Source organism: Patagioenas fasciata, chromosome 1 (genome assembly GCF_037038585.1).
Source record: "Patagioenas fasciata isolate bPatFas1 chromosome 1, bPatFas1.hap1, whole genome shotgun sequence".
In the NCBI taxonomy this organism is placed as follows: Eukaryota; Metazoa; Chordata; class Aves; order Columbiformes; family Columbidae; genus Patagioenas; species Patagioenas fasciata.
The window spans coordinates 175,949,203-176,018,833 of NC_092520.1; the positions used below are offsets into that span (position 1 = coordinate 175,949,203).

The window sequence follows — 69,631 nt, forward strand, 5'->3', positions numbered from 1 at the left end:
CATTTAAAGGGGATGAGAAGGAAGCTTTTCCTAAGCATTGGCACGGGATGGGATTTTGAATTTTATTTTTATGGTAGAGCCCATTGAAATTAGATCCTTTTTTAATGGCGGGCTATCAAGTCCTGGAACCCACTGTCAGCAATGCTGTGGAGCTCTTGTTTCCCCATGTTCGATTATGTTTTGAAAACATGTGCTGTGCTAAACAGCCAAGCAATGATCACACATAGATGAACAGAGGTAAAGACACATCAAAGTAATGAACAGATCTGCTTCCCTGGGTCTGGAAATACTGATATTTTATTTTCATATAGGTTTGTAGCCTATATTCCTCTGTGTCTCCCATCCATACCTCCTGTAGCCATATACCTTTCACAATGAGAGACCACTTTCAATGTGGCACGTCAAGCTCCTTCTCATGTTTTCCTGCTGATTAGCTAAGAGCCACTTGATAGTGTATGTGATTTGAAACTTAGGCCAAGCAAAACAAGTAACCATTAGCTCCCCCTGAAATGTAAGGGCAGATCTTCAGGTCTCTTTCCACCATTCAAGCCACCGATTGTCACTAAACTTGCTGGCCGGCTGTGCAGGAGTGTGGGAGCTGTGGTCTCGTAGCAAACCCAGCTAAAAAAGCCATCCCTCCCCAGAGAAGAACATCCAGACCACTTTTTTTTTCCATATAGTTTGGTTATTTTGAACGTCATAACTTTATTGAGACACCAGTAGTTACCACCTTCACTTTGTTAACCACAAATATATAGGACATTGTAAACACAGGTGCCGAGGTGGCGGGGTTCACTGTAGTTGGATTTTGGAACAGACTGGGGTGAGGAGTGGAGGGGGAGGAGGGGTGAAGGGACACTCTGGCTTAGACAAGACCACTCAGGGGATCCTGTACGCGGCACGCCATCCATGAGTCACCGTATATACGTATATATGTATAGCTTTATATTATACATCTTTTTAAATATATATATATAATATATATACTATACACAGGCAGTAATGCGGCAAGGGAAGGGGCAGGGCAGCCCAGGTGGTATGACAAGATGCCACGCAGGCAGCAGGGAGTTGTCTGGGTGGATGGTTTGGACTTTGCTGCAGGAGGTGGCCTTGCTGGGCTCCTTGCCTTGTACCTGCTATGGGGACTGGAGCTAAGGCTCCTTTGGGGACCACCCTGCAACGCCACCTCCCTGGGAACTCCCATGGGCTCCCCAGGGCACAGGGGACTAAGACACCTCCTCCTTGGAGGGACCTGCCAGGAATAATGCGGAGGGGAAGGGTGTGGGAGGAGGTGAATGGTGTGGCGGGAATGTGGGTGAGCTGGGAATGCAGACATGTCAGGAGGCTGAAGCCACAGGTGGAATTTGGGCAGTTTCATCATCCCTTTGCCCTTTGCAGCTGCTGTTGCCACAGAACAGCCCCTTTCTTGGGGGCTTCATAAGATAAGAAGAACTCAAGGGGCTGTTGCTCCCAACGGGGGATGTGTAATCCTCTGTCATGTGGACAAATGGCAGAGGGGCAAGAAAGCCACCTTATCATTTTCCTTATGCAGCCTTCCCTCTGATCTCCTAATCCCCAGAGTGGGGCTGATCTCACCCATGCTGAGGATCTAAAAGGGACATGTTCCAGCCAGCTGCTTCAGATCTTGCCTATGATCACTAGAAAAAGGCAGCACCTTATCAGAAGCCCCATAGATAAGATAACCAACCCTTTGGGTAGGTCCGTATCTCTTATCAGCTGCAGAACCCACCAAATGCCACTGGAAACTGCATTTTAAAGAGTGACTGCAAACAAGGAGAGTCCTTTCCCCAAGGTCTGTCACCACGAACCCTCGACTGCAAAGGCTGAAAGCACGTCAACACAAGGAGAGTGTGTCCTCCTCCCATGATCAAAAGCAAGAAGTTGCCCGAATATCTACTATTACAGTGTCCCCTGCTACACCATTGCCTTTCCTATGACACAAAGCAAGGAGGAAAGGGACACAGAGATGGGCAGTAACCCATGATGAATCCACCTGGCTCATCTCTCACTGAAGTGCCAGCTCTGACAGGGAGGCCCATTCCTCCTCCAAGCCCACCAGAGCCCATCAGCTGGTTACATGAGGGAAACAAGCCAAAGGGGATAAAGGAAAACTTGCTCATTAGTCAGCCCCAAATGGTGTTTAGCCATCTGCATAACTGACGGGAGAAGGGGCATGTAAGATGCTCCTGTGCTACAGCCCAAAACAGAGCACCAGATTAAGACTCCCCCACATATGGCCCATACCTCTCCTCACATGTCTGGTTCCTCGCACCCTCACTAAGGGGAGGGGATAGGTGAAGGGCAGTTCCTTCCAAAAAGTACAACACATTTTTGTACTGAGAGCTGGTTATTTATAGCCTCCTGCTCCTCCTCTCGGTTCCACCCAAAATGAAAGCCCTAAGAGTGACACAGATGAGTCTAGGTGAGTACAACTAATTTTTTCTCCTTCTTCAACTTGTCATTTGTTCTTTCACCAGCAGGAGAGATGGACTGGAGGGAGCTTTCCCCACAGCCACAGTCATAACAAACCTCTCCCAATAAAATAACCCCCCCTCAAGCCTAAATATTAGGCTGAGCCCACAGAAAAAGAAGCCCGAGGGGCTTCCCTCCAAAAAATACCCCTCCTATTTACAGTATTGCTTTCACTCACAGACACAGAGCAAGAGGTGTGACTATGGGGCTGGCTGGTCCCCCTCTCCCATCCTCACCAGTGGTTAACAAGGGTGGGCAAGCCATGGGGACAAGCCATGGGGATGGCCACCAGCAGCACAAGTCTGCTGGTAGGAGCAGACAGAAATGGTGCCTATATACAGCAGAGAACAATTGTTCCCCCTTCCCTCTTGGGGCTTGCAGCTCTACATTTTTCTACCCCTTTCCTATGGTTGTGGGGCAGCTGGAGAGGAGTTGCATTGGGAGGAGGGGAAGGACAGGTAACCTCGGTGTCCTCCAGATGAGATGTTCACACAACCACAAGCCAGACCTGTGTCCTGTCCCCCTGACTCCTAAGGGTGCTACAGGGAAGAGGCTGGATGCTCAGGGGAAGCACCTGTGGATTCTGGATCTGCTCCTGACCTCTGCTACTTGTGGTCAGCATTGTGTGGAGCAGGGTGGCTGCCTGGGGGATAGAGCTCCTCACTGCTGCAAGGCTACCCTGCTTCTTGTGCTCTGAGAGATGTCTGTGCTGGGGAGAATTGCCCAGGTGACTATTGCTGAATTATTTCCCCTTAGGGACCATCTTCCCACATAGACCTTACTTCCAGCCTGGAACAGAGAGTATGCTTCCACAGCTGTGTCTTTACTTGATGCAAAATCATGAAGAGTGTGGAATGATGTCCATACAAGCTCTATCTGAGAGTCACTGCTGCCACCTAGGCGAGGCTTTAAAGACAGGATTTGAGATGCTGCAGAAAATGCACTAAGGTATTGTCTATGTAATTTACAGTAAGCCCAGTTTTTAGAGAGCTCAGTCTGGCCCCAGCCAATTCTCTGCACGCCAGGACCTCCTCCCCATCTGAGTGGGAGGCAAAGGTGCAGGACTCCTCCCCGCTTGGTTGCACACCTGTGCAAGAGCCAGACGCATGCTGGCCGTCACAGCAGTTGTTATTTCCAAGGGGAGTACTGCTCCATTCCTATGCTACAAAAATGGTGTCAGCGAGTGGCTTTACTCTCTGGTAGCAGAGGAATGCAGGAGGGGTTCAGCAGGGCCTGAGGAACAAAACTGGCCGCCTTCTCCTCCTCCTGCCTAGGGTGAAATGGCAAAGCTCTTCTGTCCCCCTTGAACCAGCCCAGCTGGGGATGGGGGCTCTCAGAACCACCTAGAAGCCCACTTCCTTCATCCTTCCTTGCACAGGCCCTGCACCTGGGGGCCAGGGACTGGGCATGGCTCCTGTCCTGCCTCACCAAACACAGGTCTGAGTGGTGAGCAGGACATCCAGGTGAGGGGAACCACCTTCACCTCAATCCAAGGGGGCTAGGGAAGAAGCGACCCTCATGGCACTGTCCCTCTGCTCTGCTCAGTCTCTTGCTGTAACCTACAGACACACCTGTAGTTTTTGATTGTACTTGCAATTCTTCCCCACCCCCGATACCACTTCTCCCTAAACCCTCTAAAAATAAAGCACCCCTTTCTCACTAGTGGGTGGGACAGAAAAGCCCCCCCATCTTTGCATGGAGGACACCGTCCCCGCTTCCTTCCAGCCCCCCCAGCCCCCTACATGCCTGCATGCTGACTCCGACACCGTCCCCCTCCCTGAGCCACCAGGCCCTCTGGCCCGATTCGGGTGCTCCCATGTCTACTTCAGCCTCTCACAAATCCATCTCTTCTAGAAAGGGCCTCGGTCCCTCTCACCTTTTTCCTTCTGCCTCCAGCACCCTCTCCCCTTCCCTGCTGGTGCCATCCCCCCTTTCCTGCCCACCAGCCAGACTCTGCCCTCTGCAGTGAGGCAGGAGGGACAGGAGGGACCTTCCTGTCACAAGGCAGTGACATATTTTGGAAGAAATTTGGTGCTGGCAGGTAGTTCTGAGGGGAGGAGACAGAACAGGTGATGGGAAAACCTTTTTTTTTTTTTTTCTTTTTTTTTTTTTCCTTTTTTAAAAACAATAAATAAAAACGGATGACCCAGAAGGCTGGAGCATAGCTGAGAGCCACCTCTTGTGCCACTACGCACGTGTCTGGTTTGTGCCTCGGCTTTCTGCCGGCAGTGGGAAAGGGGGCAGAAGGGAAAGGGGGAAGGAAAGGGGCATCAGTGGCTCAGTAGTTCTGCGTTTGGTACCCCTGTGTCTCGGTGTCGAAAGCATCCGCTGGAGGGGGCTGCTGGTATGTCCCCACCGCATCTGTAGCATCCTCCTCGTTCGTGTAGGGAGCATAAGGCATGCCGGAGTCCTGGCTTGGGTCCATGTAGTCCTGGGAGAAGAGGGCCGAATCGGCACCCAGCCGGAATCGCTGATACGCCAGGAACGCCTGGCCCACCTTTATGGGAGGAGGTGGGGGGAAGAGACAGGAAGCAGAGAGGGGAGAAAAATAGGGGGAAGGTACCCAAAGAGAGAAACAAACAAAAGTGGGGTTAGTAGTGGTTACGGATTAGTTTGCAAAGCCCGCCTGGCAGACCACCGATGAAACACCCTCGAGAGCGTGGAGGTCCAGGCTGCCCCACAGAAAGCACGAGAGATGGGCAGGGATGGCTGCAAGCCCAGCCAGGGCTCCCTGCTGCCCCTGGGGTGTGCTGGGCACCTCCTGCCTGGCCGTGGACTTTTACCAACACAGCGCAGGTTGCAGAGGTTCAGGCAGCCCATGGTTATCCTGTTCAGAACCTCCTGTCCCTGGGAAAAGCAACCTGTCTTGATTCCAGTGCAGGAGGTTCGTCTGCCAGACTGGAAGTACACAGACATCTTGCCTGCAGAGGCCAGGAAGGAGACCAGGATTTGACCTGGAGTAGTGAGGTAAGGGTTGTCTCCCATAATCCCTTCACAGCATCTGTACGGTGCGGCACAGATCCGGGGAAGGAGCAGTAGGAGGCAAGGTGGCTGCTGCCCAGACCAGGGGAGGGTTGGCAAGTGTCCCGCTGCCTCCTGCCCCCAGGCACTGCAGGCAGGTCACCCTTTGGTGGCCTGAGGGAGCCTGGGCACAGGAGTCAGCATCATGGACCCCAGCAGACATGGCTCATCACCCCAGAGCATCCCTGATAGAGGTAAGTGGTCTAGTAGGTGATGGGTTAGAGGTTTTTGGGGAATGAGGGCTGGGTGAAATGGAGAAGATACAGAGGTGGGGGCAGAAGGCATCTCCTGGCTGAAGTATTAGGTCTGAGCAGTCACCAAAAGAAAGGCACAGCAGTGTTACACGTATTAGTTAGGGTACAGGTGAAGGAGAAAAGGGAGCAGAGAAGGAGGAGGAGAAACTCACAGTTCCAGTTCCCTAGGGGGAGATTGCCTGTTCGGTGAACAACCCACTTCAATTGAATGGTCCATCTCTTCCCACCTCATGCTCTACTGTGACCACACATGGACACCTGTGGTAGGGGCACTGGAACCATCTCTGCTCAGTAACCTCCTCCAGCTGCATCCCTCTACCCTTCCCCTGAATTCTCCCATCACCAAGGGGCACTAAGGCAACAAGGACGGGGAATTAGGGAACAGGGTGTTGTATTCTTCCTGAAAAGTAATCTCTCTGAGTCTCCGGAAAGCCAGAAATGTGAGGGAGCCCTGTGAGGAGAGAAAGGGGTGTAGGGAGGAGAATCAGTAAGGAAGAGCAAACCAGAGCATGACTGAAATAAAAACCCCAAGGAACTGGATGAAGAGGATGCCTATTTAGCCACTTGCAAGCCTGTGCACTGGAGATGACCACTGCAGCTGGTGGCACCTCAAAAAGGGTCCTGGGGGACTCCTTGCAAAAGCCTTGCTCCTTGTCACACTTTCTGCTGGAGCTTGCAAGGGCCTTTTGGCAGCACTCAAGTGCAGGACACAGCTTGTTGGGGGACACACACACATGCTGCTGTCCCTTTGCCTCTCCTTGATGTCACCTTGGTGAGGGTGCTGACCACACAACCCTTTGCAGCCCCCCTTCCTCTCTGACAGCTCTGTGATCTTACAGCACTCTTCCTACCTTGTCCTCACCCAATGTTAAGGCCTGTAGGGAGAGGAGAAGATAAAGCCACAAGGACTTACATATGGAGACTGGCCTAAATTGCTTTCCTGTTTGGCACTAACCTTGTCACTTCAGACTCAAATCACTTGGGCTTGGTGCTTTCAGAGACAGAAGGGAATTGTGGAGGGTATTTATATTGCACACCACAAGTTTTTCCAGGAAACCAGGCGTAAGGAACTGCTGGGGAAAGGGCAGAGACTGCATCATCACCCTCCTAAGAGGTGATGCAGTGAGATGGAGCTGCAGTCATGGGTGCAGAAGGAGAGAGCCCAGAGAGATACTGATCACAGCCTCTCATGGCCACTGATGATATTTCATGTGATGAAGGCAAAGCAGGGAGGGAGATGGGTGCAACCCCCAGCATGGAGCTCCCTTCTCTGCTCAGCGTCTGTGTGCTGAAAATGCTGTTCAACTCTTCTGATGCACAATGAAAAGGATGCTTGGGGGGCTGGCTTGCTCAAGGTCATATCAGAGGTTTGTCAAGGACATTCCTGACTGGGACAGAGGACCCTCTTTCCTATCAGGGTTATTAATGCTCTAGCACTTTCCGCCACAATAGTTTGGAGACCTTGTTTCCCAAGATTACATGCTAACCACCTCTCATCCTGCTTTTTCTTCTCAGAAACCATGGGAAATGGTGTCTCAGAGGAAATGACTCTTAGGCAGTCACCTTTCCTTCCCCACAAGCTAATACACCACAGAGGACACAATACAACGTCACGGCTGCTTTACTCACCCAGGTAAAGATGGAGAAGAACGAGAACGTGATGGCTGCTCGGGCTGCATCTGCTCCCTCATTCAATGGGTTGTCCTCTTCTTTTGAAGCTTGCCACTGGTTGGTCAGAAAACAGAAGCCAACGAACCAGAGGAATGCCCAAAAGGCTGGGATGGACCACCACCAGCACGCCACCGGGGGAGAGAGATCAAGAAGGTATGTGTGAACAGAACACAAACACACCATGTTTCTCTGGAAACTTCAATCCTGCAAGACCCACTAGTGTGTTGCAAACTGGGCCAAACTCTGACTGCGCAGCCTGGCTTAGCCCAAGCGAGCTGGCAGGCTCGCTGATGGCTGAGTTGTCAAGGTGACTGTAGGTGTCTGCATAAAGTACCTCAGGAGACTTCATTTGCTTGCATTTGGATTGATCACAGGACTTGCATTTGGCCTTGGGAAAGAGCCTGAAGGGCTTCCAGTACAGGAGCGATCACCTGGGCTTTCTAAAACAGCCGCCACTTCGCAACCCTGCCCTGCAAGGACAAGCGAAGAGCAATTCCTTCCACGGGAGCTGCAGGAGAGTGCGAGCAGCCAGCCTACAGCTGCACAGGGACCGGCCTTTGCTCAGGACCGTGCAGGAGAAGGGACTCGCACCAAGGAAAGGTGCTGAAGGATCATTAACATGCCGCACCCCCAGGAAAGGGGTGAAGGTAACAGGGAGCCCCGAGTCCAGACTGGCAGCTGGTGGGGAGGAGTGGGACTGTGGGACTCACCCCCTTTGCCAGGCACAGCCTGATAGCCGGGAGCAAGGGAAATGGGAATTCCTGCGACAGCAGAACAGGGCTCAGTCACAGAATCATAGAATGTCCTGAGTTGGAAGGGACCCAACTCCTGTCCCTACATATGACAACTCCACAGTTCACACCATGTGTCTGAGGGCGTTGTCCAGTCTCTTCTTGAACACTCTCAGGCTTGGGGCCATGACACCTCCCTGGGGAGCCTGTTCCAGTGCTCCACCACCTCCTACGTGAAAAACCTTTTCCTAATGTCCAACCTAAACCTCCCCTGGCACATCTTTCTGCCATTCCCTCGGGAATCTTCCCTCCCCCTTCTCTTGTCAGCTGCACACAGGACTGCTGGGCAAGGGGCTAACCCTGAACAAACTTACAAGCTAGAAGTCCTAAACAAGCTCAGATGTTGCACCTGATCTGGCCCTTTGACAAACTGAGGGGGGACCCTGACATGCAGAAGTTTGCCTGTATGGCTGGAATATGCCAGGAGAGGGACTTGGGATCACAGGAGGACAGCAAAGTGCTTCCTCCTGATGCTGCTGACTGGCGTGACACATGCATGTACACACGCACCATCACTCTGTCACTTCCACACACTACTGGGGATGGAGAGATCTGACTGTGAGTCAGAATAAGCCTCAGGGCTGGATGAGGTCCTGCACAGCTATTTCCATGGGGAATGCCAGGTAACCTAGGAGGACTGGTTTAGTCAGCCCGCATGAAATCCTCTAAGCTTTTTAATGTTAAAATATATAGGGCTCAATCACCTGGAGCTGGAAAAGAAGGAAGTACCACCTCCAGAGGCATCAACACTTGGCCATAGCAAGCACAAGCATGCAGGGAGGCAAGACCTGCTGATGCTGAAGGGCTCCCTGAGCTATGCCTATGGAGAACAGTAGGGAGGCATTAGCCAGACTGGCTCAGAAGAAAATGGGTAAGAAAAGGAGAGAGAGAGAAGGCCTGAGAGAGTAAGGAATCCAAAGACCTTCATGCTAGCAGGGACCTGGTCTGTGAGGCAGCAGAAGCTCCCTCCCTCTCACTTGCTGGTGGAGGAGCCACTATGGCCAAGTGGCCGTGAAGCTCACCCGAGACTCCGATGTCTGAGAGCACTGCCTTCTTGCGGTCCTTGACGCTGCTGATCTGCGGGAAGTAGGCATCCAGAGCCAGGTAGAGAAGGCAGCTGAGGAAGGCGAGGACACCCACGGTAATGCCATAGTTGCAGGCATTGCGATTGCGGTTGAAAATGCAGTGCTCTTGTGTCTCGTCCAGGCGGTTCACATACCCTTCATTGACAATGGAGCCAAACACCACGATGGAGAACAGCTGGTGGGGAGGAAGGCAGGAGACACATCAGGGCAAGGCCCATCTCTGTGAATCAGCACAAAGGAACAGAGCTCTGCAGGGGACAGACACTTTTTGCAGGCACCTTTCTGCTCTGCTGAGCTCCCATCCCACTGCCTTGCCTGGGCTGTAGCTGTTGGGAATTTACTGGGGAGACGGTCTCGTTTTATTTCTGAGGATTAACTTAAAATAGGACACTTTTAGATTGAGCCTTTTTATCCATCTGATCTAAAGCGATGTAAAGCAGTCGCAGTCTGGAGTAAGGGTGGCTTCCCGCAGACACACAGGGAGGCAACGTGGAGTGTAATTTACGAAATAGTTTTTCTGCGGGTGCCTGCGTACAAGGGCTCCAAGCAGCAGAAATTCTCTCAGTCTGCACTTATTCTCCCACCCACTCCTTTCCCTTCTAGGAATTCATTGTTTCTACCACGCATTTGTTGACTAATTTTATCTATCCAGCTACTACGCTCTTTTCCTCATCCACCCTCCCACAATTCACAGCTCTGCTGAGCTCCCGTGCTCACACGTCCCTGCACATCACACACCTCTCCACCAGTTCTGCACCAGCCCAGACCATGCCACCACCTATCCTTCTGCACCCTCACCCACACACTGAAACTCTCCAACCTTCCCCATGGGATTTCAGGGGCCAAACATTCCCCTGCCAGGTTCCCCTGGCGTGAGTCCTCCATACCCGCCACAGCCACTGACACTGCATGTTATTTTAAGTCAGGCAGAATTAAGGATGAGTCCAGGTAGAAATGCCATAATCTGCAGTTGCTGGTCTAATCTTTGCTCACAAGCTTAGCCTTCATTGCCTGCCACAAGGCCATCACTCTTTGACACAGCAGGTTCACCAAAGCAGAGAGCTATTTACAGCAGCCCCAGCCCTGCATCTCAAATAAACAGCTTTCCTTGCAGGAGAAAGAGGGGAAGATTAAAGTGGCAAGTACAGATTTTTCTTTGTGGGGCATCTTGAGACCCTTGGTAGGAATGGCCCATCTGCAGGCTGCCTGCGATGGCCCCAGGCAAATGCGAAATTGGACCTCAAGCATGGGGTGAACACACATATTATGGAGTCACAGAATGGTCAAGGTTGGAAGGGACCTCTGGAGATCAAATAGTCCAACCCACCTGCTAAAGCAGGTTCACCCAGAGCAGATTGCACAGGAATGTGTCCAGGCGGGTTTTGAATGTCTCCAGAGAAGGAGACTCCACAACCTCTCTGGGCAGCCTGTTCTAGTGCTCTGGCACCCTCAAAGTAAAGAAGTTTCTCCTCATATTCAGACGGAACCTCCCATGTTTCTGTGCCCATTGCTTCTCATCCTATCATTGGGCACCACTGAAAAAAGTCTGGTCCCACCTTCTTGACACCCACCCTGGAGATATTTATAAACATTGATGAGATCCCCTCTCAGCCTTCTCTTCTCCAGGCTGAACAGAGACAGCTCTCTTAGTCTCTCCTCATAAGAAAGATGATCCAGACCCCTCATCATCTTCATAGCCCTCCGCTGGATTCCCTCCAGTAATTTCTCATCCTTCTTAAACTGGGGAGCCCAGAACTGGACACAGTACTCCAGATGCAGCCTCACCAGAGCAGAGCAGAGTGGAGGAGAGCCTCTCATATGATGTGCACCAGTACACCAGTGGGACACTCTGCTATCCTGGGAGTTATCCATGAAACAGGAGCCTGGCATCCCTTAAAGCACCCCTTGGAACCACCACCCAGTCCCCAAGGAGAAGTAGCACACAAGAAGACATGGTGGCCAAGTCTCCTGCAGGGAGGGGAGGTAGGTCTGAGAGTTTGCTAGATCAGAAGGACTCCAGTACCACTTAATCCAACCAAGCACCAGGAGACAACATGGCAGATAACCCAGAAAGCAGAGAAGCAGCTTTGTGAGTGCACGGAAAATTAACTGTTGATTAATGCCAACCCAATATGCCATCTGTCCTTGGTGGGGTTGGATGACTGAGATCCACAGCACAGACCTTGGCTGTTTGACCTGTGGCATCAAGAACCAGAGAAAAATCTTACTTACGGTCCCCAACAGCCCTTGGGCAGATAACGCTGCCAAACTCTAATAAGTATCTGCTGATACAGATATTATTTTTTTCTTTCCAAGGCTCAAAATTGGGCCACACTTGGGTTGCTGAGATTGGGCGTACTTTCAATATACTAGAGCAAACAAAAAAAAGCTGGAAGCTGGTGCTCCTAAGCATGGGGGCTGTATGGGTTCTCTGAAAGTTCATAAGAGCTTAAGCTTGCAGATAAAACAACTGATTTGTCCTCCTCATCCTTCTTCTTGAAAATTGAGATTGATCATACTTTGCAGAAATTGCCCATGAAAATTAAATAAAAATCTCTTCTGCCTGAAGCAAAGGTCTGGTCTTCAAAATTTCAGCCTGGGTGGTTTGGAAAGCAGCAAAACTGCACACAAATACAGCCAGGCTCTTCCAGTGGAAAGTCTCACACACCTTCACAAGAGGCCGAGCTGACAGGTCTGCCTAGGACCACTGACAGCAACACCATGTTCCTATAGCCTGAAGGAGACCCAAAAGACTCCTTGAAGTGACATCTGGGTCACTGGCTTGACCAGTGCTGATGCTGCCACCTCCAGCCTCCTTATACTATGGTTACAATGTGGGTTCTTGGTTTTCTACAGCGTGAGACAAAAAGCATGTCTTCTCTTTGGAAGATGAGAAGAGGTATTGTCTGGTGTTCAGTTTTGGTTTAGGCCTCAAAACTGGTAAAATGTCGATATCCTGAGTCAGGTCAGCCCTTGCATACTGTGCGTCTCTGCTTACTCATTCGGGATGAATGAACTTCTGTAAAGGCCTCTCCCCGGAGACACCTCTGTTTACCCTGATCAATATACTGGGTACACATCTTCCTTCTGCTCTTATCTTTGGGTTTGCTGCTGGCCTGGAAAGGCTCTCATCTGCAAGTGAAGAAGCAGAATAACTCCTTTTTGCATTTGCCCCTTTGCATTTGCACCTATTGCTCCCTTTGCATTTGCACCTATCTGTGTTGGCCCTTCGTAAAGATAGTGCTCAGAGTCATGAGACCAGAGGGACATATCCCTCTCCCTAAATTTCCAAGCTGAGGTGGCATTGCTAACTTCCTTTCTCCATCTTCAGTCAGCCAAGATGCAACAACTTCTCTCCTATGAAGAGAAACCTATTTTGCAGTCTGAGGTGCCCAAGGTATGATTTACTGGCGAGCATCTGATTTAAGATGATCTTAAGTGTTTTCTGGGGAGGTTCCACTCAGGGAAAATACAAGATGGTGAAACCCTGGCCCAGGTTGCCCAGAGAGGTGGTAGATGCCCCATTGCTGGAGACATTCAAGGCCAGGCTAGACTGGGCTCGGAGCAACCTGATCTAGTTGAAGATGTCCCTGCTCACTGCAGGGGGTTGGGCTAGATGAGCTTTGAAGGTCCCTTCCAACCCAAACTATTCTATGATTCTAGGGTATTCTCATTCATGAGCAGAACAAGTCAATGCAGATGCTTAATCCTCCATGTCCTGAAACAGCTATCCCACAGTACTCTTTGTCCTTAGGAAAGCTTTCTACGGACCCAAGCACAGTAGCTGAAGGGTTGTCTCCTCTCCATGTTTTTGTCACTACTCCTATCAGTGCTGGTCCAAGGGCAAGGTTAGTGGCAGCAGAGAGGGCCTGCTCCCTTTGCCAGCCCACCACTGCTCCCACGGCACAGCAAAATTCTGTGAGGATCTGCTGTGCACAGACGCCTTGAGCTGGACTGGAAAACACCGCCTGGGCAAGAACAGGCAGGCTCAAACCAGAGGTTTCAGACTGACAGGCAGAGCTGGACGGCAGAAGAGGTGATTGCTGCTGCTGCTGACAGGCAGCGTCACCCGCTTTATCCCCGTGATGTCTGTACCCGGAAGCTGTTGCAACGGGTGCACAGACAGATAATTTTGTAGAAAAAAAAAAAAGGAAAATTATGAGAGCCCAGATCTCACAGCCCTCGGGAGAAACTGCTGTACACTTAATCCATGGCAGTTACTTCTTGTCGGTAAGGGGGTGGGTGGGTGGAAGCTCACTGACATAGCAAATCATCTTAGAAAAAGCAAGTATTTTTTCTTTCCTTATTTCACAATCTGTGCTTGTGCAAAGATGACCCAGGCAGCAGGTGCAGTATGAATGTCTGCCTGCATTACAAAAAAATCCACAAAGTCTGCAAGGATGAAGCATCTACGTTCCTGTTTCCATCACATCTGCAGCACTTCAGAGGAAATGCTGGCTACCAGCAGCGCTGGCACAAATCTCTCGTCCTTCTGTGTCGCCACTGCTTGTTCTTTCTGCCCCCTCTGGGTATAGCAAATCCCCGCTGCACCTATAGCCACTGATAAAATGGTCCAAAATAGAAATCCAGCTAAAAGGGGAGGTGAGGAAAAGATGGCATGAGTCTTCTCCTAACTGAGCACCAAGATGCAGGGCAGCACTACATCCTGACACTCCCAAAGACAGCCCATCCTACTGCTCCACAGGGGGAGATCATTCATCAGCTGCTTTTCTGCACTCTGTGATGAAACCTAGCCAGCCATCCCCAGCTCTGTGCACCTGAGTGGCCTCATTTCTTCAGCAAGCCTGCTTAAGTTGGTTAACAGGACTTGAAGTACTTAGATTTTTAGGTTGAGAGGGTTTCCTTAAGCCTCCAAGAGCAATGTTAATCCGGCTGGTGTGCAGCCTCTCAGGAGGTGCACATTTAACAAGCAGCAATCTACTCAGCTACGCTGTGAACTAGAAAAAGGGGCAGAAAACAGCACTTGGAGAGGATCTGGCCAACTTAGCATTGCTGTTGGGACCCGGCTTTTCTCAACTTCGCTGTTCCTTAAACATCACATCAACACAGGTTGTTGGGATGATTTTCCGAGACTTGTGTTTTCATCAAAGAGCTCCAAGACACCAAGTGAAGCCCAGGGCCAGGCAGTTTGCAAAGGTGACAGAGACAGCAGCTTGCCAAAAGACACAGCAAAATGAACTTAATACTGAGTACTGGGGCGAGGAGACAGGGAGGGGCTGAGTTTTCCTTCCCTGGTTTCTCAAGGGGCTCATGCTGGCCATTACAGGTGTGTCAGGGCTCATTACAGTGAGAAAAGCGCAGAATAGGCAAAAGGCTACATCCCACCACAAAAGGCCTTTTTTTTTCCTTCTTGCTGAACCGGGGGATCTGATTTTGCCAGAGGGGAAGGCAAGAGATAAGCCCTCAGAAGAGAGACTTTCCGGTCCCTCCCCACCTCCTCGCTGCAGGCTGGGCCGTGCAGAAAGCCAGACGAAACCTCCTGAGCATCATGTGAGGTTTTCCACCTCACTGCCCACGCTAGGATTTTCCTGCACCTCATCCCAGGAGCTGGTCATGCTGCCTCCTGACTTCATCCCCGAGATCCCCACAATGGTCATGGCAGGGATGAGGCTGAAGAAGAGGGTTTCTGTTGAGCCACCTGCTTGGGCTCGCTGTGGTGCCTTCTGGTCACAGGGTCTGTCGCACTGCGTGTTGCCTCTCCCTCTCCCACACCCCCTTTTTATTCTATTATAGAGAGGAAATAATTTGGTGACATAATATTCCTCATGGGACTTCAAATCAAATCCACCTCAGGCAGAATGAAGCAATGACCTCTTCTGTGTCTGATCTGGTAATGACCAGGAATAAATCTGTTTAAAGAGAAAGCAAGAGCAGAGGAGAATACAAGCAATAAACGGGCAGAGATGATCTGACTTTAATTTTCAGCCACTCGCAAATGGAGTCTCTGGAAAGCTTTGGAGAGCCCTGCACAGACATGGATTATTATTATTATTATTATCATAATCATTAAATCTACTTGTATTCAGCCCGTTTTGAAGAAAACATATGCAGCTTTTGATACGCATGGGACTGGCAGCTTGGAAACAGGCGGCCTCTATTTATTCCCTCCAGCCGGCATCACGCAGGCAGCGAACAACTCCTGCCCACGGTCTCGATGGTGTGTCTGGGCCCTGTGCAGGTGTGGGAGAGGACCAGCCTCCCCGCAACCATTTGTACCCAGTTCCCCTGAGCACAGACAGGGGAAGAGCAGACGGGTATGCCAGCGCCCCCCTCCCACCTCACCCTCTCCAGCCAGGGCTGAGCCGGAGCACGTGATGGAGGGGAGAAAAGCTCCACATCCCTAATTCCTGCCACGGGATCTGGGACAGGCTTCCTGGCCAGCCAGCCTTTTTTTTCACACATGGCTTGGCAGCTGACAGGCTGGCCACTAACCCTTCCACCTCCCTCCAGACCCATGCTTGGGAGCCTGGGTCAATCTTCCCCTCTGCAGCGGCCCAAGCTCTGGGTGATGCTGGGGCACCCATGGGGAGAAAGAAAAGAGTTTTCCCATGGGAACGTCCCCACTGGTCAAAGAGGGGGTTGTGGCCCAGAGAGCGTCTTCAGGAAACCCCATCCAGTCCTGCAGGTCTCATGCTCTTCCCATGCTCTTCTGCTGCAGTCCCAGTGCTCCTAGTGATGACTCCCCATGGCCAAAACTCCATGGTGGCATCCAGGTCCTTCTGTGCTTTCCAGATGGTCCCTATATCACCTACATTCATGTCTTAGTGAAGCAACTCCCCAAAGTTGCATCTTTTTCCAAGGGGAAGTGTTCTGCTTTTGTTCTACTAACACATCTATCCCTCCTTTGCTTGGCTGTGCCAGCCTGGGTGCAGGATCACATCTACTGTCACCTGGACCCGCTCCTCTCACCTCCACACTAGTCCACTCTGCTGTCCTGTCTTGCTGCAAATGTTTGCATCTATGTTTCATCTCCCCTCAGTTCCTCTCTTCCTCACCTGCGTGCCTCTCACATTTTCAAACAGCAGACTACATATGTTTATCTTATTTTTTTGCTCATTATTTCTGACTGCCTTTGGCTCCTATGTGCTTTTTCTCAGATTTTTATCTGCAAATGCCATTGATGAGAGGCTTGTTCCTCCTCCAAGACCCTTCCTGGAAATGCTATGCTGGAAACAACGTGACCTGCTGTATCCAACCCCAAATCACCCTCTGGCTCTGCATATCTATTGCTCATCTGATGTGGCCTTTCACCCAATCCTAGTAACAGCAATCCCCAAAATTCTCTTTTGAAGCTGACCCATGGAAGGGGAAGCCATGAAGAACTGTACCTAAGGCTTGCCCCAAAGCACATGCTTTGAACCGCTGTGTTTCTTTCATTCTGTGCCAATGTATCTCACAAGCATGCAGCCTGCGAGCATGGGGGCTGGGGCAAAAATCACGTGGAGGAGCAGAAGCAGAGAGCATGAGCTACGGTCCACTAAAACAGGGAACATTTCAGCTAAGTTCAGCTGGAACAGAAAGAAGGCAGAGGATGCAGTTGGTTTCAGATCAGTGTGGCCCCCAGTCTCTAAGGCTCAGTTTAACTGTCACCATAAGGCCATGCTGGGTGTCATTCCCATACAGCAAAGGGTGGAAGAGGTAAGGGACACCATAAGCCAAGCATCAGTATGGTGAGCCAGGGACCTACTGGCCAGGCAGGAGATGGAGATCCCTGCTGCACCAGGGCTTGTCCCTTGTCCCTGTCATAGCAAGGCCAGGGACATGGTTCCTGTCCTTCACCTGCCTTGTCTGCTCAGCCGGAGCTGCCTGGGACATGCTGTGCCTGCAGAGACAGGAGACAGAGCTTATCATCCCAGCTCAAAACATCTGCGTGCTCCAACCAGCCTGTAGATGTGGTGATAATGGCAGCAGGTGATGGAGGAGGAGATGGAGGGCAGGCAGTGCCTTTCCTCACCAAACCTCCCTCTGGAGGGGCAGTGCTTTTGTCACTGGAGTGGAACTCAGCATCTCTGTCCGTGTGGTAACTTTTAATGAGCTGCTTTGCCTGCGTGCCTGCAGTTGGAAATACTCTCGCTCGAGCCACCTAGCCAGGCCTGCTTCCAAAAAGCAAGTTACTTTTGCTTTGTTAGGTTTTTACATCGAGTAGCGCTTCAGCTTCTCCAGCAAGCCGGTTTCCAAGCAGTCAGGAGCACCTGGAACAACCTGTTTCAATTAGCATTTTACTTATTTATGGAGGCAGTGCTACATCCCTACATCCAACGCCTGCAGGCTGCAAAGGAGCCTTCCAGCTTGCCTGTACCGGCTGCAGAGAGCACTGTGGGTCAGGGCACAACAGGATTACGCAAGGATGTGCCCACGCTTGCCTGCTTGATTTGAAGAACGATCCTGGAGCCACACACTGTAGCACAGCTCTAGCTCGATGCAGGTCACCCAGTTCCACTGGCTCCAGCTGTTGGGTCACCTGAGAAGGCTGAAGGCAGGTCTATACGTCAAGGTCGCCACAGAGAGGTAGGGAAGCCTCTGGGATCATTCAGCAGCACATTGCTTTTGTCAGCAAGCCTCAATCCAGCTGGAGTGGACAAGTCTCCTGACTGCAAGATCCAGCCACTCCTAGAGGCATCCTCAGCGGAGATGCCCAGGAGGGACTGCTCCACAGGGCTGTCTCCCTGCGCTACCAGGTGCTGCTTCATGCAGGTGAGCACATCTGGGGCTGGCAGCAGCAGAGAAATGCCTTGTGCTGAGGCTGAACATCCACACCTGACATGGGTGCTCTGCAGGACCACCACCGCTTGCCAACATCCACGTCAGACAAACTTTCTTTAGGAAGATACATCCTTACTCTACTGTGCCTGACCTCTGAAGCACCTGAGAAACCTGACCTGCCTCACAACAATGTTGCGGTGGACAGATGCTCCAGAATTGCTGACCTCTTTCCATAGTTTAGCAACCTCATTGTCAAACCTATCCCCATCTCCTCCGCAACATAAATAACCTTCAGTCACCCCATCTGCTCCTGATCCTGCAGCTCTCCCTGCAGAATTGCTGCCATCTCGATTGGGCTGCAAACTCCATGGGCAGAAGCCTGTTTGCTGCCAACAACCTCTGTGCCATCATACAACCTTCTAAAAGGCAGGATGAACCGAGCACAAGGTCACTGCCTGGGGAAACGATCACGAGAATTTCTGCTCTCGGTGAAAGCTCATCATGTGAAATGGGCCGAAAGGAGGTTCCAGCTTGCTCTGGGGAGATGATGGATCATCCAGGCCACAAGCAGGATAAAGGCAAATGAGATGTCAGGCAAGGTGCTTCCAGCACATGCCAGAGTGGGTGGAAGGAAGGACTCTCACAAAGACCACAGGAGGGAGAGCCCTTCACCACCAGAACTGTTTGGTTCATAGAGCCTGGCAATGGAACGGCTAAGTGCGGATGTGATTGCAGTCTAGAAACATACCCAGGGGAAGACACCGGGGATGGGAAAGCACCATTTAAACTGAAAGGCACAAAAGCAAATGGATACAAACCCAGCCACAAATAGATTTTATGGTGGAAGGCCCTGACCGTTGGAGCTGCTGAACATCCTCCCAGAGGGAGTGAGAAGGGCAAAAAAACCCCACGTGCTAGTCTTTCTTCAGCAAAGTTCAATCAGCTTATGGAAGGGGTCATGAAGGGTCTGATGCTTGTGACAGCCTGAGATAGGACTTCGGTGCCCATGAGGACCCCTCTTGGTCCTCCCCAGTTAAAAAAAAGACCAAAACCACAATTAAATATCTGAGGTGAGCTTGTCACTCCCTGGCTTTGTGGAGAGAGAGATGCTCGAGAGGACAGACAAGACCAAGCTCGTGGAAAAGCAGGAGAAGGAACTCGTATTTTGGGAGAGAAGATAAGGATGTGTAACCTTGCACCATGATGGCCAGGCCAGCCTCCCTTGCTGGACTGTTGACCTGAAGCACCTCCAGCTCCTGCAAAAGGACTTTAACTTCCACAGTCAAGTGAAGTGCTCAGGGTAAATCCAGTCCTGTCCTCTGTCAAGGTCAGATGGGCAGGGGGAAACAACATGGGGTCCTAAGGAGATGCTGGGCCTCAGGAAGCGCTCCTTGCCTGGGGAGACTTTGCAGGGCACAGAGCTGAGCTCGGAAAGCGAGATGACAGCATCTGAGATACTCTGAAGCAGAGTAGGTGACTAATTAAAAAATAAACGTATTTCCTCTTCTCTCTCCTTCACCTGGTGCCTCTGGGAAGCCAAAATCCCGCAGTGCTTGGATGAAGGGGAAATAAAAAAACCCACCAGACTGAGAGTGAGAAAGAAGAAATTCTGCCACAGAGATTAGCAGCAGGACAGCCTTTGTAGGTCACATCACGTCCATCATCCTCAGGGACTCAGGCTGGCTCCGTTCCACCTGCCTGGGAGTGGGGGGCACACGTACCCCCTTGTCCAGCACCCAGTGGCAGCCCCAGCACAGCCAGCCCTCTACCAGTGTGATGTGCTGTACCGTAAACAAGCCCAGGCAGATGGGCACACCACCTGCATTAATCACGTCCTCAGCTGTCTTGGGGCTCTCCGGCCACCCTCCAAGTCACGACACCCCGGGGGGACATCACCCACCCAGCCCGGAACACAAAGATTGCCTCTTCACGACCAGCAGCAAGCTGGGCCACCTTCCCTTTCCCTCCTCATTTTCCCCGCCTGGCACTGCTTTTATTTTATTTTCCCAAAGCCAGCCTGACGCCTCTCCTCCTTGCTCCGGTGCGCATGTGTCTCCTCCGCTCCCGCTCCCTGCCCTCCCCTTCTCCGCTCTCGGCTGAGACCTCAATCTCTCCACTGCCGGCTCGGTTCTGCGGCTCTCGCTCCCTTAATCCCAATGACCTTCTTGCACATACGCATCGGCCCCACAGGGAGCCATGGGATCATCAGCGTCACAGGAAGAGGGAGAGACCTTCCCCCTGGCACCCCATGGCCTCCCCACTGCCCACCTTAGACCCCCTTTCCCCCTACCCACTTGCCCACAAATTACCAAGGGGAAAGCATTATGGGGAAAGAAGGCTGGTGGGTGAGAGGATGAGGGTAAAACGCAGAGTGCCGTCCAGCCCCCACAGCCCCCCCCCAACTCACCCTGGCACAGCCAGAGCCCAGCACCCCCCAAGCCCCAACCTGCTGGGGAGCTGCACCAGGGCTTCAGCATCACCCGCAGCTCCCCCCAGTCACCCCACATCCTGCTGTCTCCCCATGCCCGCCATATACCCACCGGGGGGGGGTGTAGAGAGGGGACAAGACCCCACCACCATCCCCAAAACAGCAGAGATGGAGCTGGTGGGTGAGGTGGTGGGTCACCCAGCTCACCCCTTCCCTCCCCAGGGAAGAAACCCCAAAGCACAGTGCTCTCACCCCATATGGCCCTATGTCTATATGGTCCTATATCCATACACACAGATACATACGTACATACAGCTGTACATCTGTGTGCACACACATATGTGGATATATACATGGAGATATATACATACAAAAATATATGAACCCCGATATAGATCCATATATCCAAACATACATGCATAAAGAGATAATATTCATAAATACTTATGGAGGCATATACAATATATATCTCTGTGTGCACGGATCTAGATGAGTGGAAACATATCAACGGACATATGGATATATATGTATCTGTGGATACATATGCATACACAAGCATATATAAAACAAATATAGAACAGTAAATATGTAATAGTATATCATCGTAATAATATAAAATCGTATATAACATAACGATTTTAGGTATGTAGAGAGGTGGGGGTTGGGGCCGGCCGTGGCCGCCCGCCCCGGAGGGAGCCCCGCGCCCCTCGCAGCCCGGTGAGACGCCCCCCATCCCGGTCCGGCGGCAGCCCCGGTGCCGGCGGGGCCTTACCCAGGAGACGAACCGCAGGAGGGTGTGCGGCTGCCGGATGAAGGCGTGCGGGTCGAAGGCGCCGCCGGCTTTCCCCGCTCCGAAGGCGCCCCCGTCCATGGCGGCACGGGGGTGGCGGGAGGCGGGCGGGGGGCTCGGCGGGCGGTGCCGGGCTGCGCCGAGCCGTGCCGAGCCGAGCCGAGCCGCGCCGAGCCGCGCCGAGCGGAGCCGAGCCGTGCCTGGCAGCCCGGCGGCGACGAGCCGCGCGCTCCCGCCCACGGGGACGCGCCGCGCCGGGAGCGCGCACCACCCCCTTCCTCCGCGCCGCCGCTTCCCGCGTCACATCGCTGGGGGGTGGGGACGGAGGGGACACCTCTCGGGAGGAAGGTGGGGGGTGTCCGTGGGGCAGCAGTGTAAGGAGGAGGCGCTTGGGGGGTGTGTGAAGGGCTCGGGAGGGTGAGGGCACGGCAGGTGCAGCATGGCGGGGAGTGTGCTGGGAGCGGGGTGTGAACACCTTCCCGGTACGAAAGCAGCCCACACCTCCTCCACAGGGGGAGAGAGGTGGGGGTGCTGCCCCGGTTTGTTTTGGTAGGGCCTAGCAGAAGTGCGGGGCCAGCCCCCCAGCTGCCCACACCTTCGACTCCTGTCACCCCTCTGCCACACAGCCCAGCACCAGTATTTCGCAGCCCCCACAGAGGGGTGAGGCTGGTCCCCTTGGGAGAGTGTCCAAGTGGAGCAGCCGGTGGTGCTCTCTGTGTGCAGACAGCTGCCTGCACCCTGCTAGATGCTTGCTCCCAGACAGAGGTGCCTGGTGAGCCCAGAAATCACACTGCAGCAAAACTTCCAGCTCTCATCCCTCACCCTACAGACACCACATCCCCGGGAGGAGGCAGCAGGAAAAAGGTCCTTTTGAAACACGGAGAGTCCAGATTTTGAGGAGAACCCCTGACTCTGGGTGGCAGAGACTGCAAGATACCTTGCATCCCTGAGGCTGCAGCCTCCGAAGTCACCTGGGCTTTACCAGAGCCCACAGCACCACCATGGCCACCAGCACAGCCAGGGAAGGATGGCTGGGAAGAAGCCATTGCTCAGCCTTAGAGATGGCTCAAGCTCCTTGGCCTGTGCATTCTGCACAGAGTGGCTCTGTACTGGCTTCAGCAGACTACCCGATAATCTATATGTGAGTGACATTAAAAGTAAGCCTGTGGGTTGTAGAGTGGTTTCCTAAGCTCAGCAGCAGAAGCCAAAACCATTCTGAGTTTGCTCATGCGCTTTAGCCTGAACACAACCAAAGCCCAGTTACCTGATGCTTCAGCCAACCAGAGATCCCCTGCACTGCGTTTCTGCTGGCAAACCACAGGACACTCCAGTTCTTCCTTACTAACATACTCAACTCAAACCAGGCAGCAGCTTTGCTGGAAGCAACTGTCCAAAGGAAGAGGTGGCTACACTGTGACCACTTTGTAAGGACATCTTTGGAGGGCCCAGAAATACTAAAGTCCCCAAGTTCAAAGCTAAATCCCCATGAACTGGGTGAGATGGATCAAAGAGGGGAGATAAATGAGGAAGGGAGAGATTTGGTTTTGCTAGTAGGTGTTCAAAATGCTCCAGTGTTCTGAATGAACAGGGTTTGGACATGGCCAAACAAGCCAGATACTCAGCAAAACCAGCTGCTTCCACTCTGGACCCAGGCGGAGCGATGGTGCTGCATGGAGCCTGACGAAGCAGAATGACCAGTTGGATGGCTTATGTCCTGCTCGCCTCTCGGTCACACCTATTGCATGGAGTCAGGTTAGCAGCCAAGGAGCAAAGGGCACAGCAGTGGGATGGGGAACGTGCTTGGCTTCCTCTGGCAGTGCTTCATACTGCCCAAATCTGAATCCATGTTCTTGGAGTCTATGAATCAGCTCCCTGATTCCTCAGTGCAGGAGCTAGTGGCAAAGTATGTGGAGATAAAAGAGCATTTAAAGTCCACTCTTGGTCACCCATTAGGAGTAGCATCCTAAAAAGTGAGCAGCCATGCTTCATCCTTCACGTGGCATCTTCTGAGGGGTGGGTTGGAGGTAGAGAATGAATGGTCCCCCATCACATCCAGCCAGAGAATCACAAAATAGTTTGGGTTGGAAGGGACCTTCAAACGCCATCTAGTTCAACCCCCCTGCAATGAGCAGGGACATCTTCAAATAGATCAGGTTGTTCAGAGCCCCGTCCAGCCTGGCCTGCAATGTTTCCAGGGATGGGGCAGCCCTGTTTTGGGAAGATGCACTGTAGCACTAACATGACTGAACCCTCAGCCCTCCAGTTCGTACTGGTTCCCTTCCCACTGTCTGCCAGGTTAGGGCAGGCCATGAAATATCCTTCAAATGCAGTGCCTCTCAGTCTGTATGGGCTTTTTCACGCAGGTTTCTATACAAAGCCCCTTCAGCAAAGCCTCCAGGGTTGGGTTTTACTTAATCTGCAGAGACCAGAGTTGGGGAGAAGAGGTGGAAGGTCTCTGGGAGTTGATTAAGCATGTTTAACACTTGGAAATGCCCTCCTTTATTATTTCCTGCTAGCTGGGTAACCAGTCTCCCTGTGAGGAATGGCTTAGCTCTCTTCCACCTCCGCAGCTAGTGGCAGGATTTGGTTCTATAGGTAGGTGTTTGCTTGAACTGTTTAACTAATGTTTGCAGTAACTTGATATAACCATAATGTGCAGCACTTACATTGCATGTGACAGGTCAGCATCCCCACAGTGGGAATTGGCATGGCTTCTGCACAGTGCCATGGTCCCTGGCAGGGAGGGAGGAGGCAGGGCAGGAGCCGTCCCCAGGGCACTGATCACCCCATGATGCTGTGTTTGTCAAACACATCCTTCTCTGTAAGGCCTGGGAGATCTTGGGGGCAAACTCTGCATTCCTCATGTGTGGGAAGCTCCAGTCCACCCTGCTCTGCAGACCATCATCGTCATGGCCTTGGGTTTGGATCCCCTTCTGTGCCACAAGCAGTGGTGGATTAAGGCCCATGTTCCTTACAATAACATGAAATTATCTACTTATTCCCTATTTATTCAGCCTATGCATGTGCTGGGTGTGGATTTTATTATTCGGCAGTTTGATTATTTTCCACAGATAACCCCGTTGATGTATCTAATACCATCTCAACCCTCTTGTGGCTTCATTGGATTCCTTGGTTTGCTTGTGTTGTGCATCCTCACCCCAGAGAGGGGCTGTAGGCTGCAGGATGTAGCCATCAGCAGAACTGTCTGGGCTCTTGGGTTCACCAGCCACCCACATATCAGATGCTATGCCAGTTATCCAAAGCCTGGGTTCAGCCCCTATTACCTCAGATGCATCTCTCAGGCTGACTCAGGGGCAACATGACACCCCGACATTTTGAGGGAGTGCCCAGGAGTCGTTCCTCCAAAGGGACTGGACTTTGGCTGCTGGCGCGTGGGATGAATGAAGCCCCCGGCTCTCCCAGCCACCAAATGCATGTCTCAAGTCTTCAGTGATGTGAAAAAAGGGGTGTGCAACTCATGAGGTCTGGAGGGACCACATCTCACAGCATCGCTTTCTTGACACCTCCTCACCTTCTATTTTGCCAGCCCAGCCCAAGCAGGCAGGTGGCTGGGCAAAGTGAGCAGCTCTGCCTGGCTCCATTGCCCTCTCCTGCCCCTTGGACATGGGTCCACTCCAGATCCTTTGGGACGGTGCTCTTTCCCCCTCTTTGGCCAGGCAGTGCAGGATTTCTTGCTGAGGACCAGAGCCACATCAGGGGACATTTCAGCCGAATCTGAGTGTCACACCAGCTGTCCTGCATGAGTGCTCACACTCTTGCCAGTCCAGGGAAGTCTGAGGGAGCTGCTTCAGCTGGGTCCTATCCAGTTTCCTGACGTTGAGGGAAGGAGAGTGAATAATTTATCTCCTGTCCTCCAGCTCCCTCCCTGTTCAGGTTTCACCTCTATTCTACTTCGCCCCTACCCTGTAGAGGCACTCCAGTGCCAGCTCCTCTACTGGCGAGTTTCTGACGTGAGCTGAGCCAGCCAACATCTTTCAGAGACATGGCTGGTCCTGGTGGTGCTGATCTGTGTGCCAGAACAGCAGCACATGGAGCGAGAGAAATAACAGCATGCAAAATAACAAAATAACAGCTCTGGATAGGTTCCACAGCAAGTCTGATTTTGGTTTCTCCTTTGTGGCATAACTTTAGCATCTACATCGGGTTTATTGTTTATTATTAATTCAGCAGTAGCACACACAGGCCCTGATTGAGTCTGGAGCTGTGCTGTACCAAGCACCGTGGGCACACGCAGCAGGACACAGCCCCTGCCACGAACGATTGGCCAGAGAACGTGGTGTCTGCATGAAAGAACAGAATTTATTTGGCGCCTTTTTTTTATTTTGAGATATATACAAAAGTAATGGGTGCCAATGTTAGCAGTGAAACCTATTTTATCTTACTGATTTTTAAAATTAGTTGTTTTTTTTTTTTCTTGTTACAGCATTTCTTCACATTGTCTAACATATTTTGCAAACTACGATTAAGATTTGCCAAGCACCTTTGGACACAGGCGTCATTACAGCTTCCTATGACTCCGGAGCTTCTTAATAAAACCAATTAAACACCGCGTGCGGATGCTCTGCTGAGGCAGGTACATCTCCCAGCTTGGAACGAGCACATTATTTATGTGGAAAGGAAACATCGAGTCTATTCTACGAGGAGGACTGCAGTGGGACACGCTTTCTGACGCTATCTGCATCTGAACGGTGACCCGGGGATGTCACGGTTTTGCATAACGTGGTATGTACTTTCTTCCCCTGGCAGAGCAGCAGCAGCACGAACCCTCGCAACCGCGCACTCTTCTGGCCGCGCTCCCCACCCGTAGCGCCACGCGCGCACCGCCCTACGGAGCTCTCGCGAGACCGGCGCGCGACACGTCAACGGGGGCGGGGCGCCTATAAAATCAGTGCGCGCGGCGTTTTCCGGCCCTTCCGGCTCCACGCGGGGACAAGATGGTGGGTGCTGCGGCTGTAGGCGCTGCCCGGGCCCGGCCGCGCCATCCCTCGGGTATCGCCGCCATCCCGCCCCCGGCGGCTGCTTGGCCGCCCTCCCGCCGTCCCACGGCACTGCGGGAGGCGGCGCGGGGCTTATTGCGGGGCTCGGCTGCGGCAGGCGCCGTGGGCGGGCGAGGCTGTGCCTTAGGGACGCCGGCCGGGCCTGCTCGGTGCCCGAGGGCGCTGGGGGTCTTGGTGGCGAGCGGGCGGAGGCGCGACCAGGGGGCGCTTTGCCCCCGGCGGGGTTTGCATTCCGTTTTCTAAGAAAGATATATTTTCTGGAGAGAGGTGTCTGTCTGAGTAGGCGACCGGGTCACGGCGTGTCTCAGGGCCGGGAGTGGGGTTAGGTCGAGACGTAACTGCTCTTGTTCGCTCCTGCTGGGGTGGTGAGGCCGTGCTGTGGGGTGCGAGCACATGGAGCTATCAGTCTAATGATGTAGTTCACCATTTTCATCTGTAGGATGAAATTTCGTGTTTGATTGTATTACTCATGAGAACGTAATTGTGGTGGCAGCCTTCAGTCTTATGTAGGTGTCAAAATTTAGTTCTGCTTGGCCCTGCCACCAGATTCTTAATCCTTACAGCAGACCCTTTTGAGGCTGATAAAGTCTGCTTAAGACAACTTGAGTATTTTTTTAAAGTAAGATATATTTCTTAGCTATTGTTTAGCTGCACGATATTTTCCTAAACTTGGATGTGAGATTGGATGGGTAATTTTTTGTTGGGCTTAAGAGTTACCTGGATAGAAACCAGCCTTACTTGGGTCTTGAGTTGCAGAGAGAGGCTGCAGGGCTGGTAGTTAATAGCTTGGAAAAAAAACCCCTCCACTTCCTCCCAAAGTAACTGGCTTAAAGTTGGATGTTAAAAATACTCTTCCTGCAGCTTTTCAAACTAAAATTGTTTTTATGATGCTTATTTTCATAGTGGTGCTGATTCATTGAAACATATTGTAAGCTGTCTGTGCTCTATTTTCTAGGCTTCTGGGGTATATTGAAGTTCTGGTGGCATGCTCTGATCAAACTACAGCTTGTGTGGTTCCCTAACTAGAGTAGCACTTAGTAATGTCATTAAATAAGCTTGAAAGGAGATCTGGGAAGGATGTTCTTAAAACATAATGGAATTCAGAAGCCAAACAGCTGATAATGATAAGGTTTTCTAGAATGCAGAATGTCTTGTATATACATAATACTCATATTACAAGGTGAGAAGAGAATGGACCTTGGCCCTTAAGTTGGTATAAGTGAATCTCTATAGCAAGCACTAAATGTTTATTTTCTGTCTCTAGTCTCACCGCAAGTTCTCGGCTCCGAGGCACGGGTCTCTGGGCTTCCTGCCCCGCAAGCGCAGTAGCAGGCACAGGGGCAAGGTGAAGAGCTTTCCCAAGGATGACCCCAGCAAGCCTGTCCATCTCACTGCCTTCTTGGGGTACAAAGCTGGCATGACCCACATTGTCCGTGAAGTTGACAGACCTGGTTCCAGTATGTATTAACATTCCTCTGAATAGAAGAGGTAGTTTTCTTCTTATAAATGGTGAAAGTTGACTTCTTGGTAACTCTGGATTTTAGTCCTGGCTTGACTTCACTGTGTTCAAAGTCCTTGAGTGGGTCAGGTATAAAGCACCCAAACCTGTCACTCTTCAAAGCAAGTGATGTGTCAGCAACAGGACTTCACAGCAGTGACTGTTACGTTAATGATCCTGTTTGAGATGTGTAGTGACCTGATGGCTTGGTTTAGCTGTACTGTAACAGGCTACTTAGGAAGCCTTTTTCTTGATGGGTGGACATAAGCCGCCTTTGGTGTTTTTGTTTTGTTTTTCTGGTTGTAGAGTCTTGAAAATAGACTCGTTACTTGCTACCATCCCTTTTGCCTGTCAGGATTTGTCTGTGCTTCCTGCTGAACCAGCCTCAAATTTTTGCAAGGCATTAAATTACTACTCACAGTTGGTCACTTTACCATGTGTCTTCTATATCTTTGTGAAAAGAACTTAAATCATTTGACCTTTCACATGAAGGATTTGTGAGTGAGAAAGGACACGTTTAGTAGTCGATGCTGGTGTTAATTGTTGTGCTGTATTTTTGTCTTAATCCAGAGGTGAACAAGAAGGAGGTAGTTGAGGCAGTCACTATAATAGAGACACCTCCTATGGTCATTGTGGGCATTGTGGGCTATGTGCAGACCCCTCACGGTCTCCGCAGCTTCAAGACCATCTTTGCTGAGCACATCAGTGATGAGTGTAAGCGTCGCTTCTACAAGAACTGGTAAGAGAGCAGGACTTCATTGCTTTAATCTCATACCATGCTTTATTTTTTTCTGCTGGGTTGCATGTTATGCTAGTGCAGCTTTTTGAAGAGCATTTACAACAATTAGTGTTTGGCCTTGATGAACCGGCTTAATAATGGGGTAGACTGTAGAAATGGCTCTGGGAGGTGACAGCATAATTTTAGTTAGTGCCCTTTATGGCATGGGGGTGGCAATGTTGGTTTTTGTCTGAGATCTCATTAAAAGGCTACACGTGATGATACTTCGACGGGCGGACATAAGGAAATCGCCTTTGGCGCTTGTTGTTGAGTGTCGAGTCCTGACTGTAGCCCTGTTTTCTCAGGAAAGGGGAAGACAAGTGTTATTTCTGATGACTGTTCCAGGCACTGTTGTTGTGCTTCAAAGTTTACGCATTTGTCAGAGTGCGGCTCCAGCATGTCTAGAGCTTGCAGCCTGTTTATGAGCTTTGCAGGCTGAAAAGATGTCAGAGTAAAGCAATAATCTCAAGGGTGTTAGAGTAACAGCCCTACTGTCAGACATAGTTTAGGCTTAAAAGGGGGGAAATTACAGTATACTGAAACAAATGGCAATCATCTGATAATTGCTTTAAAGATCTGTTTTTTTCTGTTATTGTTCAACGTCTTTCTACAGTCTTTTGTCTTCTGTACTATGAATATTAATGTGCTTTGGAATTCATGGCAGCTCCGCTCAGCTCTGGCAACTTTGCCTCTGTCTGATGAGCTCCAGGCTCCGCTTGCCAGTGTCCTTAGAACCTGGCAATGAGCCAAAACCAGCTGAGGTGGCAGCTCCTTCCGCTCGTCCCCATTCCCTAGGGGATTGATGAAGGGCTCAGCCAAACCTTGTCTCTGCTCTGCTTCTGAAGGCACAAGTCCAAGAAGAAGGCCTTCACCAAATACTGCAAGAAATGGCAAGATGAGGAGGGCAAAAAGCAGTTGGAGAAAGATTTCAATAGCATGAAGAAATACTGCCAGGTTATTAGAGTCATGGCTCACACTCAGGTAAGTGTGGGACTCAGGTGTACAGCTAAGAGAGCAAGCATAATACATGATCCATCTCTGTAGGGGAGACCTCTGCCTTCCCCCTGCAGCCTGTTAAGCATGATATAAATACTAGGACTTTTAATTCTGTATGGTATGAGTTCACAGGATGCTTGAGGAATCTTGAGGGCAACCCCTACCAGTCTTCTGAAGCAGTGCTCAAAACAGACTGCCCTATAATAGGAACTTGTTGGATTCAGTCATGTGCAGATACCATGTAGATCCGGGCTCTCTTAATTAACAGGCTGAACACTTAGAGGTTTGTGTGGTCAGCATAATTTTAGGCTGGGTCTGTCAAGACTGCAAATACTTCAGGCTTTTCGTGGCTTCTGTTGCTCAGCTGGAGGAGGTGTATTGCTGAGTCATGCAGTGATGTCTTAAACATCAGTGCTCTGCCACGTTTTCTTGGGAGACTTCAATCTTTAAGCTGATTGTCAGTGCAATAAGATGTCTAGTTATGACATTGCTAATCTTACTAGAACTTGTTTCCCAAGCTAGAAGCAAAGGTAGTATTGCAGCTGCTCTTGATACTCCTATCAGTCCCTCTCTGCTAATTATAGTAGAAGTAACTGTAAATGTGACCCTACCCAAAGTGTCCATTGTAGCAGGCTTTATTGTAGTTTGGGTTGGAACAGACCTTAAGAGATCTAGTCCAGCCCACTGCCATGGGCAGGGACATCTTTCACCAGATCAGGTTGCTCAGAGCCCCATCCAACCTGGTCTTGAACACTTCCAGTGATGAGGCATCTGCAGCTTCTTGGGGCAGCCTGTTCCAGCATATTACCACCTTCATAGTAAAAAAAAAGTCTTCCTTATGTCCAGTCTAAGTTTACACTCCTTCAGTTTAAAACCATTGCCCCATGTTATCTCCTGTCCTTCCTGGATGAAGTTTGGCTGGACCCTCGGAGGGTTAGAGACACTTACTCTGTGTTCATGTGGGTGGTGAGTAACTTCCAGATACTGTGATTTTTTTAAGTATATCTTGGCAAAGGATCTGTTTAGCTAGAAAATCAGATCAAGACTGGAGTGCTACTGGGATGATTAATGTGTTCCATCTTGGAAGAGCCGGAGGTAAATTTCATTCTTTGTTCCCTAGATGCGTTTGCTTCCCCTGAGGCAGAAGAAGTCTCACCTGATGGAGATCCAGGTGAATGGTGGCACTGTTGCTGAGAAAGTGGATTGGGCACGGGAGAAACTGGAACAGCAGGTGCCTGTGTCAACTGTCTTTGCCCAGGATGAGATGATAGATGTCATTGGAGTCACTAAGGGCAAGGGATATAAAGGTAAATGTGTGGAATTTCTCTTCGTGATCTGGATACAGATTTTAATGAAGTTTTCACAAGTGTGGGGACTAAGAGCTGAGGAGGTAAATCCATACTGCTGTCACAGTTCAATGATGAGACCATGGAATAAGCGCTGGGCACAGCGCCTGATACCTGTGAGGAGTCATTCCATGCTGCCTTCCTTCTGAGAACACAACCCAGGACAGCTGAGGAGGGAGTGTGGGTGGTTCAGGGACAGGGCACTTCACCAGGAAATGTGTTAATTCCTGGAGTGCTGGGCCTGGGTTTCTGTGGGTTGCCCAGGTACAGCAGCTTCCAAGGTAGCTTAAACTCTGGTTAACCAAACAGTTTGGCGATATCTCAGCTTGGTAGTGGTTAGCAACACTGCTTTTGTTTCTTCCAGGTGTTACCAGCCGCTGGCACACCAAAAAGCTGCCCCGCAAGACTCACAGGGGTCTGCGCAAAGTGGCCTGCATTGGTGCATGGCACCCTGCTCGTGTGGCTTTCTCGGTGGCCCGGGCTGGTCAGAAGGGCTACCACCACCGGACTGAGATCAATAAGAAGGTTTGTTTCTCTGAGCTGTTGGGAGGAAACAAGAGCTGGCCAAGGTCACTTGCTGCAGGAGAGCAAATAGAGTGGAGAATTTTGCTTTGGACATTTTGCTGTGTTTGTTTGAATGTCGTCTTGGGGGCAGTAGCTGTAATCCGTGATATTGGATAACCATAACAGTCTTGTATGGCCAGGTGTTTTCAAAGTGTGATTTTTTTTTTTCTCCAACCCTGTGTAGAATTCTTCTCATTTTGGCTGATCATAGCAAAAGGCAGGAGAAAGTGCCTAAGTAGAAATTCTTGATGTTTTCAGATCTACAAGATTGGCCAGGGTTACCAAATCAAGGATGGAAAGCTGATCAAAAACAATGCATCAACTGATTATGACCTGTCTGACAAGAGCATTAACCCTCTGGTAAGTTGTTGGAGCTGTGTTGTGAGAGTCTGGTTGTGAGCTGCAACCTAAAGAGCAAGTGGGCCTGGTACAAGATGCAAAATGATTGGGTGAAGAGCTCTTGAGGAAAAACTTGGCAGCTGTGGGAGGTGGTGTTGCTGAGTCATTCTCAGTATTGACTTGTGTAACTTGCTAATTGCATTCAGTGTGTGGTGATAGTATAGAGGGATGTCACAAACCCAGAAATTATACTCATAAGAACTAGTGTAGCAGGGAGAGCAGCTTTTGCTCTTTTGTCACCCTCTTCCTGCTGTTCTTAGCAAAAGTCTTACTAGCAGTCAAGTATGTTGCTGGAAACAAGATTTCAATGAATGTGGGAGTGGCCAAGACACAGAAGTGGGGTGAGAACATCAGGCTGTAGGCAGATGTGATCACTGGTCCTGCTTTATACAGAGCACTTACTGTTCTCTTCTTGCTCAGGGAGGCTTTGTCCACTATGGTGAGGTGACCAATGACTTCATCATGCTGAAAGGCTGTGTTGTTGGGACCAAGAAGAGGGTCCTGACTCTGCGTAAGGTGAGTACTGCAGCCAGCTGTCAGATGGGCTGGAGCAGCTTCAATTGGCTGCACTGCCTCTGGTACGGGTGGTGTTGCTTGCTGCTATGGGGATTCATGCAGCCAGCTAGAAGGAAGAGACTAGAAGGCTGTTGTTGGACACATGCATGCCAACCCACCTCATGTTAATGACCTCGGGAGGAACATGAGGTCTGTTCCCCAGTTAATCCAAACTGTAGCAAAGGGTGTGCTTTAGGGTTGAGAATTCATGTGGATCCTGAAGACATGGGTAGGCAGACTTGGGCTCTCCTGCTGGCGTGAACTGACCAGCCTTCAGCCTTGAAGGCTAAAGGTGTGGGCTGGCTTATTGGCAAGTGCTCCCTACACATAATAGCACATGAAGCATGAGGTCAAAGTGATGTTAGGAGGGTGTTATCCAAAGAGGTGATAAGGAAAAGCAGCCAGCAGTCTGAAAGGGTGCTGCTGTGTACTCACCTGACATCTCTGTTGTAGTCCCTGCTTGTGCAGACCAAGCGCCGGGCCCTGGAGAAGATTGACTTGAAGTTCATTGACACAACCTCTAAATTTGGTCATGGCCGCTTCCAGACAGCTGAAGAGAAGAAGGCTTTCATGGTAAGGACATTTTCTGAAGCTGGCAGCTTTCTGTTGCATATTTCTGGATTAGTCTTTCGACTAATGCAGGTTGGTACCGTGACCTTTGAGCTGCCACCGGGCCAGATTTCTGTGAAACAGAAACAGCTTTAGTCATAGAATAGTTTTGGTTGGAAAAGACCTTTAAGGTCATTAAGTCCAACTGTTAACCTGGCACTGTCAAGTCTACCTCTAAACCATGTCTCTAGGACCCTCCTTTATGCGTCTTTCTAGCATGTCCAGTGATAGTGACTCAAAACACTTCCCTGGACAGCTGTGCTAATTAATCCCTGACAACCCCTTTCAGTGAATTTTTTTCCTAATATCCAATCTAAACCTTCCCTGGTGAAACTGAGGCTGTTCCCTCTTGTCAAGATGGTTCATCCTGCCAGCTTGGTTACAACCACAGGAGGGGTTGGGGTCTTGCTTCCCCTGTGACAGCGAATGGTGCCATGTTTTGGCACAAGTCAGTGATGAGGTGAGGAACAAGCACTGAGAAGTATCTGACACCTGTACAGAGTGGCTCTGCACTGCGTTTCTCAGAGCAACTCTGGAGGATGGTGCCAGGGGTGGCAATTTGTCACTTGCTGGAGAAGGGAGGGTGGAAGTCCTGGGTGTGAGGCTCTTGCTGTGTCGGAGTGTGGTTTTGCTGCTTGGGGTTGCACAGCAGCTTCTCCACAAGGTGGCACCAGCATTTCTTCTGTCACCTTTGAGCTCGGGGCTCTGGTGCAGGGAGACTGTGCTGAGCTCAGCTTTCCCCCAAAACCTATGGCTCTGAGGATGGGGCTTGGGATTTCAATCAGGCTGCCATGTTGAGGGCTTTTTTCTTCCTTAATTTCTTTTCAGCAAAATGAGAAGAAATTACAGTCTTATGACTGGGATGTGATGTGGTCTTTGCAGGCTGCTGTTTACATGGTTTCTTTTTTATTTTTTTTAGGGACCACTCAAGAAAGATCGAATTGCAAAAGAGGAGACAGCTTAATGTGTGCAATGGTCTTGTGATCTGAGTGCTCTCAGACCAAAAAAATAAATGTTTTAAAGAAATTAATTTTGTCTCTTGGTTTGTACATAGCTGTGTCAGTCTGGCAGTCTCTGCTTGCCCTGTGTGTGGGACCAGCAAAACCAAAGCAGCAAACTCAGGAGCATCCAACTTGTAACAGGGTCCTGTAATGAGAAGGAATCTGTCATTGCTGGTTTTGGAGACTAAGATTTTGGGGTAGAGGCTCCTCGGCCTGGTTGTGCGAAATTATAAAGCAGCAGGAGCCCTCAAGGTGTTTTCAGTTACTGACATATTATTCCATATGTTAATCCTCTGCCAGGAAACTGGAGAACTTCTTTGAATCAAACTGGTTTTGGAATTAATGAAACTACTTAGGATTGCTGAAACATCACTAAAATTTTAGGTAGGTGGCTGATGCTTGCTGTTGCTATGGAAACCTTCCTGTTTCCATATGAGGGGATGTAGCTTGCAGGCTGTTTGCTAATGCAGCTTGTTGCTGTTCCTGAGAGCAGCAGGAGGCAGCAGGTAATGTGGCAAATTCCTGCCTTGGCTCTTCCGCACCACCGAAGCGTTGCAGTTGCAGGAGCTGAGGCCTTATACCAAGAAAGGCAGCTGTGGCCCTGGTGCCCATGTGCCTCCAGCTGCGCTAGTGAGATCACTCGTGCCTCAGGCCATACCCTGGCTGAAGGCTTGTGTAAATTTAGATAACTGCTGGCGTTGCCTTCACTGACCATAATTGGAGACGCAGCAGCGATCGAGGCAATAACCCTCCAGATTCACGTGCTGATGTGCAGCAATGCTCTGAGATGGACCCAGATTGATACTATTTGCTCAAAGTGGAATGGGGAAAAGAAGGATGTTGAGAATTTTTCCTGTGGTGATGTGTAGGGACGTTTTTAAGAGTTAAAAGGTGGCAAGAAGGAGGAAAAACATTTACCTTGTTTCCTTAGTAACCAGACTCCATGACTGCGCAAGCTGGCTGGCTCGCTGTCAGCCTCATTTAACACATGAACCTGCTGCCTGATTTCAGCCAAAGTGTAACAAGAGGTCTCACCCATTAATGTTATTTTCTTTATTTTTCATAAGTTTCAAATTATCAGGTAGGTAGAGAAGAGCCCCAAATTACTATTCCCTCAATGCAGGAAAGTGGAACTTCTAGCCTTGGTCCAACTTGAGGCCATAGCTTTATGAGTAGCTCTGAAGAGTGAGGTTTTCCTGCCCGTTACGGAGCCTTAGGTGCCCTTTTTGCTTGGCTGTGAAATTTTAAACCATGTATGTGTGAGTTGGCTAGCAAGTGCCCGGCCCTAAGCCAGCCCTGTCTGCTACTGCTGCTTCTATCAAACCAGTCAGGCACGTCAGGGGCAACTGGGATTATTGGGATAAATGATGAGGTGTCAGGGATGAGCATCCATGATGAGCTATGTGCCACCTTCATGAAAATCTGCAAAAGCACCTTATTTTTAACAAATCAAATCCCGTGGTGAGAGCTCTAGTGGAGGCTGGGGAGCTGGTGAATGTCTTTTGAAGTGGCAATGGCAGGGGAGAGAATTTTTAGTCAAATTAGCACCTAATTGAAGGAAGTTGTGCTGAGGAAATGCTGTCCTTGTTGAAGATGCTTGGCACGTGTCTAGCAGGAGAAGCTGCTTCAGCTTGGGACACAGTGCCAGACTTGAGTTTGTTTGTGAAGTGATGGTTGCTGACTGATAAAACACTGGATGGGGGTGGGGGTGGAACCCACAGAAGTGGTTTTTAATTGTTTTCTGCCCTGGAATCCTGGAGACAAGAGGACAACCAATGTCGGGAGGTGGCGCTCCTCCCTCTGTAGATGGTGTGTGGGACACTTGTCCCCAAGGGCTTGGCTGGTGGGACTGGCCTGGAGAAAAACCTTGCCTAGTTGAGGCCAGGTCATATGAGGCTCTTGGCACCTCCAAAGGGCTCCCTGAAGCCCCATGATGCCCCCCAGACACTTTGCTGGGCTGCTGTGGGGATCCAGGCTTGGGAGGTCCCTGCAAAGCTGGGCAGGTGGGGCCTGAAGCTGTGGGACACCGAGCTGGCTTCAGCAAAGTTTCCTGCTCCCAATGCCTGGGTTCACCCAACAGCCCTCATCCTCCCCAGCCTTCCTACTCTGTTTTGAGGACAGTCCCCAGAGCAACAGGCAGCCATCGGTGGAGGTCACACATCAGTCCAGCAGCTCCTGACAGCCCAGAAACTGCTTTTATTTGGGTTTATGATTTTTAAACTGCTTTCTCTTAACAGTGAGGTTTTTTCTGTTCAGCACAGTCATCTCTCCTGTGCAGTGCTGTGATGGCACTACTTGAGTGTATCTTCCCTGCTCGAAAATGGCCAACAACCACCTCATCAAAAAAGATCCGGCGTCCTGGCGATGCTCAGACCAGCCTGCAAAGCGCAGTGGGGACAGACACAGCCCTGACCCCATCAAAATAGCTCCGGGCACCGTGGGAACGGGCCCCGTCCCAGCTGGTGCTGGAAGGGCTGCGGCTGTGAAGTGGGGCTGGGTTTCATCCCCAGCTGCCAGTGGTGCAGGCGCTGGGACCTGCTGCTCCCTGCGGGGGGTGACGGACCTCTTTTCCAGCCTTCCTGGGGCACATCTGGCTCCGGCGCTGCCTCTTTCCCTTGCTGGAGATGAAACAAGATGCAGCTGTGAGGCTGGAGCGGAGACGTTAGAAGTGTGTGAGGACACCCGGGGGGGGAAAAAAAGTTGGAGTTCAAGTTGGAGGTCTTGGCTCCCACAATCAGCTTCACAAGTGGCCCAGCTGACACCCCTGCCCCCCACCCCAGCCCCTGTCTTTGATCTCAGTGACAGGCAGGGAGGTTTAAGTATGCTGGAAGGGGGATAGGGGGCTGATGGAAGCGCCCTGGGGGAGCCACGGCTGGGTTCACATGCAGCACAGCAGCTTTTCTCTACTGGGCTTTTCCAAGCATGACGTGCATTTGATTTGCAGGCCCCCCCGGCCTGAGGACTGCTTTCCTACCTGACAACTCTCTGGCTTCTCACCAACCCTTAGAAGTGCCTGTGAGACCTGGTGGGGGTGGATGCAGTGGGGAGATGGGTCCCCATGGAGGTCAGGTCCTCCCTGCGTGGGGCGAGGGGGTGGTGGGCAGCCCTGCTCTGGGACCCCAAACCTGCAGGCACCCCACCAATTCCCCATGCCAAGTCAAGGCAAAGCCCAAACTCCCCCATCCCCATGGCCACCAGGACCTCCCCACTGTTGGGCGACACTGGTCCTGATGCAGCATTGCTTCCTGGCCCACACAGGGCTTACAGGAGCCCACATGAGTTTTGGGAAGTCTTCTCATCCCCCCGCAGCGTGGTGCTGCAGAATCACATGTTTCTGTGGTGGCCATCAGGCACAGTGGGGAAGATTAAATTTATCTCCTACCACCTCCTAGCTTCCCCAAAATGTGGTGCGGGGCTGCCCTCCCTTCCCAGAGGGGAGAGCTGCTGTGCTGGGGTCCCTGGGGCCCCCAGGTGACACCTGAGAGGCAGCACTGGGGCTCAGCCCCCACCACCATCCCCAAAGTACCCTGATGCCGAGTAGATCCAGCCTGGTGCCCTAAGGGACATGGGAACACCTCTTAGAGGCTGTCGCTGGGCTCAGGCATCACTTCACACCCAGCCATCACATCACAGGGCTTTTAAAATACATATTTTAAAATTTCTTTATTGACTCCAGCAGCCTCCTCCCACAGAGACAAATCCCCCCAGCTTTATGGCTGGAGTTGTCTGCTGTGCACTCCATTTCTATCCACCACCGTGTTTGAGGGCTGGATGGAAACCAAAGTTGATTTTTCCCCTTGGGGATCAGCCAGCAACCGGGGCCCTGGTGGGCTGGGTTGACGAGGAGCTGTTGATGGTGGGAGGTATTTATAATCTTTGTTTGGTTCCAGCAAGGCTGGACGCCCACTCCCGCTTCCCTCCATACAATAAGATCAAACAGCTCCAGGACATTTCCTCGCTCCTCTCGGATGAAATCCCTGCATCTGCTGCCCCGCTCCGCCCTACCCAGTGCTGCAGCCTCTTCCTTGGCTCAGAGACTTGAGGGATTGCTGCTGCTGTTTCTTCTGCCCCAAAATGGGGGAATGGGGGGATTTCCTCATTTTTCTCACCTCCCTTCATTTTCAGAGGTCATGGGTGAGGGGTGTAGGTGCACTGGGACTGCAGCACCTTCCCTGGCTCAGCTTCATCCCCTGTTCCACCTCTGAGGGATCTCAGTGAGGACTCATGTGGGGTCTAAGGGCTCCTGTGCAGGACATGCAGCCTGTGCCCACGGGTGTCGCTGAGACCGGGCGTGAGAAAGCAGGATGAGGGGAAGGTGCCCAGCAGGAGTTTAATTCTCTGTCCCACCACTCCCTCCTCTCCCTCGGTGCCTGGCCCTGGTGATGAGCAGGGATGAGGGGAGGGTGAGGTCTCAGGAGCTGCAGCTGGCCACATCCCAAGCCAGCCTGTGCTGTCCATTTCTTCTCCCAAGCTGGTTCCCGCTTCCTTCTCCCAGCAGACACCTTCCCCAGGTGTCCCCAGCACCGGGGGGCTGCTGATGTGGTGGGGGCTCAGTTGCAGTCAGGGGCTGCGGCTGCTTTTCATGTTTCCCCCCCCAGCCTGACTCACACTCACTCTTTCAGCAGGTCCCTGTGATCTCAGGGGTAATTACAGGTGTCAAATTCGGGGCAGCCAAGAGGGGATTTTGGAAATTGGAGGTAGCAAGGAGCAGTTGGGGGACAGTGAGGGGCCAGGGGAGGATGGAGCTGGGTGGGTGCTGGCTGGATTTTGGTGCCATTTCACCTGGCTCCTGCCCTGCTCCATGTTGAGGTGCTGTGGCAGCCCTTTGCCCTGGGCAGTTTGGCACCAGCTCCCTGTTTCAGGGTCTGCAGCAACCCCCTTGCAACCATACTCAGTGTCTGCAGAGACTGGGATGATCCAGCTCTGTTAAACATGGCTTCTTGTGTGCAGCCTGGGCCTTTCCTTTGCTGCATACATGCAGCTCCTGCTCAGCACTGGACAGAAACTGGGAGGTAGGATACGAAAGCTGCAGCCTCAAAGTAGTTCCCTTCCCTTAATGACATGCCTTTCACCCGCCATCGCACGCTGCTTTGCTCCTTGCACCCCAGATTGAGCGAGACCTTCACAGCATCTCCTCCTGGAATGCACCAGGGTGTCAGGATGTGCTTGGAGGGCCAAAATGTACATATCCCCTCCAGCTCCAAGCCCTTGGCATCCCTTCTTCAACTCAAGCCTTTGTCCCAAAGGGAAAACTTAAGTAAGGCACTCCCATGTCTCCCTCCTCCTCCTCACCCCAGGGTGCAGAGCTGGGTCTCCCCAAGGCATGGGCACGGGATGGGTGCCAGGGGCTCAGCTGCCGGCGGAAGCTGTGGAGACGGCGGCGCGGCAGGGACCCAGGTGTGAACCTTGCAGGTAGCAGGGCCGTGACTCAGCCGACCGAAAGCTCCTCAGTGCCCCAGCCGCCGGCACAGCTGTGGCCAGGGGGGCTCCAGCAGGGAAACCAGACAAGCCACCAGCCTCAACACTCACCAGCATTCCACCCCAGCAGCTGTGTACAGCACTGAGTTTCCAATTTTAGATCATACTGGGCAAAGCACCTCTTTCTCTTTGAGCCCCAAGAGAGGTGTGTACCCCAAAGCTTTTTCCCCTCTTTGGTCAGCCTAATGTCAGGACCTGACAGGGTCCAACCGTGGAGACCTCTTCTCCTTGTAGGCAACCTTCCCTCTTCCTCCTCTTTCTCTACAAAGAGTTAAATCTCTCTCTTCAATTCAGCACTTTTCCCCTCCCTCCTGCCCCCGGGATAATGTTTAACTGAGCCCATTGCTAATTAAATATCGATGACCTCAGGCAGGTTTTGTTATCGTCTGGAAACACCTGATGCATGTGTCACCAGCAAGAGTTTTTTTCTTCTCAAGTACACCGGCAACCCTTGAACTCGTGTTGGCTTTTCCCTTCTCAACCCATCGCCAGCCACCCCTGTCTGCGGATGCCAGAGCCAGTGGCTGAGGTTTCTCTGGCTGCTGAGCTCATGTGGGCTCGTCATCGCCGCTCCTAATTGCAGGGGACAAGCAGAGTGGGAAGGGAGGGTGTATTCCTCCTCCCCTCTCCCAGAGCAGGGCCACTGCCTCCCTTCTCCACTGCCGGGCAGGCTCAGCTTCAGCTTGGTGGATCTTCCTCTTCTGGGGTGAACTTGAGCTTTGCTACCTCATGTTAGTGTGTGGATGGCCCAGCTGGGACCTCAGCTGTCCAAAATACCTCCTGAGCTCTCCCACTGGGGCAGGAAAGACCCACAAAGAGGGGGATACCCTGTCCCCTCTTCCCCTGTCCCTCAAGGCAGACCTGGGCCAACACCATCAGACTGAGTAGACTGGAGCTGAAACCCTTAAGGGCTGTGGTGGAGAAGGGGACAGAGAAAAAGGAGCAAAAAACAAAAGCAGTGAGAAAGGGGGGGCTGCGAAGGAGTTGGAGATGTTCTAGGAAGGGGTTATGGGAGACAAAATGGAACCATATCCTAGACGGGTTTGGGACAACTGGCTCCCCAAGATGCGTGTGTGGAAGAGGAGGGCTGGGCTTTCCCGCCAGTTCTGCCAGCCTTGTGAACAGCCTCTGGGCCTTGCTGCTCAAGGAGGTCTCTCAGCCCTACAAAAATTCTCAGCCTTGATTTTCTTCGTAGTGAAGAGCAGAGGCTTCGCTGACATAATCTTCACACTCCATGGTATAAATAGCCAACCTGAAAAACAAAGGAAAACTCCCCATGAAGACCATGTAAGGCAGAGCTACAGTTACACCATTTATTTGTTCGCTCACTGTTAGCTATTTCCTGTCTCTGTTGGTCAGAGACCTCCTGTGCTGGCCGAAAGTCAACTTTTCCTCCCTCACTGGGAATTTATGGATCAGCAGCATGACTGGTAATTAGGGGATTACAACCCCCTGGCCCTGACAGGACAGACTCACACCTATGGTTGGCCTTGGTCCCACAAATTGCTCCAAAGTCTTGTGCATCTGCTGGGCATCTACAGGGTAGGGTAGTGGTCATCTCCCCTTGGAGCAGCAAGGTCAGGGCTAAAGCTGGAGGGATCAGTAAGGCTGGAGACACCATCCTGCTCCAGCTTTGCTCTGCAAGGCAGGTGTTTGCTGAGTGCTGCAGCAGGCAGGACTTCTTTGAGCTCCTCCATCTCCAGGGCATCTCTTGCATTGCACCACCTCCCAGACACATGCAGCCCAGTGGGAGGCAGATGACGCATTAAAGTGGGGCACGGCAGTGTGGTTTCCAGGCCATAAAGCCAGGGGGGATGTCACTTGGGTGGCTTTTGTCACCCAGAGGCAGTTTTTGCTGCACCCCAAGCTGCAGGTCCCTGCCATGTGAGGCGAAGGAAGCTCTTGGTTTGGGGTGAGCAAGCACCTGTGAAGGGGAGGGCATGCAGACACCCGTGTGTGTACGGACCCAGCTTGTTTAACAAGCCAGTGCGAAGTTACAGACGTGTCTTCTTCAGGCTCCAGCTGTGCTCCCACTCTGCAGCTCCCTCCCCGTGCTTGTAGCTGCCTCCAGACCTGCCGCTGGATTGGTCTGTGCTTGTGCTTCCCAGCTCGCTGCAGGCAACGTCAGCCAGGCTCGCTCAGACCCTTCTTCCCCTGCTCCAACTGCACCAGCCCACTCTGCACTAAGCAAGGTGAGCGACGCTTCCTTCCATGGCTCCACCAGCACACTGGGAGGGCGGCAGCTCCTTGGCAGGGAGCGGGGGTGAGCAGCCAGAGATGGGACCTCCTCCAGAAGCACAGTTAGATCCAGGAGAGGACTTTGGGCCATGGGTCAGGCTTTCCCGAATTCTAGAACTCGATCTGATGGAACACCTCTCCTACAAGGATGGGCTGAGAGAGTTGGGGTTTTTCAGCCTGGAGAAGAGAAGGCTCCGGGGACATCTTATCGTGGTTTTTCAGTACTTCAAAGGGGCCTATAAGAAAGATGGGGACAGACTTTTTAGCAGGGCCTGTTGTGATAGGACGAGGGGTAATGGTTTTAAACTAAAGGGGGGGGACATTCAGGCCTGACACGAGGAAGAAATTTTTTACAATGAGGATGGTGAAGCACTGGCACAGGTTGCTCAGAGAGGTGGTAGATGCTCGATCCCTGGAGACATTCAAGGCCAGATTGGATGGGGCTCTGAGCAACCTGATCTATTTGAAGATGTCCCTGCTCATTGCAGGGGGTTGGACTAGACGAACTTTGAAGGTCCCTTCCAACTCAGACTGTTCTATGATCTGAGGTGCTAAGCAATCCCGGCTCTCCCTTGGGCGTGCCCAGCATGGATGGATGGACGCTCAGGTCCAGGGCTACAGCTGCACAGGCACATGTCTGCAGGCATTATATCCCTCAATCCTGCCTGCAAGCCAGAGCTGCCTTCACCTCTGCTCATGAATGAGGCTGGAATGCAATTGCCATTGGCTGCTCCCTGAAAACTCCCTGATCCCAGGGAAATGGAAACGGAGCTGGATTGGCCAGGGAGAGCACAGTGTGGTCCCTGCTCTGCTGATCGCTGGTGGGGATGGAAGCTGTTGTGGGGATGATCAGAGCTGCTTTGCCTGGCCACCATGGCCAAGCTCTGGGGATGGATGCACCTACCAGCAGGCAGCAGGTCACCCAGGATTTCCCCTTTTTGCCTGTTCTTTCCCCTGCCTGAAATCCTCCCCATGCACCAGTGCCTCCAGGGACAGGGAAGAGGGGGCGCCAAAGGTTGGCGTGAGCCGGTCAGGGCCCCCGCTTGGTCTGGCTCCCGGAAGGGTCCTGTCCAGCGAACTGTCTCCTTGGTCATTGTTATCAGAGTAATTCTCCAGGAGCTCGAATCCTGTTTTTGTGCCGGTGTTGCCTGACTCTACGGGAGTGAGGGGGAAGAGAGAAACACAGGAAACAGCAGCGACGGAAGCAGAATCATCTCCTGGAGGGAGCGAAGAGCTGCTGACGCCACCGAGGGGAACAAAGACAGAGATTCAGAAGGGCTTATGCATAGGCTTGTGCTGGAGACGGCTCAAACAAGTCATCTCAGTCCCAGGTTAGAGCACAGCTCCCGCCCCTCTATCACACTGTGCCTCCGTCTCCCCCAACCCGAGATCCCTGCGCTGAGCTCTGGGGTGCAAGAAGACCTAGGGGAGCCAAGAGTGGGGAAAGGAGGCAGCTGTAAGCCAACACTGATGGTTTTGGCATGGAGAAGCCCTGCAGAAGGCAACCCTGGGGAATATCTTCTGTCCTGGCTCTGGCTGCTAGAGCTTTGGCTGGGGCGGTGGAGTGAGGACAGCCGTGGGAACAGGGCAGCACGCAGCAGTGGCATGGGCTCTGGCCTCGCCACTGCCTCAAAGCTCTGCCCCCGTCACCCCGAAATGCCAGTTGGGCTGTCCCTGCGCCCTGCACACACAACGGGCCCTCTGTCCCACAGGGACAGATGGAAACTTTGAGTAAAAAGGCCAGAGGCCCTGGCTGCCAATCTCACCCAGGGCCGGGAGCAGCGTGCAAGCCTCTGCCTTGCAGAGTTATGAACCATCCCTGTCCATGTCCCCATCCATGTCACCTTTCAGGTCCCAAGGAAGCCCCTGTGTTCTTCCTTTCCTGAAGGTGTGGCTTGGCAGTGCCAAGGGCTTTTTCTTGGCCCAAGCCCTTCATCCTCCTGGAATACCTGACGTGCAGACCTTGTCTGCATAGCTCTGGAGCAGGAAACGCACTGTCCCAACACGGGGCAAAGCCCTTGAGTCTCCCAGCCCCTGGCCCTGCAGGACGCAGGTGTCCCAGCCAGAATTGGCTGGGGAGCTCTCTAAGCCCTGGCCTTGTGCATAGCAGTAGAGAGCAATGACAGTGGCCACAACTTTCTCCTTGACATACTTGTGCCAAAAAAATTCCCCCTACCCAGTCATCATACACCTAATTCCAAGAAAAGGGCATGTGTCACAGCTGCCTGTGACAGAGACCCTCATTTCCTGTGTTACAGGAGGCAGCACTCACATCTTGGACCCTTTTGTGGCCGAAGAGCAAGAGCCCATCCCAGTCCCATCAGACACAGACCCCCTTGGTCCATAATCCTGTCCCCATGGCACATCTACTATCTCCTCCAGAGCAGAGCCAAAGGGGGATCTCCCATCAGCAACACCGTGAGGCTCAGTGCTGCTGGGGGACACCACTAATGCCCAGGAACACACCAAGGACTGTGGAGCCTGGAGAACTGTGCAACCTTGCCTTCCCTTGGGGGAAGCTCATAGCACCCCTGCCCTGCTGCCTGCAGCAATGGCAGAGCAGCCAGGATGCTTCTGCTGCTGCCGAGAGCACTGCTGTTCCCAGGGTCTGCCTTCGTGAGCAGTGTTTGTGGCTGGAACACAAGCGTCAAAATGTCATCGGCCCCTTATCTGCAACATATCCGGGTCCTTTTGGTACCCACTCAGCCTCCAAAAATAGCCCCAGCAGAGGGAAAGAATACATCCCTAAAATAGCACTGCCACTCGGGCTCGCCAGCTCTGGAGCTGACACCTGGTCAAGTGCCCATTGCGGCTTTGCAGGGAGATTTCAGGTTTATTATCCTGCACTTTCCCAGCCTAAAATAGCAGCCATGACCTCACCATGCTGGGAGGCGAGCAGGTGCTTTGCAACCTTTGCCCAATGCAGCTCCAGCTGCTGCCCCACCACTCCGTGCCACCCCAGGCCACCACTGGCCATTGCCATGTATGGGTCCAGGTGAGACCCCTCTGCTCATGCTGCCTGTGCTGCCTGTGCTGGCCGTGCTGGCCGTGCTGCCTGCAGCAGGACGGGGAGGTGTAAAGCTGCGGAGCGCAGTGAGGGCCAGGTGAGTCACCCTGAGGGATGCAGCCAGCGATGCGGGAGGAGCGGTCCAGCTGGCCACCTCTCCCAAAAAGGAGAGCTGCTGAGGAGGAGGAAGCCGGGAGGAAGGAAGGCCTTGTTTGTCTGTTCCCAGAGCGGTGCAGGAAATAGTATATGAGGAATTACCTGAATTCACTTACATCTCCGGATGCTCTTCATCAGCTTCAGCCCCCTTTCCCCATTCAAGCCTCCTCCCAGCTCTTACAACCCTGCCTTTGGTTGTGCTGCTGCGGCTTCTCCTCTAAGCTACCCCAGCACCAGCAGCTGGTTTCTTCCAGGTTATGAGCTCTCTTCCACCTCCTTATGCTCCAAATTTATCTGCACCTGCTCTTCCTCCTGGATAGACCATGTTCACTCCCCATACGTGAATCCAGGAGCCCAGCTCTGCCTGTGGCAGGGAAAGCCATGGTGGGTGGGATGGTTTGTGGACTTCCAGTTACAGGGAGGGTGCTGCAGGTGCAGGGTGGCTTGTGGGATGCTCTGTGGGACCCAGCTTGGAAACTGGAAGCTCGGGAAGAAGGAAATCAGGGCTCTGCATCTATCATCAACATACGTTGGCCTTTTGCACCACATTCCAACCCTGCATATCCCAGTTTGCTCCCTGTGCAGCCCCAGCCTCACGCAGTGTCACACAGTTGGACTTGCCAGCATCCGTGAAGGACAAGTGGATAAGACTATGACACAAAGGTTTCATGCTCTTTCTAGACTATTACTTCCTTTCTTGCCCAGCCCTTTGGAAGATCTGGGCAAAGATGTTTATGCAGAATACAAAAGGTTTAAGGATGTGTGTTGGATACTGAGGGATGGAGCCCGGCAGGAGATAAATGGTGATCTGGCAGCAGGATCCAGCACTGTTGCTCTTTGTGTTAAACAGCATTTCCTGGGGCAGGTGGTGGAGGAGGTGAGGCTGCCGAGGACAGGAGGGCTGGGAATCATGCAGCTGAGACACTCTCAGGGAGCAGGATACAGCCAGGGGCTGATGTATCTCAGAGCCAGGGATGGAGGCACATTGTGCTGCAGAACAGACCTGGGGGTTGTCACATGTGTCCAGGAGCAGGGCTGGGAAGGGAAACGTGGAAGGGCATCCAGAGGAAGGGGAGATCAGAGGTGATGTGTGCTGAGTGGAGGTTAGAGCAGGGATGTTGTCAGGATCAGGGAAGACTTCTCTTTCAGGGACCATATTGGCAAGGGAGTAGATACTCAGAGTACCTCCAGGGACAGAGGTGCCCCCAAAAAGCAAGCTTGAGGGATACAGGGCAATGGAAAGGGATTGCTGATCTATACCAGGGAGAACTGAGAAGGTAAGGAGTGGTAAAACCTTCCCACCTGTGTAAAGCTTTGTTTTCCTCCAGGGAGCACCCGTTCAACCTGAGACTCTCCAATTCTTTCCAACTTCTCAGCACTCCATTATGGTTAAATTAGGGGCTGAGACCATTCCAGGTTGGAGGAGGAGTAGGAGGAGGAGGAAGAAGAGGGTATGTGAGTCAAAGCAGCAAACAGAACCCTTGAGGAGGCTAATTTTGAGATTGGGAAGGATCTTCTGAAATAACAGGTTATTTCTAGACTTAGGAAATGAACCAAGTAGCCCACTGGCCCAGAAGGGACCATGAGGAGGTCTCATATCTCTGAATTCAACAGCCTGTTGAGCAAGATGAGGTCACCACTCGTTGCAGAGGACAGGAACTCAGGGAGAGGAAGAGGGGACCGGATGCTCAGCCAAAATACCTTAAGAAGTGATGTTAAGGATATCCCCTCTCCTCCAGAGCCAAGATGTGACGGTACCTCCCCAGGGCTCCGTGGAGAGTGATGGTGAGGGGGTCACTTGTAGCAGGTGTCCCCAGGAGGGGTTGACCCACACTTCTTCCTACCTCCTCCATTTCTCCTAGCCTTCCTCCATCAGCGATGTTTGTCTCCCCCCTCCCCCTGTTTTTCATTTTGAAACAAGAACCGGCAATTGAAACCTTTCAAGCCCACGCAAACAGGATACACGTGGGTCAGGACTAGGCAGGGAGCAATGTAGTGACAGAGGGGTAAGATTGCTGGCCCTGGAGAGGCCATGGAGATGATGTGATGGGCTTTGGGAGGTCTGGAAGAGCAAGCAGGATCATGTTGCAGCAGCAGGAGAAACAAGAGGCCAGCTTGAACGTCACGCCAGGCCTTTCTTATCTTTGAGGGACTTAAAAAGCACATTAGCCTGTTCAGTTCCACTGTCTATCTGAGCGGGGCTTTGCCATTGCTAAAGTCAGCTGTCAATCCTGGTGGTGCTTCCCTAGGGAGGTACGGGAAAGCCCTGCCAGCACGGGGATCAGAAGTCCTGAGAGGCCTTGCCTTCGTTCCTTGGACTGCCTCTGTCTAGTAGACAAGTTGCTGCTGAAGAACTCAGGTCATCTCATGCAGGGAAGGTGGTACCATCCACTCATCTGTCAGACAAATGTGACTGAACTGTAGAGTCCTCAGTAGAGCCCTGTGAACTGCTGATGGTTCTGCAAAGCGGGGGATGCGGTCATGAGCAGGGATGTGGCAGAATATGAGGAGAGATGCATAGCTTTCCTGGTTCCTGGGAAAGGAAGCCACCATCTGTTACCAGAAAGAGGAATACCGAGGGAAGAGCAATTTAATTAGATAATCTATTTAATTAAGACAGGTGACAGGCTGTAAATTTACCTCCTGGAGAGAACTTTGGAGAGACCTCAAGCAAGGATGCTCCTGACCTTGTCCTTTCAGCCAAGGCCAAGTGCCTGGGCAAGAAGAGGGGCTGCAGGTCCCCAGCATCCTCCTCACTGCCCAACCCCACCGGCTGCCCTCCCGTCTGCGAGGGGACAGATGAGACATGGCCCCCCAGCGCGACCAGCTGGCTGCAGCTCTGTGGGAGCTGGGAGCTTCTTGGCTCCTGAGACCCTTGCTCCATCTGAGTGTCCTCTCCTCCACAGTGCTCAGATTTCTAGTCCTCCCCCCTGCTGGGGTGGAGATGTGGTGTTCACAGACCAAGCCATGGACTGCAGCTCTCAGCAGCCAGGTGGGACAGCTCTGCAGGCCTGGCTGGTCATCAGCACCTGGGGATGGTGGGAACTGGCAGGCAGACCACGTCCTCAAAACAAAGCACCCCTTATCTAGGAATGAGGGATCCCACAGCAACAGGCCAGGCTGTGTGCAGACCTGCTTTGCCTTGCAAGTCAACATCTGCTGAAGGCCCAGTTTACTCAGGCTTAATCCCTGTGGCTTCCTCATTCTTCCCCTCTCCCCACCCCCTTTTTCCCCTGAAGAAGTTTCTAAGATTTTTTTTTTTAATTGGCATTGTCTGTTTGATCCCTAGCTCCTGGCCAGGCAAAACAAGGCATGCATCTTACTGGAGACAGGATAGAGGACTCTTGGAGTTAATGGTTTTCTCTATTGTCTTTCAAATGTGTGCTGAGATGTCCGTAGCTGGGGGACCCATTGTGCTGCCTTCCTGCTTGTTTTTCCAACAGTCTCCAGTGAATAAAAGCAATGCAGGGCTTGTAATACACTTTCCATGACCTCTAATCTTGCTGTACGATCTATCTCAATTGCCAGGTCACATACAGTATTCACTAACAGTGGTTCCACTTCCATCTCACCTACTTCTCCAAAACACAGTCCCAAGCTTTCCCTGGCTGACTCCGGCTTTCCTTGTTGTCTGGACCACCGTCTCCCCTACCTTCATCCATACCTTCTTCTCCCTCTTCCCCTCTTTTTGCTCTCCTGAGTGGTCTCTTTACCCTGCTTTCCCCTGAGCATTTGGTCTCTGGAGATGTTGGCACAGGGGTGTGCTGTGGCAGCGAGGTGACTGATGCTATTGAAAGTGTGCCTATATCTTCAAGGTCACATTTGTTGAAGACCATCTTACCTCCTTGTCCCACCACGGTTGGATTGGGGTGATGCCCTGACCCACCCATGGTGGGATGAGAAGGTAGTAACTCAGGAACCAGCGTCAGCAGCACAACAGGGAGCCACTGCAATGTCTGAAGGGGACTTCAGGGCAGACAAAGCCTGCGGGTTTGCCTTCCCACCCTGGCTATGAGCTCACTCTGCCGCGTGGGCTTGATGAGATTCGCAGATGCCGCGGCACACAATGCAGTGGGGAAACCCTTGTTCTCCTGCGGTTATTCGGCATGGTTCCTCTGGGAATGTTTGCCCTTCCTACCGTTTTCCTGCCACACTGGAAGCCCTCAGGTGTCCTTCGGCTAGGACAGCCACCTGGGCTTTGAGGATGAGTCACCCCCTCTTCCCGCGCTTTCCTCAGCCTTCCCTTTGGCAAAGACTGGCAACAAACAGTGGGAATGAATCAGGGGCTGGGATGGCTAAGGGACCAGCAGCCCATCCCCAGCATCCTGCTACATGTGTCCCAGCTGCAGCACCACAGAGGACTGGGCAGTGCCTATTGCTGAGCAGCATGGGCTGGTAACCCCAGGGCACAGAGAAATCTCCAAGTCATCTCACTGGAAGCTGCACTCAAGCATTCCTGCCTAAAAGAACTGAATTCCAGCTGTGGTCTTTTCCAGCACCAAGGGAACATTCCCAGATCTTGCTCTGGACGGAGCAAGGATCCCTCCCTGCTCCAAGGGTTTGTGTCCAGATCAAGGATAAAACACCAGCTCTGTGCTTTGGCATTCTGGGTCCATCATTCAGCCTTTCCTCCTTGTTTTTTCTCTCATTTGCTTCTTCACATCAGTGGGCAGACCCCAGCCTGGATGTCCATACCCACCTCAAACAGTTGGCAGGTTATTCCTCCTGAACTGCCAGAGCAAATGGCCAATCTCCCTGCTGTTGGCAAGGGGGTATAGGCAGGAAGGCGTGGTGCTGGGGCACCACCACAGCCCAAATCTCCAGCCAAACTGTTCGTCAGTCACATCTGCTGAGGAGGCAACCGGCAAGCCCGGTCATGCTCTGGGATTCCCGAGCACCGTGCAGCTGAGCCTCTCTTGAGAAAACTGGCAACCGGCTGAGCCTCACTGGTTCCAACCGCTTGCAACTTCTCTGTCTTCTTCCCATCTCCCACACTGAGCCCGTAACGTGCTTGTACCTCACTGTGCCACATCTCTAGGGTTGGTCACTGGAGGCCTCACAGCCACAAAAACATGGACTGGGGGAAAGGTTTGGCAAGCAAGATTTTCTGGATTGTGTCATGCAGGGTAGGGAAAAAGGGGATCAGACTAAGCACTCAGAGTGGTTGTCTTTGAATTTAGGAAAGGCAGCTGGAAATCAGCCTTCTCTGGAGGTGGTTTAGATAGTTACAGAAGAGACTTGTCATTTGGCTGCTCCTCTGGGCCTTTCTTCCCAGAGTTCTGCTCATTTCAAACCCACCTCATCTGTGGAGGCAGGAGATGGACTCAGTGCCTCTGAGAAGTAAGAACGTGGCCTTGATAGGCAAAGCTTGCAGGAATTTGTGCGGGGGTCTTCCACCTGGTCACTATCACAGGTAGTGGTCCTTGGTTGCTCTCCTTGGCCTGCATACACTGTTATGGGTGCTCTGGGTTGCTCATGATGCTCTGCAGCCTGGCTCTGGTGCAGGTCTGTGTTTGGTACCATGAGTGTGAAAATGGCTGACCACCATGATAGGAAGGTGCTGAACAGTCTCAGAGTGCCCTGGTGGTGGGCTGTGAGAGCTGGAAGGGACAGCTGAGAAAGGGCAGTGGTAGCTGGAAAGACCACCGCCATGTGATACAGCTGGAGGCCTCAAAGGCTTTAAGGGCCAGGAGGGACCAACTCTTCCAGCGGCGTGTGAAGCCAAGGCTGGTGACAGATGCTCTGATCCTCCCCGCTCCCTCCCAGGCAGGTAGTACCACAGTGAAACGCTACCCAAATATTCCACCATCTTTATCAGCCTTGGCTTTACCACACATAATCTCACTCTTCTTTTCCGAATTGCTCGTCAGGTTACAGCTCCTGATGGTAATCAATGGGACGTCATGCAAGGGGACCTGAGGACATGGGTAAGACATGGGGGGAAGGAGAGGAGGCCGTGGTCGAGCGTCTCCCATGGAAGCCCACCAGAGAGGGTGGCCAGCGTGGGCAAGTGCCCAGGGGGCACAGACACAAGGGTGGCTGCGGCTGCTCCTTCTTGTGCTGGCAGCTCGGCTGTGGGTAAGCTGCCTGCGATTCGTGTTATCTCTGACGAAAGGCAAACAGAAAGGGGAAAGTGAGAAGGAATTCCTCATCTGAGAGGGCTCTTATCGTCTTTCCGCTTCCCTCGCCCCGGAGAGATAGGGCAGCTCAATGCTCTGTTGTTCCTCAGGGGGCCTCTCCTCCCCTACCCCCGGCTGCTGGAGGATGCGATGGGAGCTCCTGACCATGGCGGTCCCTGCCCTGTGGCTCACCACGCACCCCTGAGCACACATTCCCCACTATGCCTGTATCTCCATCCCCACCTGAGCCCCTACTACAGCGCCTTTGGGTTTTACACCCCTCTTCAAACACACCAGAGATCCCCCCAAGGAACGGAGAGCCATTTGCTTTCCTTTGGGGGTACCATGGTCTGGTGCCGGTCCAAGTACATGTTGAGCTGGGCAGCAAGCACAGGCAGCACATGGTGGCCCCAGCCACGTGACAGTGCTATAACTCACCGCAACCTTGATCAGCCTCATGTAACTGAGGCCAAGAAATAAAACTCAGGCTCTTATCAGCCCTGTTGTGATTCGCAGCACGCTTATACAGTGACCAAGTCAGTTAAATCTCCGGCAGAAGCAGAGCGGGTTGAGCTTGCTGGCTGAGGATGGGAGGAGGTAGCTGCAAGTGGCTGGATGCCCCTAAAGCAGTGAGGTCCGCAAGGGTAGGCAGAAGACCTGAAATAGTCCTGAAACAGTCTCCCACATGGGAGAAGCAGAGATGGTGGAGAGCTATGCTCCATTCTGGTGACAGCAGAAGGAAACTGCTGGTCAACACCATCGTGAAATCTCAAGGCTCCTTCCACCCATCCATGTAATAAGAGCACTTGGGAAAGATTTTATGCAGCATGCCTGCTGCCAGAAATGGTGAAGCTATTGATCATCAGGTTACAGAGCTACGGCATAAAATCATGTGAATCCAAAGAGTGAACAGATGGCCAGCCTGAGAGGGGATGAAATTATTTTGTTGCAGAACTGACAAGCAGCTCGATTTAGTGTTAGTGCAAGAACTGGATTTGATTTGGCAGAGAAAACTGGGTGCTTGCAAGGCTTGGTAGTGCCACATTTATTCAGCTCTAGGATTTTTATTCATCTTGAGGTTGTTTCACTGAAGCTGGGAATGCACTTGCAACTCATTCAGCTGTGGTTTGATGCAGTTGCCCAAATATTGGTATCCAGTTTCATTTTAGATGCAGTAGCGTACTCTGCCTGGCCTACAGCTGCTCCTCCAGATGGATGTTGGTCTCCATTAAGTTTTGCGACAGATCTGCCAGCCCCCTTCATGTGTCTCAGATACCCCAAGACATCTCAAATAACTCTAAACATCTCTGTTTTGGCAACAGGATCCCAGAAGTATTGAAGAAAATATTTAATTTTGTTGCTTAATCCTTTTTTGATAGTGCGTTGGGGATTTTAGGTAGCACAGAAAAACCTCTAAAGAAGTGGGCATAAGGCAATCAAAATAAAAGGGTCTCTTCAACATGGGGATGGGGGACAAAATCCTTGTAGAACCAAAGGCAAAGAAAGCACAGCTATTTCCACTCTCTTTACTCATGTTGGAGGCTGCAAGAACCCTTCTCTCGATAACTGAGGTCTCTCACAGCAGCACATCTCTGAGGGTGAGAACTCAGAAATGCCTGTGGCTGTCATGTTGATTTGGAATAAAATTGACCAGAAATCATAACTGGAGTCTGAAGAAGAAACTCCAAAGAGAGGAGCTCTGACCCAAATAACAACAACCACTAAAGCTCCTTGCAGAGTCAAGCCCTGCGAAGGCAGAGGGATATTTGTAGCTGAGAACAGTTCATTCTCAGAGCTGTCTCATTTTGGTACCACTAAAGCAGGGTGCCTGGGAAAGTCCCCTTGTTTTTTCGTTGCAGAAGAGCTGGTGCCAACGTAAAGAAGCCTGGCAGAACGCAAGGGCAGGTTCAAGCAGGTTCAGCCAGGGGAAATAGGGCCCCGGAGGCTCTACCAGCTCGGTGCAAACAGCACTGCAGAGTCTGCTCTCCTGGGGTCTCCTGCTGGCAGTGTGCTTTGGTGGACCTCCTTTTCCAGGAAGACCTTGGAAAAGTGGCTCTACCCCCACTCCATTAGTCCCTGGTTGGTAGAGGAAGAAGAGGGAGAAGGTTGGGAGGCCATGGTTTGGGAAGGATCCCAAAATGGAGGAGCCTCCTGGAGATTTTCAGACATATCCAGGGGCACAGTGAGGTTCCACAGGGTCTGGGGCAAAACCCAGGCCTGTGATCTTTCCTAAATGAGGATGTTTCATAACATGACGAGCCAGGCCATTCTCAATGGGTGCCCGGGGGCAAACTGCTCTTACTTTCCTTTCTCCCCTGACTCCCTGCCCACCCTCTAGCTCATCCTGGGCATGTTAAATGAATTAAAATTAAATGCACCTCTAATTTATCTCCATTCTATTCTCCCTGGAGAATGATTGTCCCAGGGTGATCCCTCTGATAATGAGAAGAGAACTGCTTTCGAAAATTAAAAAATACTTGTTACAGAACCCCCAAAACCAAATGCTCTGAGATTAACAAGGAGTCTAAAAACCCCAGTGAATGTAAATTTGTGGAGATTAGCAGCTGTTCAAAAGCAAGATGATCACCCAATGGCATATGCTTCCAGAACATTGACTAAAGCCCTACAGAACTGTGAATAGATTAGGAAAAAATGCTGGCAATTGCTCTGACGTTGCAAGCGGTTTCATGGATATCCTTGCAGGCAGGAATTGGTGGAGGCAGACGCCCACCCTGGCCTACTAGAAGCCGTGCTACAGAAACCAGGGTGGGACTCATGGCCCAGACATCTGATCGTGAAATTGGAGGAATATTTGTTACTGAAATTCCAGTGTGTTTTCCAGAGAAAGGGAATGAGGGGAAAGGAAATGACTGCCAGAATGGCTCCAGCCCTTCTTCTTTGTGAAGCCTCAGTAAGAAGCACAAAATGACCCAATGTCCACAGTCTGGGGAGTAAAGGTCTCACTAAACAGGAGTGAAAATCCCCGGCAGTCCAAATGCAGCACCTCGTCGGGACAATAAAGGCAAGGGGATCCTGTGCAGAGGGACATTCCTTCGCTATGTCACCCGGCACAAGGTCAGACATACTAAATCACAGCACTTGTCTGGGGACCCAGACGGGTAAGAAGAGACTAGGTGATGTCGGCTGTAGGTGTGGTGCTAAAGCCATTAACGCCCTGCAAGTGCTGTACTCGAGAAAAGTGCAGCCAGTTATGGGAAAAGCAGATTGCCTAGGAAAGCTGGGAGCTTTCTGGTGTTAAACATTTCCCAGTAAGGGTCCAGGTGCTGCCCACACAAACGCAAGCTTAAACCTGTGGAAAGCGGCTGATTCCTCGCCATGTATGGACTCAAAACCTCCCCCAAGCAGGAGGTAACCCAGACCTCCTCCAGCACCCTTGCCCCTTCCATCCCCTCGTCCCTCTCTGCCCCCTGCCCCCGCTTCCCTTCCCCGTGCTCAGTTGTTCCAGCAGCAGCCTCCACGCTCGCTGCTGTCTGCGTGCCTGGCTTGGGTGACCTTTTCCCGGGGACAATGGCTGCTATTGAATCCCGGGCAGGCATGGCCGGCCGTGACACGGAGCTGCAGACGCAACGGTCCCATGGCTGCAAAGAGGGTCCTGCTCAGCACAGCTGGGAGTGGGGGAGGCTGGTCTGGGAAAAAGGCTTCAGCCACCAGCCTGCCTTTCATGGCACTCGGTGGCTCGTGCGTCACACGGATGGCTCTGTGGTTAGATACGCTTCTTACCCGATTTAGTCGCACTGCGAGGTGCCAGAGCCTCAGCACTGAAAATTAAAGCCCATACCATGATTTCAGGAGCGTACAGGGGTGATAAATACCTTCCCATGTGCCCACACACAATAACAGCCTTGCTAGCGAAAAAATAATCTCAAATTGTTTTGGAGAGTTAATTACTTTGATTCACTGAGCCCTTTGTGGCCTTAGCAGCATTGCTAATAAGTAGCAACCTACCACCACCATGACGGGATGGTTGGTTTTTAGTGGGCACTTATCACGCTGAGGCTTATGGATATGGAACTAGAAGGCAGGGACCAATTTATTGACTAAACCCCACCACTGGCCCTCTCCACAGGGCTTGGGATGTCTGCTTCCCTACATCTGCCACGAGCTAACAATTCCTCCCTGTCTCACCAGGGAAAATAAATGACTCAGTGACACACAGAAATTGCAAGATGGAAACTGATATCTGAATGCTGTGATGATGATGAATATTACTATTGTTGCTATTATTCCTAGTTCCAGACAGGACTAAAGGATCTGTTCTGTATAACTCACGCTCTCCCCCAACCCCTTTCAGCTTGCCTGCATTTTTTACAGAAACATCAGTTCGAGTTGGGCATTTCCACCCAGCACCACCTATCAGCAAAAGCACAGGTGTTTATGCTTCAGAGCCCATTGCTGCATCCCCGCCTGGAGCTAGAGCAGGACCAGAGATAACCCTGGTGAGCCCAGCCCCTCTGCAGAAGGAGGCCAGCGTCACTCCAGATCTGGGATGTGGTAAAGGTGCAAATGAGAGGGAAGCCATGCTAGCTTGAACGTAAAAGCAGAAGGAAAGAGTTTTCTACCCCTAGCGTGAGCTAAGCTGCAACACCTCAATTCAGAGGAGAGCCAGGAAAACAAACGCATTGAGTTAATAGACTCAAGTCTTTAGATCGGTAATTTCCATAAGCGCTACAGGTAAAAAAACGGTCTCTGGAAACATGTAGAGTCAGGCAGGAACCTCAGGGCCAACCTCGAATGAGGAAAAGCACTGCATAAGAAAAATACACTGATCAGTCCGGCATCAGCAGGTTTTAAAAGGTGCTCAGCACCCTGGCTAAGCTGGCACTTGGAGTGACCCTGCACTAGCTCTGTTCCTGGGTAGAAAAGCTCCCAAAAGAAGGGAGCAGCCCCTCTTCCAGTGCAATGATTTCTTCTGAACCATGCAGACAGGTCACCCTCCAGACCACCAGCAAACCAGCCTGCCTGGGGACAGCAAACAGCCTGCCAAGCAATGCCCAAAAGCTCTGGTTCCTTTACCAGCCACTGCCTTGTTATCTGCTGGTGCCCAGGGAGATTGCTGTGTGCCGGGTAGGAGAAATCCCAATTACACAATCCCACCTCTCCCTCCCCCTCTTCCTACCACCCTTGGTGAGGGTGGGAGCATGCACGTGAGCATTCCCAGACATACACATGTGGGGGGTTTAAAGGTCAGTATCAACCAGTCCTCTCCCGGTAGGACGCTCCAGCCCGAGTTCCCACATGTGTCCTTGGGAACATGCCTCCCATGGAGCGGGGAACAGATACCTGGGATTTGCTTTGCCTGCTGGGACGGTTTCCCTGCAGAGGCGGGGAGAAAAGGGGGGGTTAATTCAGGGTTTCATTAACCTAACAGTTGATTGCAACAGCAACTTGTCCTATATAGGAATTGTGTCAGGAAACAGGCTGAGGAGGAGGGGGAGAAGACAGTGGGTTACAGCAAGCCTGCTACTTCTTCCAGCCTTGCTTCCCTCAACTGAGGTCCAGAAGAACGGAGCAGCTTGAGTCGGTTTGACACCCAGCTCCACGCTGGAAGAAAAAGGACTTGTCACATTCAGTGCAGGCAAGGAAAAGGCAAAGCTGTGTCATTGTGCATGGCCATCTCAGCATAAGAAACACAGATGATCCTGCAGGAACAGATGTGAGGACATGTGCAGGACCACAGAGAGCCTCTGGGCCATTTGCACAGCATCCATGCCCATGCAAGAAATTATATGGCAAAAATCTTCCTGCAAACACTTATATGGCCTTCTGGAGGTGTGTGGAGCATCCCCTGCGTGGAGGCAGAGCCACAGATAAATACATCCCACACAGATGTAGGGATACTCCCCAGCATGGACGGGGAGGATGTTGGAATGAGTGGTTTAAAGATTGGGTTCAGCTGGTCTAAGCTTCTGCTGCCAGCAAAAGGGCTGGTGCTTCTGTCCTTATGGTGCCTTCTCCAGCTTCCTACGTCAGCTCAAGTGAGCAGGTGGCAAGGTGACAAGTTGGAGATGATCCGGCTGAAAATGATCCCAGCAAAATGAACAAACTGGGGGAAAAAAAGAGGGAATGCACAGCTGGAGGGACAGGGGAGAAGGCAGGAGAGCCACTTTCTCCAGAAGCCTTTTTCCAAGCGATTTGCGCCAATTTTGAAACCACACCCTCAGTCACAGACAGAGATGTAAATACGTCTGTTCCCAAGCAGAACTGCATTGCATGGACACCCCTCCTCCCCAAAAGCACCCACTTGGCTGCCCTGCACTGGGGCCAGCCAGGCTGGGGGTGGAGGGTGAGAGGGGGGTTTTACTTGGGACCTTGGGCCCAGGTGCAGCTCTGGGAGCGTGTGAGAGCTGCAGAGGTGGAAGGAGGAATGGGGGAAGGAAGCAGCTATTGTCACCAGAGAGGACTTTGTGCGACCGGCATTGCTGAGATTCCCGTGGCCCTGGAAGCCCCACAGATGCTGCCGCTGGCAGCGAGCAAGGGGGGAAGGAGAAAGAGAGGCCAGACAGGTTGACGAGAGTGGCTGCGCCATTCCTCTAGCTGTGTTTTCTTGAGATAAGTCTGACCTATTTGCAGTCACTCCGGAGTAGCGGCAGGAGCTGGCCTTTACGTCTGACTTGACCTTCTATTGTGGCTCAGACACTGGAGGAGATTAAGGCACTAATCAAACAAATCCCAAACTTTGAGGTGTACCCAGCATGGAGCTGAGGTGATCTGGGGAAGTCCAGACTCACCAACAACTGCCAAGTCCAAAACAGCCGGTCAGGCATGCCCTACCTTGAATCTATGCCAAGTAGATTGACTTGGGAGGCTGGGGCATCTGGAAGTGTCTAACTCCCAGCATATGCATCCAGTGACCATTCATCCAAAAATCTCATAGGACACCTCTCAAAGCAAGAGCCAAACACCTAAATCAATGGCTTGAAGTCAAGTCCAAGTTACTGTGGCACACAAGCATGCCAGGAGCATCCGGCATGCTATTATTTTTTGCTTTGTTAAGACAAGTCCAGATCCAGGCCATAAATAATTGCAGGGGAAGGATAATGAGAAGAAAGGTGGCAGAAAGATCGCAGTGTTCTGAGACACAGCGAAGGGCCAAGAATCCATGTTTCAAGTATCTGTGATTGGCTGTTTCAATGGAAAGGACAAAGGCTTGTTTTACCCTGGAGCACATGTCCCTTCTCAAAATGGAGTGGTGGTAGTCCAGGACATGCACGCAATGTGCTCACAAATATCTTGGCAGGTTTGAAGGGAGGGGAAGGGGATGTGTGCTCCTGCATCACTTCTGGATCTTAGGGACCAGGGCTGTCAGCCCAGCATCTTTCCTCAAAAAAGGGGACAGGAGAAGAAAAGTAATGCCTTCAGGGAATCTCTTCGGGGAGAACATGAAGAAAGCAAAATGTTTTGCATGTTTTAATCACATTTTCATCAAAGGCCTGAACAGGACACTGTATCCCCTTGCCGTGTCCCAGGCCAGTGAATGCATGCACCGTGTTAGAGCATCCTGATGCGGCGGTGATGGTCCCCTGCCAGCACAGTGTGCCTGAGAGGTGCAGGCAGCCCTGTCCGGGCACCGTGAGGCTGCAGGGAGCTCTGGGGCCCCATTCGCCCTCCGTGAGCTCAGGAGAGTTGCCTGGGGGGGCACATGACCAATGCACAGGGTACAGAAAGGAAAAACCTGCAGGCTGGGCTTGACTTCAAGTCCAGAAAGAACTTGAGAGGGCTGACATTTTTGAAAAATATGTTTTGTTTGGTTCATTTTTTTAACAACAAAAAAGCATCCTTGGATCCCAGCTGGGTCCAAGGACCTGCAAGACGTGAGAGTATATATGTACCACGCTCACCTCCTTTATCTGGATTTTTCCATTCTCTGAGGTATCTCAACCCTCCCTCTGCCCAAGATAATGGAGAGTCAGTCAAAATGGCATTTTAAACTCTTGGCTCCTTCTACCAACAATTGGACAAAGCAAAGAGGCAGGATGGGAGAAACTGGTTTTCTGGAAACTTCTGTTAGATGGAGAGGGGTCACACCCCCTTCAATAGAGATTGGAGTCGGGGGGTCATTTTACATCTGCCTTTAATGAAGAATGGTGGGAAGGGAAATTTAGCTCCGATGAGCTAATTAAATATATATATAATTTCCACTCTGTTAGCAAGGGAAAAAAAAGCCTTGGAGCAGCTGCTGGGTCATTGTTTGTGAATTTAAAAATAAAAGTTTCTTGGCATAGATTTCAGAGATGGAGACAGTATCTTGCATTGTCATTCCAGGGGAAAAAGGAGAGCAAAAGAAAGAAGGATGAGGCCAGGCAAGGACAGTTCAGCTTGACTACGTGTTCCTCAGGTGTGTCTTGGTTTTCGAGCCTCTTTTCACTCTGGCTGGTTTAGGTAATCAACACCCCGCTCAAATGGTGAGGCTCACCAGGGACAGATTTACAGACCCCACACCCTGAAGAGCTGGGAATGTTGTGCCATGGGGATGGCTAATGCTTGGGAATGCCCTGAGCACATTGGTGGGCCTTAATGACCCAACCAGGCTCAGCTAGGATCACCATCCCACTGCCCAGGGGCTTCATTTAAGCTCAGATCCAGGTATCCAATTCTGACCTGAGCTATGCTGTAGGTGTATCTGTGCCTGGCCTTGTCTCTGGCAGTCTCAGTTTCCTGACTGGTTGTCCCAGACAGACTCCAGACTTCACTGGTGGTAGCTTTGTCTCCAGGATGCATCTTGGACCTATGCTACAGCCTCGCCTCCAGCCTTTTCTCCTGCTACTCCTGACCAGACCTTGCCTGATCTAGGGCTGTGAATAGAATCTGTCCCTGTCATCACCGTGGAGTTGCTGATTGCCTGTGGGACTGTGTTGGGGTTGTATTTGGCCCTGGGCCAGTCCGCCATGTGGGGCAGCCCCACTTCTGCTTCTTGCTGGCCATGAGCTGAGGTTTCTCCAGTCCTGAGCTGCACATCACAGAGCCTGGTCCTTGGGTTGTGCAGGAGCTGGTCATACATCATCTCAAGTGAAGGCCACAGACCTTCCACCCTGCTCCTTCCCCAGTGACCCTAGGGCACTAACTCCTTCCTTTTTTCAGTCCCTGGGGCTTCTCAGTGCTGGCTCTCCTGTGCCACCAACCACTACCTGGCCTCTCCACAAGTGAGGGCTTGGCACCTCTCTCCATGTCTGCCTGCCTCTGGGACCTCTTTTTTATTTCTGCCTCTGAAGCAGATTCATGTCACTGCCTTGCTTCCAGGTTCTGATCCCAACGTGGCTCTAAGTCCCTTGTCCCCATACTGTGACCATGCCCTGGTCTTGTGCCACCATCCTGACCCAACTGCATGTCCCTGCCCCGGCTGTGTGTGTCCCAACCAACAGCAGCCAGGGTATTTCACAAGGAGGTGTCCATTGCACCCAGACCTTCACAAGGTGTAAGAACATACCCCGATGGTTATCAGGACCATGAGTGCGTTACTGGGCCTTATCTGTCCTGGCCAGCCTCAACTGGGACTTGCACCCAGACATCTTCATGGAGCAGGGGCTCCACTTAACACCAGCTCTGCTGTAGGTGTACCCATGCCTGGTGCCGTCTCCTGCTGTCCTGGTTTACTGACTGTTTTTTCCTAGATGGACTTTGTAGGTCATTTAGTCTCCAGTCCCATCTCTGTCTCTGCTCAAGTACTGAGGGACTGTTTGTGGATCAGTGAGGTTACTACTTGGGCTGGGGGTCACTCCTGGTTCCTGGCTTGTCCCCTCTTCTGGAGAAGCCCTGTTTGTGCTGCTCCGTCATGCTGGTGACAAGCCAGACCATGGTAGGATGCCTCATCTCCTGGGGCTTTGGTGCTGGTTTTTCCCTCCCCACCCTACTGCATCCATTAGCCTGATGCTTTCTGGCAGAGGCTACATGTGGAACGGGAGACCTGAACTTTTCCATTCCCCATCCTCCAGCGCTGCCAATCCCTCCAAGCTGGGAACAGGCATTAAATTCACTTTCCTCCAGCAACAAGCTCCCAGCTCTTCCCTTCGCTTCTTGAGCCCCGTGTGCTGCTCACCCTGGCTGAGAGGAAAGGGAAGGAAAGAGGGCATTCTTCTGTGCCCCAGCAGGTCCAGCCTCGCTCGGTTTCTCCGCAGGGTCTGTGGTAGCTTCCCTCTCCCTGTGAGCACCCAGTGCTGCTGCTTTCCCTCACTGTCCCACTGACAGCTCTGGCACACTTGGCATGCTGTCCTTGGCACATGCGAGTGTCATTGCAAAGAGCCTGCCCCACAACTCTTGGTAAAAAATAAATTAATAATAATAATTTTTAAAAATACTCATAACCCACCCCTTCACCAAATTATGCAGCCAGGGAAAGAGAGCGAAGCATGGAAGAGCCTGGCTAGCCTCAAAGCCCAGCTCTACCTACTTGCCTACTTGACCACCAAGCTGGGAAGGGTTGGAAAAGGGAGACACTGTTCAAAGCTGAGGGAGAGCAGGAGCTTTCCTTGCTTTTGAGGCAGTGTCCCAGCCCATCTGCCTGGATCCCGCTATCGGAAAGGGCCTCTGCACCTCCAGACACCTCACAGACATGCTGGCAAGCTTCAGATAGCTCCTGGTGTCCATCCCTGTGCAGAAAATGCTGATGGCCTGTGCTCCCCTTTCCACTGACACTGGGCAGTGTGGTCAGTATTCACAGTCCAGGCTTCTTTCCCCTCCAGAAGCAAGATAGAAAGGCTTCCCCCGTGTGCACCTAAGACAAGTCTGATCGTCAGGAGGTGTTGGCTCCCTCCTCACTGTGGTTATGGGAAGGCCTTTTTGTTTAAAGAGGAAAACAAATGAATAGACTCCCCTGACACCCAGCCTTATCAGGCTCAAACCCAAGGGAGTCCCTTGTTTAAACATCAGGAGTACATTGCTGGATAACACCCTCCCCTCTTGGCTTTTTTTTTCAGTTGGGTTGGGCTTTTTTTTCTGCCTCTATTTGCTCTTTCCAAGCTGCTTACTTCTTGCCAGGCCTGCTGGGGAAAGTGGGAGGATGGTGAGAGTCCTACAAGTCTGGGCTTCTGAGCAGGAGCAGCACAAGGGCAGTGCTGCTCCAAGGACTTGCCATGGCAGAGCTGGAGGCGAGGATGCTGTGAGCAGGTGGAAACTCACAGACAGAGTGTTTGGGGCACATCAGGGCCCAGACACAAGGAGGCTGAAGTGGAAGAGAAAGTTCCCTCTCTCTTGACCTTAGGCTTCCCTCTCTTCTCTGCACATCTAAGCCGGTGAGGTGAAAAACGGTGTGCTCTCCTCCTCCCTGCCCTACAAAAATAGAGGCTAGACTCAAACTTGGAATTCCCCTCTGTCTCATCACTGGGGAGACAGGGTCTTGGTGGTGATCTCACCCCATCAGAAACCTTTCTGTTCATAAGGCTAGCAAGCAATGAAGAGGGAGGCCAGGGAGGAGGAGGGGAGTTATGGCAGGAAACCAAGAACACATCAGACACTCTAAATTTAGATCTTTTTATTCAGCTCGGACAATATTCCTTGATTTCTCATTGTTCGGGAGAGGGCAGAGGGCAGGGGATCTATTGAAAGGCTTTGTCCTGAGAGATGCCACTTTGTCTGGGCATATGGGGCTGGAGGAGTCACAGATCGAGTCAGTTTGGCATGCGTGAGGGGTGTGTGTTCCGCTGCTCCAAACGCCCTTGGGCTGTGGTGGTGGGTGAGCATCTCTGAACAGCACTGGTACCTGCCAGGCTGAGCTCAGGGCTTCCCTCAACCCCGTGCACCCTCTGCCACCCATGGCCAAGGCTGTGTTAAGGACCAGCATGAGGGCCCCTCGGCAAGCACCCGTGACCAGCGAGCGGCACCTTTGCTTTGGGGCAGGTCCTCATGTCAGACACAGGGCGTGTAGGATAAATACACACCCGCTCTATACGTCTCGCTGCCTTTCCGGCATCGCAGCTCAAAGTCTATTTTTAAACTCCCTCCTTTATTACACAGGCCAGCAGATAGCTATGGCCTGCCTCCCGCCATGCCAGGACTGCTGCTCTCCTGCACCCTGGGGACCTAGGTGTCCTTTGTAATATGCGGGGGTCACCCTGCCCGGGGATGGGGCACAAACCTGCTCTTCTCCCCCATCACAGGCTCAGGCCACAGCGGGTGCAGGCAAACCAGGGTGTCCAGCTGCATTTGTGCTGTTGTTACCCCAGCACAAGGGTGTCACAGGGTGTTTCATCCCACTGTATCAACGGGGTGACAGTTTTGCTGGGGGCTCACAGCTTGCAGTAGGTAAATGAGCAGAAAATTGGGCACAACGTCACCAAATCTACCCACTGCTGGTATCGGCACAACCGAATTGGTATGGGTGGGAGGACCAGCTCTCACGGGCAGCGCACTCGGGGCTTTCTGCCTCAGCTGATGCTCTGGCCCCCAGTGACTGGTATTTAGAGCAGGTTTTGCTCTGTGACGTGAACAGCAGTAGCAGGTGTGGAGGGAGAGAGAGAGATGCTTGCTTTTGGTTTTCGACCCTCATCTTCATTTCACATCATGAGTCATGTTACGTTCTGAGCTGAGTAACTGCTGGGGCTATTTTTACTCCAGCTCAGCAAGCTTCCTTCTCGCTGCTGCTGCTGCCGCCACCGCTTGCTGCGGACCCAGGGGCAAAGGATGGGGACACGGTGAGTGGCAGAGGCCAAGGGCAGGGGAAAGCAATGTTTGGGGTGGTGTCAGTGGAAAGGGGGACCGCTGCCCACCTAATCAATTTGGAAACAAAAATAGTATATGCCTCTTGAAAAACAACAGATGACCTGTGATGTGTGGTGTATTCACACACACGTATATATTTATTATACTGGGAGAGGGGAAGGGGGGGAGGGAAAGAAATTCCTTTCGAGTGCTATTCACCAGTCTGGAAAAATAAAGAAGGAAAGCAGAACATTTTTTCCTTTCATCAAAACAGGAAAGAGAGGGGGAATGGGGTGGGGAGCAGATCCATAGACATAATGGATGGTTGCCAGAGTAAGGAAATTGTTCCCTTCTACCCTAAATTTGGGGGCTGGGGGGGCGAAAGAAATATACCGTAGTGTGAGCAGGCAAGGCTGCGTCCCCTCCTCCCCACCTGGTGCAGGAATGTGTACGCACTTGGGAAAGCTCTGGGAAATCAGTCCCCTCAGCTTTGCCTTCTCTCTTTGAATCTGCTCAAGCTGCACATCCACAGAGATGTGAAATGCCTTTGCCTTCTCCTTCACCCCAAAGTGCAGGGCAGCAAGCCACAAGCCCTCTCCCTTTCTGCTGTTGTCAGGGTCCCTGCCCTTCCCTCTGCCTGTGTCTGTGCTCTCTTCCCTCTTCCCCATCCCCTCCTCTCAGCCAGGTTTCTGCCAGGAATGGGCGAGATGCTGGAAGTGGTGAGGGGCAGGGGAATCCCTCCACCTGGGAGAGACAGGCAGAGAGAGGGATCCTGGAGGAAGCCTGGCAGGTCCTATCAAGCGCCTCCTCACCAGGTGACACCTTCCCTTTCCCCTGGAGCTAGCTGCTCTGTGAGAGCTTTACTCATCCTTGGAAAGCATTTTCCCTGCCAGCACCAGGAGCGAGAAGGCGAATTATGCAAGCCCTGGGCACCTTGAGGCTCTGCCTTTCTCCAGCAATGAATATAAACACCAGGCTCCCTGCCTGTCTCTGTTTCCTTCCTTTGGTCTCTCTTCTCCTTTCCTCCTTTCTTCCGCCATTAGTCTGAACTCAGCCATTTGGAAGTCGGGGCAGCTCCCAAGGTGGCAACCTCTGGGGCAAATGGTGTAAACAGCGGCGTAAGCTGGATATGATGACTGCATTCTGATAACTTGGGTTGGGATAAACCTCATACAAACGGGCAACATGGTGTAAAATCCACAGAATGGGCCTCCTGGTGTAAAGTAGGCATAAAACTTACTCCAGGTGCTTTATTTTAATGTCACAGCTATTTCTTTTCCATTGATGGCTCTGGCAGCCCCACAGAGTAGGCATAGGGATTGCTCATAGTTCTCCTGAACTTAGAGACTGGAGCAAGAGCACCACCTCAGTTAGATACCTTTGAGTGGGCGGGCTGACTACACGTTGGCTGTCAACACCTCCTAATTTCTTTCCATTGATTGTTTTTCAAAATAGGACTCATCATGGAGAGGCTGAGACATCTCAGATGTTCAGACTGAGTCTTGCTTTCCATTGTAAGTCCTGTTTTTCTTCCTGCTGTTTCACAATTCTCTCCCCCTCTAAAAAAAAAAAAAAAAGAAAAAAGATCTCACCCCTCACATCATGCCTCTGTGGATGGTGGCTAGGAGATCACTTTTTCCACCAATGTGAGATGAGGGGAGAGCAGCCTTGCAGCAAGGAACTGCCTATTGTCCTCTGACACGTGTCGCCCTCCTCCCTAGTGATAAGAAAATAACTGAGGAGATGAGTTCAGCTGTTCACAGGTTTGAAAGCCGTAGTGGCGGTGAAAGTGTTTTAATAAGAAACCCTGCTACAGGCCCTTATGAAATCTCTGGTTTTGTTGTGGTTTGTCTGTCAGGCCATTGTTAGCCAGAACAGTTGAGACTTGACCTTGTCAAGTTGCGATGCTCTGACAGGTCATTTTTACAATCCAGCTGCTTCATGTAGCCTCAAAATATCTTCCCACCATAGGCAACAGTGCTTTCAAGCTCTTATTCTGTGGCATCTGGGACACCAATAGCCCCAAAGGCCTCCACACCCACCCCGCAGGGCAGGTGAGGGGAAGATAGATTCATGCCCACTAGATTTAAGGGTTCATGAGATAAATGACAATCTAATTTCACAAAAGCCAGAGCACCCACCTGGCTCAGGACACAGCAGTTTTAAGTGTGTGCACCCCTGTTGAACTCAATGCCTTTGGGACTGGGCCAGCCTGCATCTAAAGACCTCACTAGAGAAAAACCTGCCCCTATCTTAAAAGCAGAAAGAGTAAGGAAAAGCGATTGAAGCCCGAGCAGCTTGAATATAATTTTGCTCTATTTCCAGGCAGACTCATAGGTAGATGATTAGTCAAATTCCAAACATCCTCTTCCTTGCTGTCTGGACGTTCAACAGGGATTAGCTTTTTGTTTCTGGTGTCGAGCTTCTAAAAACTGCCCGGCATCATCCACGTGAAAATAAATAACTTTATTTCTATCCCAGCTTGTATGTAACGCAGCCGGATACTAAAAAAAAAAGAACAAAAAAACCCAAAAAAACCCCCACACCACGTGTAGGCCCCCCCAAAAGCAAGCCCTGCAGTAACTCTTATTGCTACTGAGCAAGAAATTTGCAGCAATCCCTGTTAGCTTACTGCTGAGTCGTTCTCCTCTCCGGCAGCAATATCTCTCCCTGCTGAGGAGTTTAATCAACCTTCCCACACACAGGCTGTTCTGTCCTGGCCAGGCAGCCACTACGACATGGGGGACCCCCTACACAGCTTGAACAAGGTGGTATGGAGGTGGTGGAGCCACACCAGGTTATTTGAGGGCAGAGATCCTCAAACGGTACTTGAGCCTCCATTTACCCCTTCTGAACTTTAAATATGTAATGGGGTCATGGACATTTGGGACCTAGCTGCCCTCAGCTCTCTTTACATAGATAGAAGGACTTCCAGAAGCTGGTTTGACCACTCCAAATCCTTGATTTTCCCCCTACTGACCACCAAGAGTTTCCTACAGATTTCAGGAGTTTCAGCACCAAGGTAGGCACTAGGGTAGAAGCTTCACCCTGCCAGGGGGTTGGAGCCGAACTGTCATCACGTGAAATGGCTGGTACACCGCTGGCAGGCCAGGACAGAGAATGTGGGGAATTCTAAGAGTGCCGTGAGGAATTTTGGGTGGGACAGGCCTAGAATGGCTGGAGCGTCTAAGGTAAAGTCCTGTTAAGGTCTCTGGCTGTGGATATGATCAAAGGTATGCACTGTATTTCCACTTCCTCACACTTGAGCTCCAAAATTGGGACTGAGCCACTTCAGACTTGGTTTGAGGGACTCCCAGGACATCCCTTATCTCTGCACTCATGCACTTCAGATGGCCCATGCTTTGTAGCTGGCATGGCTGTGATGAACTCCCACCTGTGGGGAAATCTGCCTGCTCTTCTTTTGGGTTAGTGTGAAGTGTCAGCAATCCCTTGCCACCCAAGAGCATCTTGACATGCTGCCCTCCTGTAGGACCTTTCATTTTCTGTTTGAGCTATGTGTCCCTGTGACAGGAGGAACAGAGGAGCTATGCTGTTTTAAGAAAGCTGTGGAAGACCCTCAGTCCTCCTTGTGTCCCTGTGCTTCCTGACCAACATCAAAGTCAGACTCAGGGCTGTAGCTAGTCAAGTTGGGAGGTGTTGTCAGATACCTACTACAGAAGAGCATTTGGTGGCCTGCCTGCTCCTTGGTTCTGGTAGTTGGTCCTTGTACCCAGACACTTTGGACGGTGCATAAGCAAGTGCTGGTGCAAGACTGTGTGTTTCAGAGTGGGCTGGCTGCATGAGACTTGCAGTCACCCAGATAGTCTAAGGGAGCATGTGTGATGCTGTGAGATGAGGCCACTGGCATGCCGGTGGGTGTATGTATGCATGTATGTGAGAAAGGAAGAGAGTGGGAGAGAGTGAAGGAGAACACATGGATACCCAGGGATGTGTGAATGAGACAAAATTTGCACGTAGCTATGCATGCGAGTGGCTCGAATAGAAGTGCGTGCGTAGCATAGAAAAAGCAGGGAAGATGCTTGGGATTCAGAGCGAACGCCTGTGGTGCATGACAGTGCAGGAACGTATCGGCGGATTGGAGCCTGCACAAAGATGGTGCAGAAACCCCTCCTGGTCATGCCCAGAGTGTGCTTTGTGGGTGTGCAACTCTGCACCGGGAGATCGCTCGTACATACATAGAAGGGTGTGTGTACGGGTGTTTTCTCCATAGGATATGACTCTTTCTTGAACTCACCTGTTAGCACCCTTCCCCACCCCATCCCTCTCCCCCCCCCAAGCAAATATCTGCTTGCTTAATTTCCCCTCAGATGTTTATTACATCGTGGAGATAATCATGCAGCAAAATACCTCGCGGTGCCATGAGCAACACCAGATTGCCTTGTAGCAACGTTTAAATTTCTCTGGTTTGGGTTGTTTTATTTTTTTTTTCCCTACACACAAAGAGACGTAAGATATTAAAGCCATCTCTCTCCCTGGAGCTAGTGGTGTAGCAGGGCAGGGAAGAAGGTGAGTGGAGCTTAGAGAAATGGGCTCCAGACTGCAATAAAGACGACCTGGGGCCAAAAAAATAACAAACTACCATACCGGGAACTCCTTTCTTCTTATCTCTTGTCAAGGAGGAAGGAATTTCTGTCCCCATTCCTTATGCGATATTAAAGCCACATTATATGTGTTATTACAGCATTAGTGATTTTTAATTAATTTATCATTTAAATTAACACACTTTTATTTTGTCAGCAATGGACTACTACTCCCTCACTAGATTTTTCGCCTTGGTCCCCCGCCAAGAGGATGGCAAGTTATGCTCCACCCATCTCCTCTCCTTTATAAAAGGAGCAGCCCCGAGTGCCAGTTTAGTCTCTCTTGCAGCTTGCAGACTAAAATAAAGACCCACCGGCTTGCTCGCCTCCCTTTCAATTTTACCTTTTCTGCCTTTTTTTTTTTCTTTTTTCTTTCTCGTTGCAACAGAGCGCGGGAGGCAGCAGCGGCTCTGCTCTGAGGCTTGTCAAGGCTCAGCGCATACACACACACATGCACGCAACCCAGAGCAAAAACATTTGCTCTCACCTGTCTCCAAACCCAAAGCAAACCTCAGGTCCAAGCAAACTACCAACCCTTCGCACGAGAAGGCACCCAAGCCAGAATCTAACCTAAGGGGAAGAAATTAAATGTGCAGCAGCAACTTTTCGCTAAAAAGCAAGCAGCCGTAAGGAAGAAAAGGAGCATTTAAAGAAAATGACATCTTAAAGAAGAAGATTTTATTTTTGGATTTCACACCAAACTTTGGAACAAAGTTGGTTTTTTTTAATAATTATTATTTTGTGCGTATTTTTCTAAGAACACTGAGTCATTCTTACCTGCATGTAAAATCTTTTACATATATATATATTTTTGAAAGGAAGAAAATCGAGAAGAAAAATAGCATGTGGACCACCTAGCAGAAGGCAACGCCAAAGCATCCCTTGCAGCGAGACGGACGTAGGCTCTGGATGCGTATAATTTCGAGGGACTGCATTTTTTTTCCACCGGGCTTATGAGATAGCAAGAGAGGCAGGCGAGTCACCGAGAATTACTTCTGTCTCCCCTCACCACCACCTCCTCTCCTGAGGGCTCCTGCAACTCTCGCCCCAGCAGCCCGGCTCGGAGGGGACATGGGAACGCGCGGCGCCCCCCATGCCTGAGGCCGGGCGGCCGCGGGGCTCTCTGCGGGAAGCGCTTCCCTCCCGGGGCTCGCCGTCCATGTGCCCGCAGCCGGCGGGGCCTGAAGTCGGCATGAATTTCGGCGTGGTCTTCGCGTTCGTCCTCTCCCTGCCCCTGGCCCGTATGGAGGTGAGCTCCCGTCGCCGGCAGCGGGCGGTGCTGCCGAGCTGCGAGCCCCGGAGCGGGCGGGGGGAGACCGGCGGCGGCGCCTCGCGCCCCGCAGGTGCGGCGGGGTGACGC

At 51.7% G+C, this 69,631-nt stretch overlaps 3 protein-coding genes and 1 non-coding gene across 5 annotated transcripts in view; 3 read left to right on the forward strand and 1 right to left on the reverse strand.

Annotated features, from left to right (window-relative positions):
- Positions 1-390: 390 nt before the first annotated feature.
- Positions 391-21,423, reverse strand: SYNGR1 (synaptogyrin 1). 2 transcript variants are annotated; one of them, XM_065833607.2, is made up of 4 exons: positions 21,240-21,423; positions 9,253-9,490; positions 7,398-7,543; positions 391-4,990 (listed from the first exon to the last, which is right to left on the reverse strand). In XM_065833607.2, exons 1-4 carry the CDS (start codon positions 21,336-21,338, stop codon positions 4,772-4,774), a joined length of 702 nt encoding a protein of 233 aa, XP_065689679.1. In that variant the 5' UTR covers positions 21,339-21,423; the 3' UTR covers positions 391-4,771. The 2 variants fall into 2 exon arrangements, with proteins under 2 accessions (XP_065689679.1, XP_065689694.1); XM_065833622.2 differs by having other exon boundaries at positions 4,848-6,219; positions 21,240-21,422.
- A 4,701-nt stretch (positions 21,424-26,124) lies between these two features.
- On the forward strand, positions 26,125-34,050 carry RPL3 (ribosomal protein L3). The gene is made up of 10 exons (XM_065841908.2): positions 26,125-26,215; positions 27,540-27,732; positions 28,344-28,512; positions 29,397-29,532; positions 30,668-30,854; positions 31,258-31,418; positions 31,716-31,817; positions 32,277-32,372; positions 32,865-32,984; positions 33,940-34,050. The coding sequence occupies exons 1-10, from the start codon at positions 26,213-26,215 to the stop codon at positions 33,982-33,984; spliced, it is 1,212 nt and encodes a 403-aa protein (XP_065697980.1). The 5' UTR covers positions 26,125-26,212; the 3' UTR covers positions 33,985-34,050.
- Positions 30,957-31,049, forward strand: LOC136097420 (small nucleolar RNA U83B). The gene has a single exon (XR_010650809.1). It is a non-coding gene; the product is annotated as a small nucleolar RNA U83B (small nucleolar RNA).
- Positions 34,051-68,564: 34,514 nt separating the features above from the next.
- Positions 68,565-69,631, forward strand: part of PDGFB (platelet derived growth factor subunit B) — a 17,128-nt gene continuing 16,061 nt past the window's right edge. Inside the window, exon 1 of the mRNA XM_065857317.2 lies at positions 68,565-69,520. Within this exon, the coding sequence (XP_065713389.1) occupies positions 69,365-69,520 (156 nt within the window). The 5' untranslated portion in view covers positions 68,565-69,364. The remainder of the gene's footprint in view (positions 69,521-69,631) is intronic.

Coding starts and splice junctions, on each gene's coding strand:
- SYNGR1 (XM_065833607.2), bottom strand. CDS start 21,338: ATGGACGGGGGCGCCTTCGGAGCGGGGAAAGCCGGCGGCGCCTTCGAC. Junction 9,491..21,239: donor TCCTGCGGTTCGTCTCCTGG/GTAAGGCCCCGC, acceptor CCTCCCCACCAG/CTGTTCTCCATCGTGGTGTT. Junction 4,991..7,397: donor TCTTCTCCATCTTTACCTGG/GTGAGTAAAGCA, acceptor CCTCCCATAAAG/GTGGGCCAGGCGTTCCTGGC.
- RPL3 (XM_065841908.2), top strand. Junction 29,533..30,667: donor GAGTCATGGCTCACACTCAG/GTAAGTGTGGGA, acceptor TTTGTTCCCTAG/ATGCGTTTGCTTCCCCTGAG. Junction 32,373..32,864: donor GGGTCCTGACTCTGCGTAAG/GTGAGTACTGCA, acceptor TCTCTGTTGTAG/TCCCTGCTTGTGCAGACCAA.